At 46.2% G+C, this 72,089-nt stretch overlaps 1 long non-coding RNA gene across 1 annotated transcript; it reads left to right on the forward strand.

Moving 5' to 3' along the window:
- The first annotated feature begins 14,464 nt into the window (after positions 1–14,464).
- Positions 14,465–37,026, forward strand: LOC129204782 (uncharacterized). The gene is made up of 2 exons (XR_008576494.1): positions 14,465–14,933; positions 36,662–37,026. It is a non-coding gene; the product is annotated as an uncharacterized LOC129204782 (long non-coding RNA).
- The last annotated feature ends 35,063 nt before the right edge of the window (positions 37,027–72,089 follow it).

The following is a 72,089-nucleotide window of genomic DNA, read 5'->3' on the forward strand; positions in this document are numbered from 1 at the left end:
AGAGTCAGATGTAAAAATATGAACTCTCAAATCTTTAAAAAAATGCTAGCCCTGTTTCCCCAAGAGATGTCAAATTGTGGGTGTGCAAATTACAGTGGGAAACTGCAAACACGAACTGAGCCTAGGGACCAGATGGCTCAGCACCAGAAGGGCTCGCAGGTGGCTTGGCCTTGGGGATGAACCTTGCTGCTTGGCAAGTGAGCCCCCAGGGCTTGCTCTCAACAATACTGAATTCCAAAGTTTAATATCATTCTGTCATGCCAGAAATCTTATGACCTGAAGTTTTCTGTGTCTCATGCCAGGCGTTTCATTCATTGTAAAGACAAAATTTGTACTAGAAGCGTTCAGGGAGCACTTCTGCCTTTGTAAGCAGAAATAATGCATGGATGCAATATTCAATTGCAAGCAACGAAAGTTTCTAAGACTCATTTAAAGGGAGTCAACACTGTGTAAGTATGTAAGTTATCAGGTCTCCATGTCAGAGAGACATCATTTATTTTACATAATAGCAAATCTACTCTAACTTGAGCTAGGAAAATATTACCTTTTTTTTTTTTTTTTTCATTTTCTGCTGTGCAACAAAAAAGCAGAATGAAAATCAGTATTTCTATTTAATGAAATAGATGCTTCAGCATTTGTTTTGTGACAAATGTGGAATGTACATTTGAAATACAGAGGTATTTTGAATGCAAAATTTTAAAATGTTTACATCTCTAAATTGCTTTTATTGACATTTCTGAGGGGAATGGACTATTTGACTTTTCCAGGTGGAAACGTTCTGAGTCAGTTCATTCAGTTTACCAGAATGCTTCCTTTTGAGTCCATTCAGTATTACAAAGAATATTTGTATGGAAGCACATGACCCAGGTTGAATGGTAGCCCCATTCCCTCATGTGAACCAGAAGACTGTTGTATTATGGGAAAGAAATGCAACCGCTTAGGAGACAGTGCATCACATTATGCAAATGCACTTGAGAGTATTTCGGGCCAGATCAACAACATAACATATAGTCAGTCACGCTGAATTATCTGATTTTAAATATATGGTTTTGATTTTCCTAGTGGAAAACTTTAAGAAAAAAAATCCCTTGGGAAACAAAACCTGCTGATGTTTGTAGAAAGTCTGTTACCCTCAGAAAGAGATTACAGCAGAAATTTCCTGACTAGATCTATTTTGATGTACATAGAGTTTATCTATCTATCTATCTGTTTATCTATCTATCTATCTATCTATCTATCTTTCCTTCCACCTTTCCATCTTTCTGCCTTTTTATATCTTGGGGTTTAATCAAGGTTTAATAATTCTGCACATAAGAACAGTCTGTCCTTAGACTTTGGATCAAGTCTGAAGTCATCTCCATGTGTCAAACTATAAAGTACTTGTCATGTCCTTTTCTATGGGCTAATCCACAGACGTAACACAGCAGACTATTGTCAGTAGCTGAGTAATTATCTTAATTTGAGCAAAAAGGTCAATAGGACCAAATGTTGCTGTAGCCCTGTGGTTAGGGTATTACACACCAACCCACCCACACATGTTATTATTTGCTCAGTGTTCTTTTTTTTTCCTCTTTTTTTTTTCCTGCTGGGCTTTTTTTTTTTTTTTTTCTTCACAAACCATAAAAATAAAGATGCTGTCTCTGGCTAGAAATGTGAATGGAATAAATTGTAAGTTCCTGAAATGCTACATGTCAAATTAGCCTGTGTAAAAATGCTTTCCACTTACATAGCTTCTAAACACTGCTAGGACAGCCTGCTCTCATCGAGCCAGACATGCAGATCCCTATTTCAGGAAACATGGCACAGGAGGCGTAACCCAGGCAGGGCAAGGCAAAGTCAATGAGGCCACCTTGATTTGCGCTAGCGAAGGATCTGCTCCGAGGGTTTCTCACTGGGTCCTCCCTTCGTGCCCCCACTCCACCCCGTACCCAGCAGAAGCCTGCGCTCCCCCACGCGTGCCCATGGTTGTGCAAATGTGTTTCTCTCTGCTTTGCAGAAATGAGGAAAGGGGTGCCCGGGTGCTGGCAGGGGGGTGCTCAGGGGCAGAGGGTGCTCGGTTGAAGGCAGGAGAGTCATCCTCACAATTTATAACATGCAGTTTGGAAGCTGAGTGGGCATTTAACCAGACCTGCAGCAGAAAAGTAGGATGGCTCAGGAACACCATCACTTGGTGCTCTTGATGAGAAAGGCATTCTTCGAGGAGTCTCTGAGAAACAGGAGCTTCACAGTGAACTGTTTTATAGGTATACAGAATAAATCTTTCTGGAGTGTTTTTTATCTGGCACACAGGGAGGCACAACCCAGCATTTTGGGCCTAGCATGGGAGAGAAGTCTAGGGTTGGCAGGCTGTTCATATTCACCATCAGAAGTGAAAAGGGGGATCAGAGAGTCCCACACGCATCAGATAACAGCTCTGTTTGCCGGGGTAACAACCGCAACAGGATCCCTCCCAGCTGCCACCAGAGAAGCTGCAGGCACCAGCCCACCCATCGCTTCCTTGCTGTACCCACCGCTTTCCTCAGGCCAGCCCCAGGAGCACTGAGCGCGGCACAGGCTCTGTTTTCATGGAGTCAAGACTTCTCCAGCACAACCTGCTTTCTCATTAGACACCAGCTGCCACAGTGTGCTGGGATGTCCCTCTCCTGAGGGTTTGATTAGCTGGTCCCCATGATGAGAGCACCTGTGCAAGTGCCTGAATGCCAGTGGGACTGGTTCTTATGGGAGACGAGCGGAACAGTGAGCACCAGATGATCCCATTTCCAGAGGGGGAGTTGGAGCGCAGGGACCTGAAATTGTTTCCTATGTGTCACAGAGGAAATGTGTGTGTCAGTGTCATACAGGGCCTCTGCAATGGGGATTAAGTACCTATCTTCCCAGGATGAGTCTGCTGACTTCTCCGTAAGACACTCCTCCAGCCCCTGCCTGGGCCATGACACATCTTTCCTGCTTTTCTGCCTTTCTTCCCTCATCACTTGATGCTCTGATGTGTCTTCAGATGTGGAAGACAAAACAGCAAAGAGTCCAAGTAGTGTTAGATTCCTTTCCTAAAGAAGCCTCTTTAGAAAATCTTTTATGTATTACCAAAAAGAGCTGACCCTTCATTTTAGATGCTAAGCACACCTGGTAGACTGCAGCACAAGTTGGCATAGCAGACTGTGTCTGAGCACGCTTGTTTTCTCAGTGGCTCAAGTGACAGCAGCAGCAGCAAAGACACAACCTTGAGGCAGCAAGTGCTTGATGGAGGTCAGGTTCCTACAGGGGAAGGCAGTGTCTGCCGGGGTCCTCTCCAGCATGCAAACACTGCTTTGCATACCTGAATTGGTTGGCCGAAAGCTGGCTGCAGGCTGCTGCTCTCAGACCTCCTACTGTAGTGTAGGTGCAACCTAAGCCTATGCTTTCTATGCCACCCCTACGTCTGGCCGTACTGCCCCAGCTCAGGTAGGAGATGTTTACCAAGTGCTGATGTCTGCTGAAGTCATTGCTCAAATACCTGGGCAGATGGTGGATCTGGATGAGACACTCCCTGAGCCTACGTGGGTAAAGGGTGAGACGTTCCTCTTGCATAGCCCTGCTTGTTACCATCTTATTATCGATAGTGTAACTGTGAATCCTTTGTTATCTTTTAAAATAAATATTTCTCTTGGATTTAAATCTATGCTGGAAAGGCTATGTCTTTCCCAGTCAGAGGAGGCATCTGACAGTCTCCCATACGCTGTGAAACTGGCTCTTTTCCTATAGCTGCTTCCATGGTTTGAAAAAGCTTAAATCTCCTCCTCTGTTGCTCAGTCACCGTGGCTGTGTCTGGCACTGGACATTTATTTACACTTTTATGAAACGAAAGATCTTTTCCCCTATGTAGAAATGAGGGTGCAAAGCAGGATGGAAAACAGGACTCTATTTCAGAAATAAATCATTTTACATTGACAGTTTTAACTCCTTGTGGTCACTTCTGTGTTCATCTGAGTCTGCCTGAGGTAGGGTTATACAGAGTACAGATGGGAAAAGGCTAGGAAAACTGAAGAGCTCAGAAGGTTCCCACCGCGCCCACTTTAGCCCAGGGAAGAAAAGCCTACAGTATGGTCCTTTGCTCTGTTTAGCTACACTTTATAAATGTTTCGGTCACAGACTCTCTCTTTGTATTTGACAGTATTTTCTAAACCAGGCTCATTTTAGTGTGTGCCTTCAGTTCCATTCCTTCCCTGCACATGATAATACTTGCAATCACCTGGTATAAAGGTATGGTCATGGACAAAGGAAAAGCAGAGAGACATTCCCTGTGGACAGTCTCAAAGGCTGCTCATGAGTGAGTGTTGAGGTTCTGCAAAATCACAGTGTGGCAACAGCAAACAGAGCAGTCGCTATTTTGCAACATACTGACATGACAGTGATCAGTAATCGGCATTGGCTTGGGCTCTCCACACTTTATTATTGTGTGAGATGTTGTTACCTGGCAATGACATTCTTCTGACTACACACACCCTACATGTTCACAAGCTGGCTTCAAAGAAGGAAGGGTTGGTTTATTTTAATATGTCATAGTGAACATTTCATCTCTTGTCCTAGGTGAAACTGGTGCTCACACTTAAGGATGCCCTCACATGGCTTCTGCTCTCTGAGAGATCAAACAAATCACACACGAAATAGCAGAGGCAACGTTTGATGTGGCAGTGGTTAATGTCCACAAAGTTTATGAGACTGAGATCTCTGCTTTACAGTGCAAAGCACAGGTGCACCGTCTAGATAATGCTGGTGGAGAAGTCATCCCATGCAGGAGAATCCTTCTCTGGTGACAGTGACATAAATACCCGTTGCATCGTCTGCATTCAGCAGCCTGAGCAGGAATGTGGTGGGATTGGGTTGGTGTAAGGGTAACTGTTGTGAGCCTGCTGTGCTGGAGGAACATGAGATGCTGCAACACAGGACCTTGCTGCTCTAGGTTGCAAAGTGTACTTTTGGCTATAGAGAGGCTTTAGACCTCTCGTTCCTAGGCTCACTGAGCCTCTGTGACAGAACACCTTCACTTCTGCAGGCCCTATTGCTTCATGTTTCCTAGGGGGTGTGAACTGAACCCCAGCCTCCAGCAGCATTGACCCCAGGTCTCATGTGCGGTCTGAGCAATGGTGAGAAGAGGCAGCACCTTCATAAGCAGCCATACTTGGGAAGAAAAGCAGCGAGCTGGCTGTGAAAGAGCCCCTGTAAACATCTCTTCCCAGGAAGCAGCTGCAGTCCTTGAGTAGCCCATCCAAGTCACGGGCTCATTTCTGGAGAGAAGTGCTCCTCAGCGGGAATTAAGTGATCAAATGCTGATACATAATAAAATGTTTTCATGGACACACCTCAGTTGTGAGCTGAACTAGAGGCAGGATGTGGCTGGGCTGTGGACTGGGACCTAGGAGTGGGGTCTTTCTGTTGTGATCTGGATTTCCTATGCAGCCTGAAAGGCTGGAGTACATGTTACACTGAGCCTCAGCTCTCTTTGAAGAGAGATGGGAACCTCCAGAGGGTGTCCGATTCAGATTCGAGTTCCCTGTGGTGGCATCTGTCTCAGTCCACATCTGGGTGACTAACCTGTTGAGTACTTCTGTTAAGTGCCTACTATCAGATGCATGTAATGCCTCACTGAGCAGTGACAGGGCTTGGGCTCCTAAGTCACTTGCACACTTTTTGAAAATATTTTCCTTCATTGAAAAGGGGTAACACTCAGAGATCAGGAGTGAGCATGCCAAACTGACAAGGTGTGAAGCGCAGGAGGGAGTGGTGTATCATCATTAACCGTACACAGCGCACAGCACTTGATCAAGTGACGCTGGTTTCCTTCTTTGTGCCTTTGAAGTGTGAAATCTATCTGGGGAAGGCGCCACTCACACTCCCTGTTTCTATGCCTGTTCTCCTGCTGGGAATCTGCAGCAGAAGGCGTCTTGAAGAAAGCAAAAAATACCGTGCAGCATGGTGAGAAAGTTGTTGGAACCTGCTGTTTGCTGTGTTTTATGTCCTGAACCTATCTCCTGTACCGTCTTACCCTGGTACGGGCTGCTGTGGGTACAGGAGCATGACTGTGGGTTTAGTGAAAGGGAAGGGAACCTTGCCATGGGCTTTGGCAACAGCTGGCTGAACTGCTCGGCTACCTAATATAGGCCCATACTTTCAGGTTTGCGGTTCAGTTGCCACTGTTGGGATCATCTTCTGTGACTGCTCATGAAAAGCTCTCCTCTGCATCCTCCTCACGTGGCCTGTTCTTTCCCACGGCACACTTCTCTGAGTCTTCCTCATCGCAATGACTGTATGCTCTGGGTTTTGCTGCAAAGGTGCAAGTGTAATTTAGATGGCTCGCCTTTAAGATGTATAGATGGGTAGGGAAATCAATAAAAGCCAATTCTGTATGAGCAGGACACAAACGTTCTCTCTGGTAGAAACCAGTTGACATAGCACTTTCTTAAGTCACCAGCACCTGGGAGAGACAGCAAATCTAATAGCAGTCACTAATGCCAAATGTCTGTTCCTCTTTTATCATGCTTAGCGTGGGTGATTTGTACACGTCCACCCAGGAGACTGGTACATCTCCTGCCAATGGGCTGATGGATGTGGTGCTATCTTCCGCTGCTTCTGCTGACTGAACAGTTGGGTTGCTAGACATGAATCTGCAATGACGTATCCCAGAACTGCTGACTTTCTAATGCAAATACTTTTATCCCCTCTTTGAGGACAAACCTATACAGGGATATAGCAATCTGGGGCTATTGGGTTGACATTTCCTTCCGCAATTCAGAGGGACGGTCTCTTTACACCCCTCCAAGTGTTACTGGCGAATTCCTCCTCAAGTGTCTTTTTATGGCAATTTTGCCATCTGCCTGTAAAGGAGAGGATGTTGGCAGTTCTGCAGTGAGGTTCCGCCTCTCTGTTTTGTAATTCAGAGTTGCACTTTTCTGTTTCATTTACACAAAAATCCTCTTCTTGACATGAAGGATGTTCAGTATGAGAATGGGCACGCGTGTGCGTACCGTGCAATCCATGGAGCATTTCAGTGCACATCGATTATGCTCACAAACCAACAGATTGTCAGCTGCTACTTTTTTTATTTTTTTATTTTCCACACATGTGACTGACCCTTGGATAGATAGTCCTGTGACTAAGCTGTGCCAGGAACATCTTGATGGACTTCCTGATCTCATGTGCTCTGTAAACTACCTGGGCTTCCCGACTGACAAGGAAGTACGGCCCTCGTAAGATACAACACTCAGTGCCATTCTTATTTGCACCACGATTTTATCAGGCAACATCCCAAGCTCTTACTCAATATTTTTCTTAGCCTTTATTCAGGCAAAACTCCCACTAAGTTGGTACTAGCATGACCACATTGATAAATTTGACAGGAGAGGTATTGCTGTTGTGCAAATGCCATCTGTATACTAGGGGCAGCAATGGGTAAAGTTAGCCAGCACTTTGTCTTATTTTACTTTTTTTTTTCCCTTGTAGTTGCTCATAACATTGCCAGTCAGTATTTTGCTTAAAATTTTCCATGCTAAGTCTCTTGCTTAAGCATGATTAATTAATTAATTAATTAGTTAAAAAAAAAAAGTTTTGGCCAAAATCATTCATTGGTTTCTGAGAATAAGTTTAGGAAAATGACATTGCTTTGGCCTGTAATAATCTTTCCTTCTTTATGGTATTTTCACTGAATACCTTGGAGGAGGGCCTTGACATTTTCCCAGGAAGGGGTCAATATGTTACTGGCTTCTACCCTTGTTAAAAAATTATCCAGAGCTAAAGCTCCAAAAAGCTGTGTTGTGCACCTGCTTGGCAAAGGTTTGTAAGAGTTTGGCTGCTAAATTCTCCCAAGATTCTGCCTCCGTCGCCTCCTCTCCAGCCCCTCCCAGGGCTTTCACCAGCCCCGAGGTGCAGGAGAGCCTGTGCTGCTGTCTCAGGGATCCCTCCTCGCTGAGCAAGGCTTTCTCTGCAGTTGCACCATTGGCACTGAGCCTCAGACCTGTGGGAACTTGTGGTGAGTCTCTTTTCCATGTCATCATGGCTAGATGTGACTTCAGATGACGTAGGGGAGGAGCATCCTGAGTGTTAATGTAGATAGATAGGAGGTAGGAGGAGAGGAGGAGAACTAGGGGGTTGGTGGAGGCCGCAGGGAGGACAGTAGGAAGGGGTGGGGGAAAGAAGTCAGAAGCTGATAAGAAGGGAGGTAAGAAAAAGGGGAAGATCACAGACAGGAAATAGGGAAGACAAGCAGGAGAGGACAGTGAAAACAAGGAGGTGAGGGAGACACAAGAGGAAAAGGTGACTGGAACAGAGTAATTGATAGTCCTAGAGCAAGAGGCTGTTCCCCAGCTTTGAGCACAGGAGGGGATGCCTGAGCTCTTGTGTCCCACTTAGCTGGGAAAGCTAGTGGCAAAGTAGGTGTCTTGCTCATGTCCTGGAAGGGTCCTCCTGGTCACCAGCTCCATCCCCTTGTCCAAAGACAGGGTCAGCTCTGCCTAAACCAGATGTGACCAACACGTGTTTCACAACTTCCCACAGCATCCCCATGCACTGTAGACCACAGCTTCCCAAAGAGAAAGTCTAGCCCCAACTGTTTACCACCAACTGTCTCTCACTACAGCCTTATCCCACTTCTCTTGCCCTGTCCAAGTGGGCAGTGAGAACAATTTATTCCCGTCTTCTCTGTGGCAGGCTTTTGCAAGTGGGATAACCTTATTTCCCATCAGTTCTGTCTTCCAAAGGTTAAACAACTCATCTCTTCTGGACATGCGTCTTCTAATCTCTTTCTTGCCCCTCTTGTTTCCCCTCATTTTCTGACATGTGGCTCCTTCCCCATTGACCAGATACCAGCACAGGCTGTCCAGGAGCTGAGGAGAGAAGAGAGATCACCTGGACTCATCCTGCTTCTCCATCACACTCCACACAAAATTTTCACTTTCAGGGAATAGTAGGACATTGTTGACTCGCAATTAGACACGCATTACCACAGTTATCAAATGATCAGGTAGCATCTGAGTCATGTTAGCTCTGCGTGAAGTAATATGAGCAGGTTAAAGTTTCTGACTCACTGGCGGGAAGGGATTACCCTAGCAGAGCTCGTGCCCCTGCTTGCTGCTGTGCTGCTTTCCCATCCCCAGTGCAGGGACAGCTGTGGCGCGCTGCTGGTGAACTACACCAGGCTGGAGGCTGAAGGTGCTACCTGAGCTGCTGAGCAATGCCTGCTCAGAAAGGGAAAGCACTGAGAGGCAGCAGGAAATCGATGGATGGCAAGTAGCAGGCATCCCAAAATAGGCTCCCACTGTAGGCACCCCAGGTGACATGGGCAGGAATCCAGATTGAGCAGAAGCCCAAACTGATGGATGATCCAAAAGTTTGAGGTTTAATCTCATCATGTTAGCCTTAATCTCATTAAAGTTTGTGAAGGAGCAAGTACAATGGGAAAAGTACCACAGCAGGAAATGATTAATAATATGTTCAGGGCAGAGATTGGATAGAGTGGTAAATAAATATGGGGAAAGCAGGAGGGAATGAGGAACCTGTGCAGATAACATATTATAGTTTGTTCTGGGCAGACAAGAAACCTGTAGGGCAAAAAGTAGACTGCCTTTTGCATGTAGTGTCTGTATCAGTGTTTGTACCTGGGGGGAGGAAAAGTAGGGTTATAGAGAGAAGTGTGTGGTCCTTGACTTTGCAAATTTACCTGGCTCTGAGCAGAGATTTTTGTGCAAAAATGTGTAGGGGTGACTGTTGTAGAGGACTGGGGCTCCCTCACACATAAGAAGTCAGAGTAGGTAGTGGCATCTTTGAGCATGGGAACAGTAGCAGCGGGGATGAGGTCTGCTTAGGGAGACCTTGGCTGCGTTTGTTTCTTCCTCCAGACCATGGAAAGAACTGCATGGGAGAGCTCTGTGGGATGAGAGCGTGTGGGGAAGCAGGAGGCACAGTAGGATGCCATCTTTAATGCTGCCTTGGGGTGTGTCTGTGGTCCCTTCCCAAGCCCTGACAGTCGCAATGAAAGCCTGCCTTGTGCAGCAGGCCCACAGGGGGCCTGTGTCCTGCTGAAGTCTAAAACTGATGCAGCCAGGCTGATGGATCCCTTTCCATCTTAACCCCTCGGACATCTCCCCGGGACGAGGGTGCTGTGTGGGAAGGGACCAGCAGGCAGTTTCACAGCACTGCTTGTTAATAGAATTACTGCAGTGTTACCCTTTATGGAAAATACTACTTTCAGGGGTGAGTCTTCAGGGAATACGTTAGATGAAGATGCATGTGTCAGCCCAGTCAGACAAAGTGAGGGTCAACAGGTTCTCAGGCTACATGTCCCCAGGTGCCCAAGTCCTTATGGGGAGCCACTGTATCTGGGTTCTCTCTATAAGCGAACTGGAAGGAGGCCAAGGAAATTAGTGCAGTGAAACACTTACCAGGAAGCCAAAGATAAATATTCATGTCTGGATTCGTTTCCCATTGACTTTTTTAATTACATAAGGAAGAGATGATGTCTGCGAAAGAATTCCCCTTCTCCTCCCACAGGATATACAGCGCTTTGATGCATGTCCTTTTCAGCAACAGGAATCCTCCTGAAGTGAGTTCCTAGAAAGTCCCTGAGGAAGATATCTTCATATTTTCTATGGCTCAGCTGCCAGCTCTGAAGAATGGGATGGCTGAGATCCCCCCTCCCTGTGCAGCAGTGGAGCTGAAGGGCTGTTCATCATCTGCATGACACATAGCCCTCTGGTCTGAACTGGCACGGGGGAGCAGAGGGTCCGGCTCTGCCATGAGATGGCATTCACCTTTTTATTACTGTATTTGTGATTACCCTCACATTTCTTGTACAATTTGCAAAAACCTCTCTCTTTGGCCTTGTTTACACAAGAATATTTTAGGTGGGAGTTAACATCAATATTTTTGGGGACAAAACTGCCCTGCCATCTCACACATGGGTGGTTGCCTCCCTCCCCTACCTATTCTCAGTTATGTGGCATCCCATTCACTATTTTTCTTGGGAGGGAATAGACTCTCATTTGTCATTATGTCCTTCAGATAGCAGCCCTGTTTTGTGATGAACCCAGGTTTGCACACTGACAGCTACAACTTGCTTGTGCTTTGATGGGAAGTCCAGTATTTTTGGGCTTCTGTAGATAGAAACATGCCTGGGTGTAACAAAAGAGCAGCTGCTGGATCGCTAAGGCCTGCAGGTTTTGTCAGGTAAAATGAGGTGGAAGAATTGAAGATACCCAGCAAAGTCCTGTGGAGAGCTAGGATGGAAGTTTGCCAGATGGGCAGCCACATACTGGACATGGTGGCCAACAAGGCATGGACCTGGCCAAGAGGAAACTCTTTGGTACATTTAGGTTTCTCTGACATGCCACGTGCGAAGAGAACTGTGGTAGTGGTCCTCAAACTCAGCCAGAGACAATCTGTCCATGCCGGGAACAATTCTCTTCCTAGAAGGATGCTGCTACCAGCCTGGGTGGTGAGGAGCCTTGGCTTCTGCACCGTGCTGATGCCTCCCTTATTTTGCTGCTGGCTCCATGGAAAGACTGAAATGCCAGAACTTTTTATTTCTGTTAGGCATCAAATCATGTAACCACTGGCCAGTAATGCCGCTTCCATTCCGCATGGTCTCTCTCCCTTTTGCTCTGCAGCCACCTGTTCCCACTTCTCCCCCACCTCGATGCTCATGCCCTGCTCTAGTTTGGCAGAGCCTTAAACAGGAAGAAGGAGATACTGGTTCCCTGTTTGATCAGTGCCCTCATTTTCAGCTGATATTTAGCTGCTGCAAGGTAAATTGCCCAAACAAAATTGACAGAGATATCTTCATCTTTGGCAAAGCATTCCTGCTTATTTTAATTGCTATTAATGAGAACAGTGCAATTTGTGCTTCTGTGCAGGCAAATACAGGAGAGTTTCTGGTAGACATATTTGTTTGTTTTTGTCATGCACACTGTGAAGCAATATAATCCCGCTGGAGCCATCAAATGGGCAATAGCTTATTTTGTTCTTTCACTTCTCACTATTATAAAAAGCAATAAGAGTAACAAACTCCTCTCTGTCTTTGAAAGGCCAGCCTGCTGAGTCCTCAGATAGTTGGTAAGTGGGTTCCTGTTGCCCTTCCTAATTTATCTTCCTTCCCAGCCAGCTGAAAACTGGACCAAGGTCTTCTACAGGAGAGGGAGAAAAATGTGGCAAATTTCTTACTGTTGCTAAGCTCACACCAGTCTAGCATGAGCTGATGGAGGAAAAAGAACTATTTTCCTACAGCTGGCATAAAGACTGGTACTGAGACAGTAAAGGCCAAGCTGTGTCTCTGTTGCCCTATTTCTTGATGTACCATGGCCCCATAGATGGGAGTTTTATTCTTGTATGAGTATCTGACGTGTGCCTGTTACAAGGTGTGGAAGGCAGGGAGGACTCAACTGCATCCCAGCAGAGTCGGAAAGGCAATGGAGGAGGGCTAAGACCTCTTCAATGAATTCATGAACAAAGCAATGGCCAGGCAGTGCAGTGCAAGAGATGAGGTGGACACAGAATCCCCTGATAGAAGGTATTTGCCGTTTCTGCTGATCCCTGGTAGCGTGGGTGTAGCCTTCTTCTCCTTGGTTAAGGTGTACACAACTGCTCTCTGCCCCTCACCCCAAGAGAAGGACATGAGCTCTGGGGAGACCCACAGCTATTCGGCACAGGCTCCACCTTCACCCCTTTTTCCATCAAGACGCCAAGACTTGCCCCTGCCTTCCCACCACTGATGACCCCAGATGAAGCCAAAGCTCATGGGGATATCCTAGAACGGCTGGAGCAAAGGCAGTGATGGTGGTGCTCACAGCCCTCCACAAAGCAGACGTGGGACTGCTGGAGGCAGCAGGCTCAGGCATGTTGGCACCATGGGCTTTTCCAGAGTCTCCCCTGTCAACATGGACAAAGCTGTATGATGATCAACCAGACTTCTCAGAGCTGCTCCTGTGTCTGGGTCAACATTGAGGCTTGAGGTGGAGAGCAAAGAAAAGGTGATTGAGTCCAATGGATGGTGACAATTCAAGTCAGGAACCTCAGTCATGTAAATATATCAATAACTGCTTTGTTTATGTTGGCCAAAGTACTTCCCTCTCTGAATTGTGGCATTGACCCAGTATTGTGTTTTTCTCAAAACAAACACCCCACTTTCTGGGCAGATATCCCATGGTACAATGTTTTGCTGCCATGCTCTGAGCATGCTGGCTATGTCATACCGTTGCTATGTCAACATGCAATGAAATGGAGCTCTTTCCTTGACTTTGGGGTGCTGTTCCCATCTGCTTTCCCTGCTGGAGGTGTGCTTAGTGTGGGGACAGACCCTGTCCCAGCCCACATGGGGATTGCTGCCTACCCAGACACTGCTGCCATGGGGCCGAGCATCCTGCCATCCACTGACTAGTAAAAACACGCAATAAATCCTACCAGTGCCCATGTGGTCATGCTTACAACCCATTTCAGTATTTACTTAGCTAACTACCATCTAACTGCGGTGTTCATGGGCAGCCAGCGCCTGGGTGGCAGTGGCCATATGTGCTGTTCTAGCCTGCTGGTCTTCAGCTGTTGGAGGGCTAAAGTAAATACCCTACGAGTTTCTAGGAGAGGGACATTTGTTCTGCTCAAGCTCTACTTATGGTCCTACGAGATGCATGTTGTGCTCTGCCCCACCAGCCCCCCCCCCCCCCGTTGCAGAAGCAGTTGTCCATTGGAGAAATCCATTCCCGGAAAGTTCACTCTCCGACTCGAGTTGGCTCCCCTTCCCCACCATCCACGCCAGTGCCGCCAGGAGCAGCAGTTGAAGCCACTGGTGAGAACAGCACTTTGCATGGGGAAGTGGGGTTTTGATGCCTGCAAGGACCACAACAGCTCTGTCTTTGTGAGAAGCACATGCTTTGGGAACAGTTGAGACCTGAGCCTTGGCAAGGTGAAAGAAAATTAGTGAAACCAAAAGGCTCTCTGAGGCAGACAAGCCACAAGCCATCAAATTCAGCTGGAGGTGGTAGCTGGTTATTCAACCTGCACTACCTGTGGTCCTGGAGGAGAGAGAGCTGAATGGGAGCTGGACATTGCATCTGGCCCCCCTGCTGCTGAGGGACAGTGTTTACACTACAGTAGCCTTCCTGTTTGCCACCTGACCTCTCCAGCCTCATCCCCACTCCTCTTTGACTGACTTTTGACTGTCCTCAGTTAATCTCTTGCCATGCCCTTTCCTTTCCCCTTTCTAGCATATTTGCTATTCAGCAGGTTCACACAGCGATAAATGATTAACCTGCAGATTTGCTGCTCAGTCCCTTATTGGAACGCAGCGGAGAGCTCCACTAACTTTGTACATAAGGTGTAACAGAGAGGCAGGGCTTCTGCCACAGCATCAAACAAGCCTTGGCCTGTGCATTAAATGCAAGTAATATTAATAGCGAAACATTAAAAAAATAAAATCACATTGACTTGAGTAGGAAGCCAGCCAACCCCAGGCACGCTGGGGACAACATTATGCGTATGCCACCCTCACGTGGATAGCAGGGACATGCTGAATAACTGGGCAAACTTCAGAGCATCGCCACTGAGACTAGCAACTGCATATCTCAGCAGGGAGGGCTGGGAGGAGGCAACCACACCTCCACGCTAGCCCCACATGAACCAGCTGTGTGGAAGGTCTTGGCTTGGCTCACTTGGGAGGTGGGACTGGGGCTGGGCTGGCACAGCAGCTGGCTGAGCACCACTGATGTGGGAAGAAGAAGCAGGTGCAGTGCAGGTGGGGGAAGATCTGGCAATACAGAGAGAAGACCCTCTCCAAAGTGACCTCCCCCACTTCACAGGCAGCTGGAAAGTAGCTGGCAGGAAATGGAAGGTACCAAGCTGCTGGTGCACCCCAGCAGGCGAGGAAGAGCTGGGAAAACAGAAAACTTCCCCTTGCAGGGTGCTTTCCTCCCTCTAACAAGGTAAGCCAACAAATGACTCAATTATATACCGAAGAACAATGAAATAAATGTTTACAAGGTGCCTTTTTAAATGCCAAGAGTTATAAACCAGTGAGTGGAAGAAAGCAGGACTCAAGATTCCCCGGTGCCCAATTCAGGCAATGCTTAACTACTAGACTGTGAGGTATTGGAAGGGCTCCAGTTCCTCTTCTGGCAGCTCTCCTCCCAAATCACAAGCACAGTTTTTCTTTTTCATTCAAAGAAATAAATAAATACCATCCTTAATTGTGTTCTGTGTAAGTGCCTTGAATGGAGAAGAGAGGGGAAAGAAGGAACCTCGGTTTTGCATATCATGCCTGTCTTTCCAGGCTTTTCCAGGCACTGGCATGTACATAGGCCCTTCCCTGGTTACAGGCGTGTATATAATTAGCACAGCACATTATGCATTGCCTTCCTATTTGCCAGCACATTCACCTCTGTACAGGACAGCACAATGCCTGAGTGCTGCTTATGTGCTATCACCAGCCTAAGCTGTCCCATGTCCACAGGTCAGACTCCTGGAGGTTTGCCTTAAAGAGCATGGGCACTCAGAAGAAAGGTAATTGGGGCAGGGGGATTTATTTGCCTTTCAGTTTTCAAGCTGTTACCTTTCATGTTGTCAAGTTTTCCTCATCAGCATAGGTGTCTAGAAACTAGTTTTACATAAAAGTTAAAATTGCTGCATTATAGCAGGACATCTGGAGTTGGCAGGAAACTTGTCTGCCTTCCACCCAGATAGGGGAGCACTAGCAAGGTGCCTCCTCAGCTGCGTCGTGACACATTTATCTGTGACTGCGGAGGGGAGATGGAAGCAGAAAGAGATCCCCTGGACAGCAGTGGGCAAAGATGTGCACTGCATGACCTCATTGCCTGTCTGGGTGTGTAATTTCTGATCAGGGCATTGTGAACTGGGGGGGGTCCTGCCCCCTTACCCTTCCATGCCTGGAACAGTGTGTCAGGTCATAGTCCCAGCCCGGGCTCCAGGTGGGTGTGTGGGGTCCATGCTGAAATGTGTCAGAAAATCAACACATTTTTCCAAGGGGGCTTCATGAGCCAGATGACTTTAGCAGGGACAGGCAGTATGACAGGTTTAAACATCAGCACACAAGCACCTGTAACTCAAGTAACGTGGAATGAAAGCACAACTCAAAAGAAAAAGAGGAAAGAGGAGATGAACATATGATCAGGCTCTTTGAACGACTTAGAAACCCCAACAGCTCCTTTTGGGACATGGACCCTCCTTCTCAACCTTACCTGAGCATCACCTTGGGGATTTGCTAACTGGGGATTATCATGGCTAAGCAAATGCTGGAATATGCAAATGTGCTCTGTGTGGGGTAGGGCATTTGGTGTCCCTCTCTCCTGCTGCCTTTAATCGCTGGCCATGTATCAGCGGGGCAGCTTGAGAAGGTTTTACTATCAATACAGGCAGATGATGTATGCAGGCTATTCCTTCCTCAGCCACCAAAACTCTTAGGTTAGTGCATGGGGTTGTACCTGCTCTGCCAGGGTAGCACAGGGCTGGCATCAGCTTTGAAACTATTCAGAAATTCAGGACGGCAGAGAAGCACGAGCCTTGGAAACAGAGGGGACGGCACTGGAGCTTCTAGACATGTCTGCTGTTTACACTGCTACTGTACTTGCCGACTCTGAACCTAATAACTTAGACTCTGCTCACTGGCCGACTTTCCTCTAATAACTTAGGAATGATATGCAAAGAGCAGGGCACAAAGGCTGCTGCAGCTGCCTGGCAGGATCACAGTGCCAGCATAGCTCTGCAGAGGAATGGGAGCAGGGTATGAACATGGAGGCAGGAGTGAGAACTTCCGCAGCTTTAAAAAGTGGGCATTACGGTGTTTAAACAATAGGTTTAAATCTCTGAGGACCCAAGACTTATTTTCAAAACCTGATGGGCCTTAGAAACTTCTCCTGCTGAAACCCCTCCCCCTAATCCATTTCTGAAGTGCAGGTTTAGGGTCCTAAGTCACTTTGTCACCCCTGGAAACAGCTTTTTTTTCATGGTTGCTTGCAGTCTCTGGGGGAAGGAAGGACTGAAAAAAAGTTCTCAAATGCCCCATGTATAGACCCAAGATTTTTGTACCATCCCTCTTTTTCCTGAGTTTCCTCCCAAATGCAGAGATTCCACCAGTTCTCTTGCAAGACAAAATGTTTATCCTCATTTCTGTGTCTCTCAGCATTAGATGTGTCTCCTAATGTGTAAACTGTAGTTGTAAGTAATAATTCTTACTTATTCTGCTGCTGCTGCAGCTCTGTTATTTGAAAAGCAGTCAAGAGCATAAGCCACGCGGTAGCAGATAATTAAAGACTTTGGAAGAGTTTTACTGGCACGGCCATCACCTTGTGCTGCTCCCATCACAAACTGCAGCTCTTCCCTGCCTCCCCTTCCTATACTTGGGTGAGCTGGCTTGGCTTTGCACGTGATGAGGCACCAAGCAAAAGTAACTGCATACCTTTGCATGGCAGAGGTTCCTTCTGTCAGGGTGACTCAGCAGGACAGCCAAGCATTCCTATGCAATGTCCTGGAACAGACCGCCTCTTCTTTAGACTGCATTGGGTTTGGGGTGGGACTTGGGCCTCCGGAGCAAGGTTGGTGCCAGAGAACAGCTTATCCTTAACTACATTTCCATGATAGGATTTGGCTGCAGAAGAACAAACACCAGTGAATTCAAGGTGATAGAGCTGATTTCCAGGCAAGGTAAATCAGAGAACTGGGAACCTGAAATTGAGCATAAGTTCTGCAGAGATAGAGATTTCATCATCTCAGAAATAGCCCTGGCAAAGCCCCAGTAGACAATGTAGCTAAGTTATTCTGTGGCTTTTATGTTCTTTCATGTGGCTCCTGGATAGCTAAAGCCTAACCACAATTATAGTCATTTTATTTTAAGGAATCACACAATGGCATGGCCATCTACTCAGACATTTTGGGTGGCCCCTCAGAGGGACATATTGGTGGCATTTTCGGTCATTGGCATCATGGGATGGCAAGTTTCCTGCAAAGCCAATACTTTTTTTAAATGCCTATAGTCAAACCTCTGGCTTTTTTTTTTTTTTTAATATAAACGTTCTATATTCACTATTTATATCCTTTCACAAATGCTGGGGCAATGCTTTGAGGTTCTGGAGGCTAGACAGCATTTGGGATGCAGGAGCATTTGTTAAAAGCATATCTGGAGGGTGTTTGGGCGCCTGGCAGAAAGTGGGAAGTGTCCGGGAATTTGTTTTTCGGAATTGCTCTCCAATGGCGCCAGTCTGCCTGTTTGCAACATTTCACCCAGTTTTGCAAATCTGACAGCCCTCTGGCCAGCGTTACGTGTTCTGCCACAAAGTTTTGCGAAACATCCTCTGTCTCTTATCGAAACAACAACAGGGTAGAGTTCTGCTTGTGGTAAAAGTTCACAACACTGAACCAGCAAAAAAAAAAAAAAAAAAATTTAGTACAGATCATCATCTAACTTTTTAGTGAAGCCACACTAATTTGTACCACCTGAGGATATCATGCCTTGGTAGTAATGCCATTCTTCAGACTTCCCTGGTCCACTAACTTCAGCAATGACTTTCAGGGGATATCTCCCCTCACCACACATTGAGGAACTGAATTGCTAATGATCTCCTCTCTGTCTTGCTATGGCCATCAGGGTGCTGCTGTATTCCTAATGACTGGCCAACTCTTAATGGTTCAGCCTGAGCTCTCCTGTTTACAGACCTCCATGTGTTTTTTTTCTTAAACCATCTTTCAACTTGCAGGACAAACTTCTTCGATATGTCTTTGCACACATTGGCAGATGTCCACCTAACCACTGGTTAGGACATTGACATAAATGTAAACACGGTAAGCTGTAAACACCCAAGTCCCAGTTTTTCTTTTCCCTTGATCTTAGTGTGATCTGAATTTCACTTCCAGTAGAAGTCACAGTGAGAGGTGAAGAAAGGAGAAGACAACAGAGGTGAAGCTTGGCTGATATCCATAGGGACAACTCACATGTGAGTTATGCACCATCAGAGACAAAACGTGCCATTGAGACCAATGTGCCGACTCTTATCATCCAACCACTCTGACCTTCCTGATTTTCCCCCTCCCACCCTCAGTACCGTGCTGTGACTTATGCCCTTGCTCCATTGTGTCTATCTGTTCTTGAGACAGGTTTGTACAGCTGATGCAGAGTTCATTACAACTGGAGCTTAATCTTCACCTTGTGTTTGCAAAGTACTCCTGGATAATAATAATGATCATGCTAATAGACTTCATAGCAATTGGGAGGATGCAGAGGTAGATAGGTCCTTGCAGTTTATAAACCTGCCCTAGAGAGGATGGTGGTGGTTATGGAAGAAGTCATGCTCTCCATTGTCAGGTGCCTCACTGACACCTCTCATCCATCCAACTGCTTTCTTGAGGTTCTCCAGTGCTCCAAGAAGACAGAGAGCCTCCTTAGAGCTCCCACACTGCACCCCCTCCCCCTTGAACCAACCTCTAAATAAGTGTCAGACCATTATCTGACAGGGAAACTGAGGGCCCCAGAGCTTTCATGTTACCCAACCACAGCGCATGTTTGCAGTGCACAAGCATGCCCTTGATGCCCTTGGGCAGAGGAAGGCTGGGCCCTTCATGAGCAGTCTCATTCCTGTTAACTGGTTTCTGCTTCCCCACAGAAATATAGCATTTGTGCAGGAGAACAAGTGGTGCTTCACTTCCTGGCTAAATACAGAAGTCTTTCAGCAAAACCCAAGGGCTTTTAATGAGCAAGAGAAACACAGACTTTTTATCCCCAGCAAAGCCAGTTGCCAGTTTGCCTTTGCATGGAGTGCTTCAGAGGGTTTTGTGGATGGGGCTGTATCAGAGACAGGTCTCCTGCAGAGGTGGTCTCAGAGGCCCTCTGTGGTGTGCTGGACTTTGAGATGGACCTGTGTTCTGTATTAAACTCATGAAAAGGAGACAGAGGATTTAAATAGCATTTATTCAATTTCTTTGTGGGTGTTTTTTTCTTGAAAGAAAGCCCTTTTCTCTTTTGTTTTATTGAAAACACACCCACAGCAGGGTGTCTGAAATCAGGCAGGGCTGTGCTTGGCAGGCGCCCATGGGGAAGCAGCGTGTAGTCCAGCAGCGTTGCTCCTTGGGTGCATTCTGTGGTTCTCCATCCCCCCTTTGACTAGTCCATGTTTCACATTCACCAGGTACCAAATGACACTTGAGCCCCCCCCCCCCTCCCCCGCCCCCAGCTAACTCTGTCCCTCTCTCTCACAGTAGTTGCCATGAGATGGGTGTGGGTCTAATTCCACCCTCTAACCATGTGCTAAAAGGCCACTCCAGATTACCATCTCCTCAAGCTTCTTTGAACACACTAAATTTCCACCAAGCAGGATTCACTGAAGTGGTCTCCCTCTCTGCAGGGCAACAGGAGGTGCTGAGTTACTGTAAAACAGTGCCCGACATAGTGCTCCTAACCACGTTGCACCCAGAGGGTCCTGATCTGAGTGAGATCCGTCCCTCTTGCACTGGGCTTTAGATATAATATCTACATATAGATATATATTTATATATCTATATTTATATAAAATATTAATATAATTTCATATTAACATTATATTAATATATTTTTTATATATATATAAAAGACAATCCTTGCCATCTGTGTGAACAGCTGATGGGAAATCTTGTGGCTTCTAAACAGTACACTTCTGTAATATCTAGTTATATATAGTAGGGAAACGGAGAACTGGTGCAGGGACCATTCGCATCCCATCCTTCCCTGCTCCCTGGAGAAACTTTGGAGGTTCCTCTCCTTTCATACCTGTACCTTGGTCTTTTCAAGTGGTCTGGTGGCTAAAAGTTGTCAGTGGTAGAGGGAAGCAGCTCTGCTAGGACATTGTGTATTTGCCTACAGACAGGCAACCACTCCTCTCCTGCCGCATGAGGAGCCAAAAGCATGCGCTCATCCAGCATGATCATCCCTTGAAAATTCAGTTTGTGTCAAACAGCAAACCTCAGAGCAAGCCAGCATGGGCAAGGCCCCCGAATGATGATAGATGGCATTCTTTTGCCATGCAAACAACAAGAAAGCAGCAGCCAAAAGCCATTAAGTCTCTGCTGAATCATTGATGAATGTCATTCAGACTTAACATGATGTCTGGAACAAGGCAAGTTCACTGTTCAGAGCTGGTACGGGAATCATCTCTGTATGGAGGGACCACTAGCTCCATACCTCTAATTCCGGTGGTGAGTGCAATGCAATTGAGCAAGGTTCTGCAGGGCATCAGCAAGGGGATGCATGCAAAAGTCCTGTTTGCTCTTTAAGGTGGTCAGTGCTGACCTGAGGTCAGGGAACGCCAACGGGAAGCTTTGCAGCAATTTAATTCTGTGGAGACTGACTGGAAAGGTAGACCCTCATCCTTTGATGAATGTTTGGGAAGAACTCACAGTGGGAGCACGATTTGGGACCCTGGAGCTTCAGTGCTTTTGTGCAATAAGTGAGATGGAGCTGTGTGGCTCCTGCTGCGATGAATTAGCACCAAGTAGCTAGCCGCTGTTCTGGGAAATTATTCAGATGTGCTGAGGTGTAAACAATTTCTTCCTGAAGGAGAAGCCCGGGAAAGAAGCTAGGTGTCTAGTCTTGTTCTTCCCTCAGAATTAGGACTGGCCCATACAGGGATCTGAAAGCAAACTGAGGGTGGCTCAATTGAGATAAGACATTTGTGAAGCTTATTAGAAAACAGAGCATTAGAGGAACACAGCAAGCACTATCTGTTGTGGATACCTGTCTGGCTCCTGCATAAATACGTGCATTTATTTATGTATGTTAATATTCATTGCTGTAGGGAAAGCAACCAAATCTGAATGCTCAGTCATACCTGCTGCAGGGAAAGGGTACATGCAAGAGGAATTTGAAGGGAGTTCTTGCTGCCAAGGAAAGATGAAAGGATTTTAGAAAAAGAGGTTGTGAAAACAAGTAGTACTGGAGAGCTTATCCATGCATAAATGAGATGGAGCCTGAAGTGACGAAGAGTCCCCATTGCTTTCTTAAAAACACAAGGACAAAACAAAAAGAGTGGCTCAACAGGATGTAAGGCAGAAAATAAGGTCTAGTAAAAACTGCTAGCAGTCAGGGAGGGAAGGAACAATGTCAATGTACACAAATCAGCTCTGATTTGATGCTTACTCCAATGTCCTGCTACAGAGGGAGAAGCTTGTAACTCTCCCCCACCGCAAAAGAGCATGCTCCCAGATCTCTGGGTCCATGCCAGACTGTGAAGTTCACTTTCAAAGGCAAAGCTGACGCGGAGACATTTGACAGGACTCATGCTTCTAAATCACGTGGATGCTTTTGTAAACAATTACTTCTGGGTGTACTTAATATCTCCACTATTAATCGGGTTGCGGGGAGTTAAAAGCCCATTAATGGCATTAACCAATGCTATTTAACTGGACTGAATTGCAAATGCAAGTTTAGGCAGAGAACAAATACAATGTGACTTTGGAGGAGCAGAAAGCTAGCCAAAAAAACCCCCATTTCATCTCGAAAAAACCCCCGCAAAACAAACATCTATTAATCAAACCAAAATACACAGCTTATGAGGAGGGAAGAAAAACCTTGGCAGATGTGATATTGAAAGAACTTGTGAGTGTGCTGGTTAAAGCCAGATGTGGAGCTCAACAAATGGAAGATAATAGGTGGACCAATACATGGAGCAGATTTGATAAGATTTTGGCATGCCATATGGCCACAAGGACGGTCAGTGGAGTTTGGTCGTGCTGGCACAAAGAGCGCACGAAACAGGAGGAGGAAGTTACGATACGGCTCTGAAATCAGTGGCCTGCCGAACGAGGGAAATGGTGATATCCTTGATGGTCTTCAAAGCAAAGCAATAGCAGGGACTGAGGGCCTGGAGGAATCTTCCAAGCCTGTTTGGGTTTTTGAAGAGTGCAATGGGACAACAACCCGAACCTGCCTGGTTTGACTATGTATTGGCTGTCTGTGTTTGTAGGAGCACCTGTTCACACTTACTGGTTTCTGAGCAGGCAGGACAATGAGTCTTTAACATGGTGCTTGATTGTATGTAAAAGTATAAAAGGGGAGGAAATGGGGTTGAGGAAAAAATGTAACATCAATATCATGCTGAAAAAGTGAACAGTTAAATGCAGAAGAATATGAATATCTCCCCAGGCTCTTTGCCTGGGGCTTTCAAAAGTAGGTAGTGGCATGTATCCTATAAAGTCCTGTTCTATACTGTCACAGAGGACAAATGGACAACCAAGTAATTCTTTTCTAAATGCGTTCTCTGCATAGTATTTCAGGTGGATGGGCACTTACGTTTATATTATCTATGTCCTTATTGCCTCTTAATAATGACGTTTAAAAATGACAGAGGTTGAAAACATAAAATGCTCAGAAGTAAGAAATGCTAAAGTCATGATTGCTCTTCATACCTTAATTCAAACTTCTATATGTATCTGTATTGTGTCACAGTCATAGGATCATCCCTGTATAGGAGAGATAGTCAGTGTACTCACTGGGTAACTGCTCAGAATTTCTTCTTACTCTCATCACTTGACCTCAGACCTTATTTACTAAACACCACTTAAGCTCTGCCTAGAGCACAAACCGATTACATGTCCTCATGGGCTTTCCTGTGACACTTTCACTCTAAATCTGAGCAGTTCACAAACATGAACAGATTTCCCCTTACCGCAGCCCTTACAAAAAGAGGAAGGAGCTAGTACCGCTTCCATTTTAACAAAGAGGAATGAGGATAAAGACATTAGAGTTGGGGCCACTACCTCTGGCTCTTCACTTTATAGCTACACAAGTTTGCTTTTTTTTGATTTTTTGTGTGTGTGTGTGCTGTATATGTTTAGATGTTGGCATGTTACTTAAATCTGCAGAGAATTTACCCTCCAACTGACTATTGTGAAAGACAAAGTTGCAGATATATAACAAAACCAATTGTTTTCTGTGAATGTGAGAGCTGGGCACTTACTGAGAGCAAAGAACAAGAAAAATAAAAATAAAAAGTGTTGAGAGGACTAGGGAGGAGAGCAGGGAGGGAGAATGGTGTGTAGACCAGAAAGTCTAATATTGTGGAAGGTTTGTGAGTAAATAAAATGAGGACTTGAAAACCTCTTCGGGCAGGACATGAAGCTGAGATGACAGAAGAGAGATGAGCTAAGCTGCTCCAAGAATATCCTTATTAGCAGGTTTTGATAATGAAGCCACCCAAAGGGAATCACTGGCAAAGCTGTGATCACCTGCTATGAACTACCTCCAGGGGCAACACACAACCTCAACTGAAGAGTATGAGTGTGGGGCAGGGAATTTCGAAGAGTGGCCAGGATTTCTTGAACCTTTAGCACTAGGGACTTCCATAATTTCACATGGAAGGCACAGCTCCCAGAAACTTTGCTTGCAATGCAGAACGCTCAGCACTTTTGCCAGTCTGGCCCCAGGTGTCCATAGCTTGGCAAGCAGAACAGGAGGTAGTGGCCAACTTAGAAAATGCTTATTTAAGTGACTTGCCAGTAGCACACAAGGAGTCAGTGGTAGGAGCAGGGCTAGGCAGCATTCAGCTGCATTAATGACCAGATCATCTCTTCGCTACCTCCAATCCCCTTCCTCATTTCCTACACACCCCTCCAGCTTGGCAATAAAGGATGCAGGGGTCCTGTGGGAAAAACCCAACAAAATGCTACGTGATCATGTAATTAAAGGCTGTACTATAACACACAGGCACAAAGGAGATGAATTAATGCTGTACGGAAAGCCTGCGGACCATGATTTCCTCACACTGCTGTGCAGTCATAATGTTCCTTTAACATAGTTCTCCATGTGCTATTGCACAGACTTATGGGGGGGAACCACAACAAACTTTCAGTGCTTTCTCTCTTAGAGAGTGTGCAGTGCGGAGATGGGCTGACCCTGGCACAGGTCACCAGGGGATCGGGAGCAAGAGATCTGCTGTCCTCTGCCACCTGAGGTGACGGGAGGGTAGCAGCCCAATCGCCCCACAGACTGCAGGGACAGGAGCACGCTGGGCTTGGTGTTGGAGCCTGGGCTGCCAAGGGACATTGAGGTGTACAGGCACAGACTCTCCAAAGAAGAACTTTCTATAGCTTTTATGCTCCTGCTCTACCACTTAGATCATGAGTGATGTACCCCCATGTACCATGGTAGTCCCTTCCCCTCGTCTTGCTCCTTCTCTCACTCATACTTCAGCTTGTCTCAGCTCTGGCTGGTGCCTCATGCTTTTTTTCGTTCCTACCCCCCAACTCCTTCCAGTTTGTGTCTCCACTTACCTCTGCCTTCAAAGGCAGAGTGGATACAGTCCTCTCACAGCCAGAGATCTCAGCAGGAGTGGTGGCAGAGGCAATCCTGCTTGATCCTCATGTCCCCATGCAGGGACCCATGTGTGCACCTATATCTCCTGCATGGTGGCACAGACGAGCTGGAAGAGATGGGGCACAAACCCAGGAGTGATATTCAGGAAACCTTCAGGAAGAACAAGTGCTTGACTTGCCTCTTCTGCAGTCAAAATGCAAATGTTGGCTTTTCTGAGGTTTATAAGGTGGCCAGACAGGGGTAGAAGTAATGAAGCTCCTAAGAGCACATCCTTGATATGAGGGCAGCCCTGTATTTGGGTGCCTGCTCTGAGGCATGGGAGTCACAGACCAGTAAGAATGTTTCACCATGATGGAAACAATGCATTTTTCTTGTCCTTGTTCTCAGAAACAGCCGCACCACTTAAGCAGAAATGCAAAAACAAATGAACAAAACAAATTCAGCTTGAGGCAGACACGCAGCATGGGGAATTGCAGACCAGATGGTTAGTGTGACAAAGTTATAAGTAACTGAAAACAGCCTTTTAATAAGAAGTATTAGGCAACTTCAGCATTAGGTGGTACCACCTCTACTGAAACCCCATCTCCCTCTTTCTCTTTTTAAAGACAGCTTTTCTAAATTCAGCACATCAGCAAATTCGCTGAAGAAGCACAATGACGGAGCAAGAAAAGCCCCGTGGTGAAGCTGTTGCCGTTACATCACGGATGTGTCAGAGGACAGTGGATGCCTTTCCACTATTCATTCTGTGGCTGAGCCTCACCCCCTTCTCCTCCTCTTGGCCCCATCCCCTGGGTCCGCTGCCTTCTCACCCAGCCTGTGGCTGGTCCCTCGATGCCCTGTGTCTTCCCCCTTGCGGCAGCTGCCCACTCAGCCTCCTGACCTGCCTCCTCCTTGCCTGTTCCACTGCTGGCTCTGGCAGCATCAGCTTAGAGCCCACACTAATAAGCCCAGCAAAGCTCCTTACCTTGGCTCCCTGCCTCCCCTTCCCCTCCTCTCCGCTGTCAGTGCGCCTCACTGGTCTTTTGGAGAGCTCTGTCTTCCTAATCTACTGTAAAACAAAAGGGAAGGGGCCAAGATCTCAGCTCCTGATGATTGCTGCTGCTCTGTTGACTTTCTCTGGAGCCAAGGCTGGGTTATCGGTCTACTGACTTTAGTGGGATGACACTGCTTCACATCATCCAAGGATGAGATCTGCTTTTGTCAGTGGACCGATGCCAACTTGCACCAGCAGAAAATGTCTTGTTGGCTTAGGTTTCAGTGCGGCTGGGCTGATTTGTGTCAGAGGGTCAGCTGGCCCCTGACTCAAATTGAATGCAGAAATAGCTAGACACAGCTATGTACACCCTCCTTATCCGCTTCACCTGCTTTCTGCTTCTGTCATCCCAGGAGCATGTGCACATACAGGGAGTAAGTGTGTACATGAGTTTTCAGTTGTTGTGTGCACTGATGCTTGCTGTATTTCATTCTTGGAGGATTCCCCTGTCTCAGGAGATGCAGCACATGATGCTTTTACTGTGTTTGCATGAGCTGTTCCTGCTTGTTCCACATCATCAGGTTATGTGCTGACAAGTGGAGCATATGCTCTCAACAGCATGTCTGCTGTGACTAAATCATATCCTGGGTCATCACTTCAAGGCTCACAGTGTGCTCTTCCAGTTCCAGAGGGAACTGTTGTCTACTTTCCTTGTTTATGACCCTTGGGAGACTTGGGCAAATCAGGACAACTGTGTGCAAGACCTAGCATTGTTTTCTTAAGCTGTGCAAGCATTTGCTTTCTTACCTCCGTTGCTCTCTGCATGCGCTACAGGCATCTACCCAGTCGTGCAACATGTTGGGTGAAGTAGAGCTCATGAGTCACCACTTGAAGCATCTGTGTAGAACTTGGTTGCTTTTAATAGGCCCCAAAAAACGCAACCTAGAAAAATATCAGTACATGCAACAAATGGTTAAACTTGTTGTGTTGTTACTCTACCTTGGCAGTGTTTGGGAAGTCATTTCACACAGGTTGTGAAAACCTTGTCATGAACTTACGGACACGACACGTATGAGAGCCAGAACATTAAATTTATCATTTTAAGATCAGCATCTGTAATAATTAATTGTTTCTTTCTCTTTCTTCTTTCTTTTTTTTTAACTGAAACTGCATTTTGTTTAATTGAAACCTTTCCCCACTTGCAACTTCAGTAAGCGCATGCTGAATTAATTCCTGATACTCAGTGACAGCTCTGTCCCAGATAATTATATCATCAGTAGACACTTCAATTTTTACAGTGTTTCTAGCATCTGTGCAGTGAAATGTTTTGGAACCTGCCCAATAAATATATCGAAGGTGTTCAACCCTGGGCTTTCCATGCCAAAGGAGATCTGAAAAATCTTATCAGTCTATCTAATCTGCTGAAGAATTTGGCTTCCACCAATGAGTCAATATTTCAGTCCAAGTGGAAATTTTCTCTTTGGATGTTCCTGTGCCAGGGGCCATTTAAGGCTGAATCAACTCTGTTCTCCTCCATAATTAGAAAGGAGCAAGCTTGCTTGCATCCCCTTCTGTTTTGCAAATACTGCCACTCACTGTCATGCAGTATCTCCATGGCCTTCCACTGCAAGGCTGGAGGAATGTTTTGGATTGTCCAGATCCAAGTTTCCATGACATCTTCGTCTTCACTTGGATTCCAGAAGTGTTTTGCCATGACTGAGGTTTCACTCTCACAGACGCTGTCCAAAAGCGTAATGAGAGATCATCTCAACTCCCATTACAGTACAGATCAACAAAGACAAATGAAATATTCCCATTTCTGTTTCTGTGGAAGGAGCAAGTGTTGGCTCACTGTCTTCTGAGTTGTCCTGTGACCACAAAACCATCTTTCCTCCCTGTTTCATTGAGTTTACTTTACCAGAAAGATGTTCATTCTTTCTTTGAGTCAATCAGAATCAGCATTTCATGGCTCAGGGTTGTCACAAAGGTCATCCACTCTTCCTTCCTTCCTTCCTTCCTTCCTTCCTTCCTTCCTCCCTCCCTCCCTCCCTCCCTCCCTCCCTCCAGCCCTCCCTCTTGTGCTCTTGCTCTCGCTCTCTCGCTCGTTCTTTCTTTCCAAGGTTAAAAGGCAAAGCACATCTGCAGACATCACACCCACCCTAATGGAGGACCCTCTGTTTTCTGCTTCCAGCTCAATGCACAGCTTGCAATCATTACAAAACAGTGGGCTATCTTCTGGGTGATTGTTAGAGGGAGTTACATTCCGGCAGCCTGTGAAAGATGTGTGGATGCTCTGATGTTTAATATTATTTTCCTTTCTGTTTTCTATAGCCATTTCCTTCCTGTTTGCAGGGCATTTCTTTCTGTACAACAGTGTTTGTGCCTATACCCTACTGAATTCCCAGTCTAAGATCATCTCTTGTAGTTGTTGAAACGCCTGGTGGAACGTGATGGAGTTATTGCAGACTGACATTGCTGTCGCTAAAAACAGCATTTGAGGTCAAAACCTTGTCCTGTGTAATGTCCGTATCTCAAAGTGACCTCCTTGTTCTTTTTTTCTTCTTCTATTTCAATAGTTTATGGGACAAGATTCCCAACTAATGTAAATAACTGTGACTTCACCAAAGTCAATGGAGGTAAATAGATTCATACCATCCAAAAATCCAATATAAGGTCTTCAGGGAAGGAATCTGTCACATATTGAACTCAAAACACTGCTTTTTGAAGTGTGTAAAATTCCTCTTTCTTTTTATGTGTGCTTTATTTTCCTTCATATCTCCTCTCCTCTCCTCTCCTCTCCTCTCCTCTCCTCTCCTCTCCTCTCCTCTCGTCTTTTATGTAACCAGGGGGAAAAAAAGTAAAAATCAATGGCTGAAAAAGTTCTTTGTCTCTTTTTTCCCATTCACAGTGCAATTTGCTGGTTTAATCATTTCCCAAACCTTCCTGTGTCACTCCTAAGTGTTAGAGCCACTATTGGAGCTTCCTGTCATAGTTATCACAGCTATTTAAATTGCGTGGCTTCTTGCTCCATACCATAGAACAGGCTCATCAAATCCTGAAAAACAATTTTTCACTCTGAGACATTGTGCACAGTAACTTTATTTTCAATGAAAAAATGATTTGAGGATGGCCCATTTGGGAGAAGAGAAGTAAATGGCATCTTCCTTCAGTTAGGCTGACCACTCCTCACCCTTCCAGGAAAACCCAAAAGGACGCTGTGGCTGCAGAGCTCTGGCTGTGCTTGTACCAATGTACGTGTGAGTGTGGATGCGGCATGGAGAAGCAGAAAGACTTTGTTGGGACCAAAACAAAGTGGCCCACTGCATTAATACATTTCTTTACCCTCTCGCCCAGGATGTGGCAGGTCTGTCCATTCTCATCAGAAATGTACATATGGTCAGGGCACGGAGGCTCTGCATGGAAGAGGGCGCAGAGAGACACCTCGCAGGGAAAGGTACCTCTGGCATTTACTGAAACATTCACGAGATACTGATTTGTTACACTCCCAGCTTACACAGTGAGTGAAAAACATCCTTCACAAGGGAACAGTATGAAGACAGATGACCAAAATGCTATGCAGCATGGAAATGAATTGTTACCCTCATGCTGAGGCTCTCCTACCGCCTCTTGCATGCAGCAAGCTGAGAATATGCTGGTGTTAAAGGTAGCACAGAGAAGTTCACATTGCCTCCTACCACTACCTATTTACCATTCTCTGAATCAACATCCCCCTTCCTTGGCTCCAAAATTAAGCCACAACTTTAAACTCGGAATGTTTAAAGAAACAAGGGGGGGAAATAAGTGTCTGGGCCATTCTTCAAAAGCCCCGTGTAAACACTGGGTGACCCATTCCTTGTTCTTTTCCTAACCTGGCTGAACTCTGGAAGCAAGCAATAAACAGCAAAGGTTAATTAAATCCATTTCTAAGTTTAACACCCTTGGCTCCCCACCCTGTCCTAACCAGACTTTGGGGGCTGTGTGTTATGGGCAAATATAACCTGGTTTGAATTCCAAAACATGATTTCAAGCTTCCTTTAGAGACAAAGAAAACTGATTTCTATATGCTGAAATGAGTCATTCAAGACAGGGAACCTAATTAGGGTTGCAGCAGCAGCTAATTTCCCCACCAAAAAGAAATTTTGTGCACTAAAGAATGAAGTGCTAGTTCCGGACAGCAGCACCAGGCACTCAGTGTAATTATAATTTATATGGCCCTCACTGCTGTAGTAGTTAAGTGCTTGACAAGAACCAAGGGATTTACTCTGAGGTAGGGAAAAGTTTTCTTCTCTTTTACAACCAGAGGAACCAGAGATGAAATGACCTGCCCCAGACCATTCAGTGGATTTGGCCAAGCTGAACTCAGGTCTCCCTAAGTCCCTTGCTAATGCTTTCAGCAGGAGCTTCAGACCCTGCTTTTGCCCTGCAGAGGAGAAGGCTGTTCCTTCCCTTCCCTGCTCTGCTTGAAAGGAGGGTCAAAATTTCTCAGGGCTGCAGCCAGGTTGCAAACCTACAGAAGAAAGTCTCTTTTTCCTGAAACCAAGACACTTGGGGGTCCATGCTGGGGTGCCAGTACTGGCCGGAGTTCCCTGGAGGCTAGCAAGAATTTGCCGCTGGCCCCAAACTACATTTTGAGCCAAGTGGGAAAAGGTCAGATCTGTTTTGCAGCGGGGCGAGTCCAGTCTCAGGGCCTCAGTCACTCGCACTGGTGCAGGAGAGCTGGGAGGCTTGCAGCAGGGCTGGGGCTTGTTTCCAGCAGCTCTGGCCTAGCTGAGGAGCCTGGGAGCGCCTGGCACTTTGGTGTAGCATGGAGGCTTCCCTCAGCCGGAGAGCTTAGTGCTGCCCGGGGCTTTCCTCCAGGCCCCAAATCCTCCTCATGTCTTGGAGGCTTTGTTCGGTTTTGGAGGTCAGCCTAGAGCAGCTATGTAGAGTTTCACTTTTGCCATCAGAGGATGTCTGTGTTGCAGGAAGCTCTTACAATAACTCTGTAAACATGAATGAACATGCTTCCCTGATAATGTCAAGCGAAAAATCCCATGTTTTTCTTTTCCTTAATGAGCAATTCTTGCCCTTCAGTGTCTCTGACCTGGAGCACATGTTATTACTGTCGGGTGACAGTGCTGTAATCCCATTCTTATACTTGATTTATGAAGGCAGGGCCTGGGGCTGCACAGGGTCAAGGCCCCGTTACGCTAGACACTGTACGAGCTCTTAATGAGGGAGAGAGTCTGTCCCTCCGAGACGATGGACAAAAGGTGGGAGTGAAAATGAAGGCACGGTGGCCGAACCTGGAAGGGAGCTCATGTCTCCTGAATCGTGGAGTAACAGCCCAGCTGCTGACTTTGTTGCCTTATAAATATTCCCAACTTTCTGGCAGCTCTGCTGTGGTTCTAGCTCTGGCGCCAGAAGAGCCTAGTATTTTGCAGTTGTTTCACCTAATGGGTCAAGCAGCAGTTATTGGATGCACAGACAATAGTGGATTTAAGCGACACATATGAACTTGATTATGGTTTGCTAGGGGGAGAGAACCACATCTTCTGCTGTGCTTCAGGCGTAAATCAGGGGATGCTTTTTTCCAGCTTCTCAGGTTGGGAGTGCCTGTGTGAATATAACCACAGTGACGCACAGAGCCAAAGGATGGATGGGTCCAGCAATTAAATAGAAAAATCTGCTTAATTAAATTTAAAAAAAAAAGAAGTATGCCTTATTAATGACCTCAGGACAGATGCTGATGAGCTCTGCATGGTGCCCCAAAGGTTAACACCATCTGCCTCTTACAGCACTCATGTGGACCGGAAACCGGGGCAGACAGCAGAGCATGGCTTTCGCATTTAATGGGATCTCCTTCCTCTCCAAGAGGAACAACACAAAGCAAATGGACCATCCAGTGGTGGCTGCAACTTGTGTGTGGTCTGTGAGTGCAACAACGTTTGGGTCCCGTAAGGACTCCTACTCAAGGGGTGGTTTCTGCAAAGCATTTCAGCGGAGATGAGAGCAGCCATGCTGTGTGGAGCGAGTCGGTGGAGAGCAGCACCTCAGCTGCCTCCTGCCACACGCAAGCTGTCAGGGTCTGCAAGCATTTCTTGGTAAACTGTGGGGACTGTGATGCAGAGAAGGAGATAGGGTTAATCGCCCATCCTCAAACAAGATCTGGAGATTGCAGTCTTTCCCCTGACCCTTCCCCAAAAGCCACTGTAAACTCCACCCCACGTCCTTGGAAAATCCTCCCTGTGCTCTAACAACAGTGGAACACAGATGACCATGCCAATCTTTTCTTTTCCTGACCAGCCTGCCTCACATCTCTGTTACATAGGTTTTATCCACAGAAGCAAATACCTACCTGTTCCAATAGCCTCTTTCTGCACTTTCTTTCGCCATCCATCACCAATAGCAGAATCTGGGAGAACATCGGGACAACCACGCAGAAACCTGTCTCCTCTCTGCTCTGAAAGCAGACTAAATTTTGGGAAGGGGAGAGGGCAGAGGGAGGAATGAAGAACAAGTCCTCGTTTACCCCATGATGTGCACACATGTTTTCTGCTCACTTCCTTATTCTAAGCGCTCCCACTTCACTCCTTTCCCAGATCCTTAATAATTCCAATAAATGTCAGGTCCAATCTCACTTAATGAAATGTACACCTATTAAATGAATGAAGTGGAAAAATGGCCCACCCTGACTCCCTGCCTTGAAACCCAGCTGCAATGCATGCTTTTTACCATGCAACCAGATTATTTTTACCAGGTCCCCAGGAAATTTCCAGTAAAATAAACAAACTTGAAAAATCCTATGGGATTCCCAGCTTGCTTCAAAGAACCCTGAGATGTTATTCAATCCTTGGCGCCATTTGTTTCATGTGTGATCCCAAACACTAACCAAAGGCAACATAATATGATAGGTATTTACAACATATCTACTATCTTATCATAGCTTCAGGTACAGCTGTAAATAGCCTGTTCCAGCTGGGCAATCTGCTGAGTTAAATGGGTTCTACTTTTAGAAGCAGGAACTGGAGAACATGTCCCATTTAAGCTCAGATTCACTTGCACCCGAGGGATAGAAACTCAAACAGCAGACCTCAGCTGCAGAGGAGGTTCGTATTCCGTAAAACGTGGTTCCCTCCATCTGATGCAGAAGGCTGGGCTTGCAAAGATCATGCCGCTCGTATGGGCGCTTTGTTGAGAGTCCTGTTAGCAGCTCACCACGTGTAGAGAATTGCTGTTCTCTGGATGGGAGGCAATTTTGCACAGTCAGCCAAAGATAAAAAGAAATGCAAAGCTGAGGGAGTAAAGAGATGAGACCACATTGGAAGCTGTGAGAAGAAGACAGGAAGCAGGCAGAGACCTGGTAGAGGGAGGAAAGAGGAAAACATAAAAAACAAGACCAGAGAAAGAGCAATTGTTAGGGGAAAAAGCTTTTCCACTGCTTCCCTGGCTACGACTAGCCTGAACAGGTCATGGTGTTTACTCTTTGCATGCTGCCACACACCATGTGCCAGGTGAGAATGGCTGGTCTTCCACACCAAGACCCCTGGCAGCAGCATCACTCTTGTACAGTATTAGAAGGAAACAAACCTGTTAAACCTAGATCCAATCCTTAGGCTTAAAAAAAGCCTGGTGAGAAATCAAAAGAATTGTGTTGTATTGAGTCTGAGCCTGTCTAGAAGCAAATGGAATTTCAAAGAAACAGAAGTAAGAAGGTTTTATCTCTGATGCATGGGAAATCAGCAGCACATTCCAGCATGACGGAGATTACTCTCTGGTCCTTCAGAAACATCCCAGATGCAACTGTACAAGAGACCTCCTGTCAGGAGATGCTGTCAACCATTTTTTATCGGCTTGCTGACTAAAACTAAACCTTCCTCATTAATGGCTGTTTGGCAGCTGATCTGAGAGTGGGTGATTCATGGAGACTGACCACAAGGGGAGGTTACTGCTAGAAGTGGACTTGAGTTGACAAGTAGCACCAGAGATTTGGGAATCTAGTGAAACCAGCACTTGGAAGTGTTAACAAGCAGAGAGCCAGTGGAAGTGAATCTACTTAAACATGCATACCAAGGCACAAAACCCAGTGCCAGGGTAAACAGAAAGCAGAGGACAGATTAGTTTGCAATAAACATGGAAGCAATTGCAACGGAAAACAATGAATCCGACAAAGGAGATTTAGTTACAAACTTTCAATAAAAGCATCTCATTTAACAAAAGTATGCTGCTTTTGGCAAACGGCAAAGACATACAAAACCAACGTGCATTTATGCACATGTGGTTGAGGGGACAAAGACTTGGAACTGATAGGTATGATGATGAGACAAAACCTGCGGTTCTTCAGGTTTCCATTTACATGTACCCAGTCAGGCTGGAGAGGACCCTGCTTTGCGACATTGGCATGAGACACCCTTGAATTTTGAAATACTGTCAGTACCAGAGGAGACTTTCTACTTTTATAATTAGGACAAAATGGCAATGCAGTCATATGCGGTCACACAGGACACAAAGAGTTTCTGTTGCCAAGCTACATGGGATGTTTACAGAAGGGCAGATGCTAATCCGGACACAGAGAGAGGAGAAAGCCTAAGTCACATGAGTATCTGGGTTGAATCAAAGTTTACAAATGCAGATCTATAACTCGTTCATTGAACAGATGCAGCACCTCTTTTTAAAGAGCTGGTGGCTGGCCTTTAATGTTTTGAGATGGAATAAAACCAACATAAATATACTTACTGGTGGGAGTACTCAAGTGACGAACTGTGTGCAAGAATTGTCCTACAAGGACAGAGATGGTAACGGTAACATTTCCCTTAATTTTGGGTACTTGCTGAGTGAAATCTGCAAAAACAAAACCAAGTATCTCCTCCCTGTTCTGAGATGATCAGGGTAGTGTCCAAATTTGATGAGGAGATGAACTGAGTTGAAAACGGCCCATAGCTGAATGTGGTGGTCTAACGCTTAGCAAGTAGCTGAGGAGAGGGAACTGCAGAGCGCCTTGATGAGAAATGCAGGCAGAGCTGCTCCCCAGGAGGAGTAAGCATCTCACGGAGTAAAGTTATTGTGGAAAGGGAGGAAGCAAAGATCTTTCTGGAAGGGGAAATGGGTCACCTTTGAAATGCAGGCACGTGGGCGGAAGGCATTTTAGGAGCACAGGTACCATGGGACGTGACCTTTTGCTGTGCACTTCACTTATGTAAGAGAAAATGGCATCACTGCACGAACAAACAACTGTTGTACTGTCTGGCAATGTCACTTAAGTACCCAGTGCCCACTGCCCACAGCAGACACTTGGGATTTGAGCTCACGGTTGCTGCTGAATGGGCTGCATTGAGGACACCGTTTTTCCACGACGCTCCTTAACAGGAGGTACAAAGCCAGATCCCTCCCACGATGGATATTCTGAGCAGGGGGTTTTCCCTTGGCAATGGTTTCCGTCAGCAATTCGTGTCTCTAAGGTCAGCCGCAGAGTGGGGTGGGCAGCCAGATGGGGAAAACAGGAGAGCGAGCTGTCGTATTTCACCTCCCTCGTCCCCTTCCTGAGGCTGATGGGGTCATCGCCCGTCCTTGGCCCTGCAGTGTGGGGCCATCCTTAAACTTGTCCCCTGCAAGAGGGTTTGAGAGGGCTCCTTGGAGGCTGCAGGGCTTAGTCAAGACAATGCGGGGCGGGGGGTGGGACTGACGTGAATATATGGCTGTTGGACTGTCTGAGCGAGGGTATTTTGGGGGTGATGGTATGGCTTCGATCTAGAGTTGTGTCTGGAGTGGGAGGACCTCTTGCTCCTCTCTGAGAGACGTAAGAAGGTCTGTGTGTGCAGGGCATGGCAGGGAGAGGCACGAAGGTAATTCGCAAAGGGCAACCAAAGCATGAAAAGGGAACTGTGTGGTGGAGCCAGGATGACGTGTGCCTAAATAGCAGACGTCAGCATGTAACACAGTCAGGTCCTTCATGGGGTAACACAGGGAGCTCTTTTAAACACACACATACATGCACGCGCAGAAAGAACAATTTATGGTTGTGTCAGACGCACGTCTGGGCTTCTCATTAAAATTAATGAGGTAACGTCTCCGAGCCATTCTGAAACGGATGCTGCCCAGAGAGTGCGGGAAAGACCTCTATTACTTTGAAATAGCTACTTAGCAAAATCAATTGCAATTTTTACTTTCCACGACTGTGCATCAAACTCATGCCAAGAGTATTGGCTACTGTTTAAACTTACATGCAACTGACCTTTCTTCAGACACTTTTGTTACCATGACCAAGATTCAATGGCCAGGCTCACATTGAAAATATATATATTGTTATCTGTCTAGGAGAGATACTGGACTGTTCCTGTTTCTTATCATTCATGGATTTATATGGAGGTGGAGGATTGTAATTAATACTTTTTCTCTTTTCTTTTGCTCTACAGAAGCAAAGTGAGGGAAGCTGTAACAGCAGAATGGTGTGCAACTGCTCATCTCTATGACTGCTGCACCCTGGAACTGAACCCATGAGACCTCAGTCTTCCTATTCATCTGTTGTCTGCAAATAGCTGTGAAACTCCCAGCTGAAATGGATGTCCTACTCCTTCCCCTCCTTTCCTTTAAACAGTGGCTGGACTATGAAGAAAAGAACAGCTTGTTTAATGCAGCGCATCTGCAGTGCAGACCTTTAGTACTTGACTGAAACTAACAACTCTTCTGTGGCAGCCAAAATGGGTGATCAATACAAATCCATGTGACAAAATATTTTTTCCATTTTTTGTTCAAAGATTAAATTTTTTTTGTTGCAATGCATTATGTTAAAGTTGCAAAGTTCATCACTCAGGAGATGCCAAGCGTGAAGAATGTCTCTGACTTGTGCTCAAGAAACATGCTGCTGCTCTCTGGTTACATGAGCACATACTGTATTTTGGTATGACCTCTGCCTCTTTTAGCACATAGGGCTGGCTTATCTGAGAAGGAATCAGGCTGTGGAGAAGGAAGCTGCTTTGGATCACCTGCCCTGAGTGCCACCAATGTCACTGGTGTAGCTGTCACGGCAGGAGCAGCGAGGAGTGTCTGATAGGTGAGGCAGAGGGATGCTCCTCCCTGTCTGGGCAGCGGTAGAGTCCGCTCAGACTTTCTCTGTTTGTCACTCACTGTGTGCTATGTTTTTCCCGTAGACAATATTTGTGGCAGTGCTGAGCACGCACACCTGGAGGGGAAATCGATGGGAGCTGCATGCTGAATGTATAAAATGCTGTAAGCTTGCCAACACTTTTGGGAAATTAAGCTCTGAGTGCCTTAATTTTGGCACCCACAATTAGCAAGAAACTTCTGGCAACATTGATCTATTTTACTATGGGGCAGCACCATTCCCTGTCCCATGCATGCTATGAAGAAACATGCATCAATTTTTTTGAAGCTCTCTGATTTGAGGGTAAGACCATGAGGAAATTCAGTAATGATGTTTACAGGGCTGCTTGTGGAAAACAGGCCTGCAGGCCACACACTGGGTAAGGAGGACAAATAGCTGGGCTGAATAAGCACGCATACAGTTAAAGCAGTGGAAGCCCTATGGAAAAAGAATATGTGATTATGGAATTAAGTGCTGTACCGTGCCATATGCTTGGGGTTGTGAATGTAGATTGCAGAGGCAATGTGAAGTCTGTAGACCCCAACTTTTGACTGGTGGGCTTCACTGAATGCAAGTTTGTTTAAAGCAGCTGTTTGTATGCAAAACTCTTCCAGCTTTATAATGAAAGTCCCTAATCAAGATGTTCTGTTTTGTATTTAATAACTGGTCCTAACCCTCCTTTTGCCTGCAGATTGGCTTGCTGGCTACTTGCTATTTTGATCCTGCTGTCTCAGCCTCTCTGTTTTACTGCATGAAAGAAACAGACTCTGAAGTTTATACTGACTTTTCTAATCCATGTATTTCAGGAAATGGAAGATGCTAGTCTCTCTCTTTCTGCATATTTTCAAAGACATCACAGAGCTTCTTCAACATGATATCTCAGTAATTTTATTTAAGCTGGAGAATTATCTTGCAATATATATCATCAGTATATTCGAGTTTCATTTTGTATCAAACTGTTTGATAAAATTAAACTGGACCTGCTTTCTGCAAGTGTTCTGGATATTTTCCATTCCTGTTACAATTATAACTTCTACTTATTGTACATTAAAAAAGAGTCAAGGGAAAAATCTCTGGTACCCTCTGTAGTCTGAACGTCACGGAACCCTGGCCTGCTTCTTCAAGCTTATGGAGAGTTTAATAGTATCAGACACATGGGAGCCTACAGTCATTTCATTAATAACTCATAAAAATGCAATAATGCTTGAAAAAGAGAAGCATTTCCTGACTTCCTAACCCAAATAAAATTGCTAGATAATAGGAAATGATGAAGAGCTAAAAACGATCCATCATCCCAATCTAAGTCAGCCACTTCTTGTCCTGGGTCTGGCTCTTGCAGCACCAGAGGGTTGTGTCCCTTTCTGTTGCCATTGCTACTGTTCTTGTGTGAGCAGCTGGTCAAGTCCTCTGTACCCACCTGCCCTCCAGCAAGCCTATTCTTCCTCCTCCACTGGCTGGTGTTTTCCACAGTCTCTTCTTCAGGTGTTCTTCACCCTGCTCATCCAAAGATCTGTCTATCAAGCGATCTTGATGTATACGTCGGTAAATCTTGTGTTGTCTGTACAGCACCTTCCTTCTCTTCCTCATCAGACTCATATATTAATTGCATGAATTTCTAGCTGACAGCTCTCCTCTTCCCTGAGCTGTGAAAGGTGTTGTTTCATGGCAGCAACCATGCTGTTGTGTCAGATTTGAGGATAACATTATCTCCCTGGCACCTCATGGTGTCATCCTAATTGTCACTGAACCTCTTTGGGTCTTCTCACTGCCGCTGTCTTCATCTCCTCTTCTCCATCTTTCAAGTAAATAGAAACCCCCTTCTCCCATTCTTCCGCAGTCCAACCTCTGGGGTCAGCGGTTCCCTGTCTGTCGGCTGTGACCAAAGGCAGGAGGTGTCCCTCCACAGTCTCTGGCCATCTCACAGCACACGGTGCCCGCCTGCTGCAGCAAGACCGCACAATGTGCGGGTGACAGATTGCCCTCAGATCCCCCATGCAGCCACTGGTGAGCTCGTGGCATCATTCGTCTACCTTGAACACAGACCTGCTTTTCAGAAGCAATCTCCCAATGGGGAGTTACCATCACGGCTGCACAGCTCCCACTGCAGAGGAGCCCTGCCAGTGGCTCATGCCTGGTGAGACGCTGAGCACAGCTACCCTGGCCATGCTCATCCCTCAGCCCTGCTGCCTGCTTTGGGACCGGGCTTGCTTGTTCTGCTCCCTTTCTCCCATCCTCACAGGTATCCCATAGCACAGAGTGCCGGGTTGCCCTGGCCTGTTCAGTCTGATGAAAGAATCAGCCCTGTCGTTTTCAGAGCCAGAAGGAGGGAGGAGGAAAGACAAGTGGGACAGTATTCAGACATTTTGTTCCTGTGCAGCTGAGTTTAAGAGCAAACCTCAGGCTCTATCTGCAGAGTGGCAGACCTGTGCCTCGGCAGCAGCCCAGGACCCATGCCTGATTATTTCCTATTCGAATAAGTGCTCTGGCATAAGGGTGTAGATGCTGGCAAGACATCTGGGTAAGGATCTTGGATACATCAGCAGCCCAGATTCCCAGGGAGAAAAAGTGCGTGGACTGTTGTGTGGCAAAGCCGCAGGTTACAAAAAGCGCTTGTGACTTTGAATCCAAGGCAAACAGGCCCTAAAAAGCATTCTGGCTGATGTGTCCACATTGCCAGATCAGCCCCACTGGTAGGGGAGCCAAAGAGGAGAAATCATGTCTCAGTTGTATTGTCACTGCCCTTGCCATGGTACCCAGGCACCTCTTGGCTTTGGAGGTAGAGGACTGCAGGCAGCATGGGAAATAAACACTGCTTGCCTTGAGGAGAGGACAATTTGCCTGTCAGCCAGCTCCTGCTAATGTGCTCCCGTGGCTTTAGTTCCCCAAGCAATCCTCTCTCCAAACTCTGCTGATACTGGGGCTGAAACCCTGTTAGAGTGCCCACCACCCCTCTCCTCAGTCCTGGGAGAAGGTGTTAGTGGGAGTGATCATGACATGCCGTGGCTGGAAAGACTCATGTGGCCACACAGCAGCTCTGGTTCCTGGTGGTGGGTGTTAGGGAACAGTGCATGCTACGGAGATCTATCCATCTGCTCAGCTGTTTCTGGGCTGACCTACACAAGTGCACACGCAGTGGTCAGTAGAGATCACGAGACACCCTCTGGACTGAGACACCCTGCCAGAACAATGAAGCGTACTAAGGTTAGTGACTTTCTCAAGCCAGCGGCTGGGAGATATCCAAGGAATGCAATGGGAATATGACTCTGCTGGGATGCTGCCAGCGACTTAGGATCACATGCCTACATGATGCTTAATATGCCATGCAGCGCCTCTGGGCATCTGATGCCAAGCAAGGCCTTCAACCCAGGGGCCAGGTGCTGCATAGTGCAGAATTTTGAGTGGGGAGTCGGAGTGGGGCAAGCAGCCTCTAAGGGGCTGGGGATAGCCGCCCTAGCCTCATCCTCTCCTCCACCTCTCCTCTCCAAGGGTTTCCCGCTGTGAGCTCCTCTGTGCACCATGGCAAGGTCCTCCCTGAAGCTGTGGGGTCAGCTCTGGCCTTTAAACATCACGCAGGACCGCTGGTGATTGTGCCCAGTGACCACCGTTTCCTTTGTCTCAGAGTATTTGAAATGAGATATGGATCTGTTGGAGAGGTAACCTGACCGTGGAGCTTGAGCCAAGTCACTGTGGGCAGGTACTGGAAGAAATTCTTCTGCCTTGTTACCTGCTTTGGGACTGAACTGACTTGTTCTGCTTCCTTTCCCCCAAGCCTCAGAAGAGATTTTGTCTACAGAGTGTCTGGGCTATTATCAGCTTTGTTAAATGCATCTTACCTGAGGTTGACAGCACCCTCTTCCGTCCCTCCAGCAGCTCCTTTTATATCATCAAAAGGCAGCAGGTGTATTATCAGGCAACAGTTTGAGATTACTTCATCTTAAATGCATGTTTCTAATGCTTGAAGCTCCAGAAGAAATTTTAATACTTTGAACTTGATGTGCCTGAATGCTTGATATCAGCATCAGAATGAAGAAAATTCTTCCATTCCAAACATATTTTTTAAATCTTGCAATTTCTGCCCAGACGTATGTTTTTGAATGCCCAAGCTGTGTTTTTTAAAAGTTTTTGGGTGGCAGAAGCATAGATTCCCGGGAATGAAATCTCAATAGACAGAGGGTAACCTTCTCCATTATGTGATTGTTCTAGAAAAGGCTTGCAAACACAGAACATCATTTAATACATGGTAGGAGGAGCAGTTGCTTCCTTTTGTTAGGCTGCGAGTGACAGGTTGTTCTTCTGACAGCCCAAGACACTCAGTAGTATGAAACTGTGCTCTCTAATAAATACAGGGACAGGAGGTACTCAGAGAAATGCCTCTAGTGGAAGCTTTAGGTCTGGTTGCCATAATTTAAGTAATGTCAAGGCATTAAAACATAACACGAGCCAAAAAAGATTTGTTAGCTGTCTTGGATCAGGGACCATTGTTCCAGACTGTTTTTATATGGGTCTCAGCACCACGGGGTCCAAACTCCTAATGTTTCTTTCATAGCAATAATACAGATGAGAAATGCTGCCTAACGGGCCCAGTATAAAATCCAGGAAAGCTGGTGGCCATGGGAAAGACGTCGGTGGAAAAACCATGTCTGCAGTGAAGAAGGAGTAGAACAGCAAGTTTTATAAGATCATATGTGTGTGGTAGATGTCTTTCTAGATCTGTGGTAAGATAAATCTGCAAAGGAGAGATTAATTATCACAGAAAGAGTTAAATAAGCTCTGCCAGAGGCAACAGAGAAGGAGAAAACCACGACAAAGTGTTGTTGTTAGCTTCGACAGTCAACATGTCATAAAAAGGGTGAAGTATTTGTAAAATTCTGAATGACAGAAGTCCACAAGGTGTGTCATTTTAAAATAGACACAGGAGCGCAAACAGAGCCCTGCACAATGTTAACAGAGTTCACGGAAAGTAAATGGAGTAAAATCCCATTGCACAATAGAAGGGTATCCAGAGTGCGCAGTCCTGTCAGCATGCCAGCGATGTGAGATTTGGGTATGTTACAGACAAAGAAGCCATGCCCTATAGACATTTGTACTGCGGATGCTGCTGCTCTGTGGGTAGCCAGCTCTAAAACAAGGTAAGGACTGGGCACAAGAAAAGGTACAAAGGAAAACAGGCTTGACAGAAACCTTTTTGTAACAGACCACAGGCAAGTTTTCTCAGGTCCAAGGGGATTATTGCACTCAGTTGCAAAAGAACATCCATGCATTAATACCTAGAAAAGCTCCACTGGTGGTCCTGGCCGGACCATGGGGTGAAACAGAGCTTAGGCAAGAGAGACAAGAAAAACTCCAGAGACTTGGGAAATTATGGAAAGGCGGTTTTCCCAAAGGACTTCAAGAGAACTGAGCCTTTGCTTAAATCTGAGATAACTGAATGCAATAACATCATGGCACTCTATCCCCACAGTGCAGCTCCTGTGAAGCCAGCCCAGCAGGCAGATCCTCAGGCTGGGTACAGTTGTGTTTGCTTCAGTGATGCAAGTGCTTCTCTGCATGGGGTGACAATGAAGCTCTAGGAGGGACATGCCAGCTCACAGATCCCATCTGTCCAAACCCGGGTACCTCCTACTGCTAAAATTATAATCTGGCCGCTAGTGAACAAGTCCTGAGAATAAGCAAGTATTTGGTTATCTCCTTCAGGCTGTTCACTCCTTGCATTTGGCAGGACCTCGTGCGTATTACTGTCATTGCTTTGGATGTGCACTTTCTCCCTTTTGGCAAGTTTTGCTGTGAACTCAAGAGGAAAGCGGGAAAGCCGTTCTCAGATTCTGCTTAAAAGAATTTTTAAAAGCCAGGACAAGCTGCTAGAGGGAAAAATCTGTCAGAATGTTGATTTTAAGAAAATCAGTTGATGTCAAAATTCAATGCAAGAGGACAGATGCTTTGATGTTGGTAAACCAATTCTTGGTCCTTAGATGGATGGAACTACAGGAATACAAAGCATTATTATTAAACCGAACACTAAGTTATTCAGAGGCATAAAACAATGAATTACAAAGGGGGAGGCCTCACACCTTCCTTGCAATAGCACGCCAGTGCGTCACTTTTGAATATGCTGGGAAGGCTGATGACTTTCCCTGTCAGGGGAAGGCTGATGCAGTTCACATGAGTGTTCCTGAGCTCTCAGGCTGTTTATCTGAAATGCTGAATTTACAAGCCACTTTCCGATGAAAAGAACGGGACCTGTGTGAGGCTTCTTAGCTGAGAAAACAAACAAAACAAAGAGGAAAGAAAAAGAAGAGACCAGCCCTCTGACTTCTTTCTGCCTTAGGACATGTGCCATGGTCTTTAAAAGGATGTGGCAAGCTTCTGTGCACATCTGTTGTGTCTTAGCATGGCCTTGCATCTGCTGGGACTCCAGCAAAGGTGAAATAATGCCAGGAGCCCCCTCACCCCCTCCATCTCCCCTCCTCTTCTGCCCGATGGCTCACCTTTGGACGCAGCAGTAACAGGGAGCCTACGCCCAGATCTTCAGTGCAAATCCAGGAAAATCCATGCACCAGTGTCACCCTCAGGTTTGTGAATTGGCGGGGACCCGTTTCTTTCACTGCTACGTCACAGCCCCCTGGGAGCCTTGCCAGGAGGTTCCTGACAGGGCCCAGAGGACCCGTCACCAGAAAGCACTTCCCAGCCTACGCCAGAGGCAAATGGCGTTGGTTTCCTGCTTGCACTGTGGTGTTCGCAGTTCAATTGACAAGCCCCTCTGAGCTATTAGTAGTACAGTCGATAAGACAGGAAACATGACAGAAGCTGCCCCCTGCATCTGTGATTTATGTTCCTTGCTAAATATAAAGCTCCCAAGACTCAGCACATCAATATTTTGGAATGGAGCACATGGAAATATTTGATGGATTGGGGAGAACAGATCTCTGTGGCCAGTCACTCACACTTGCCCTTTTGTGAGCAATCTGTCTTTCCCTGCAGGAGACGGTGGAATTTGGGCACAACAACTGGAGTTTCAGTATCTCCGCATGCTTTATTCGTGAGGGAGCCTGGATCCGAGCCATCCAGGCACTGACCATCCGCAGATGCAACTGTAACAACGGCGCTGCAAGAGCCTCTCTGAGCTCCGAGGCGCTGTGTGGAGCACATACCTCCCACCCCGGACTGCACACTCCGCACTGTAGCCTCGATGGCATTTCTGTAGAGTGCATTGGGAAACACATTGTACTACAGGGACTCCACATCTTCTCCTGGCTGTGCACTGGGATGGTGCCTGCTTAGCTGAGAGGCTGGTGTTCTTAGCATGGGCTCTTTGGGCTGCATCTCTGTAAGAGTAGTAACAATCACCACTCAAGCCCAATAATTCCCAGTCTTCTTATAATGGTGTAAATTTGGGACACGGAAGGGTGAGACGTACCAGTTTGGAGGAAAGAAGAGTGGCCAGTGAATAACCGTTAGTGAGCAAAGACTCCCTGGATTGTGCAGGGCGAGCAGAGCATCCAATGTGTACACACACCGTTTTGTGTGCTGTAGGCTTATATCCCCAGCTGCTGTAAATCATTTTAGCTCTGCTGCAGTCAGGGATTTTTGCAGCTGAGAATCTGGTCTTGGGTGGAGCTATGCCAGATCTGCATCACCCTGGATATGGATCTAACAAGAAACGTTTCAGATCTACCACAGAGGTATCCAATATTTTGGACAAATCTCTCAACGCAGTGCTCATCAGTCCACGGTATGTTGTTTTCGTCAGAGGAAGAATGTAGCAGAGGAAAGGCATGTGGCATTTTTAGTGTATCAGGTCTATCTGTGTGGCAGATGTCCTCTGACCTGTCAGACAGTCAGGCTGAGCCACAGTTTAGGAACCTCAGTGGAACAGAGTGCACTGTGGAAAACACACAAACCCTCTCAAAATTAGAAAAAAAAAAATCAAAACAGCAACCCTTTTTACAAACCCTTTCACAGTTCCCTTTTATACGTTCTTTAGCATCTAACATTTATTTTGGAGTGGGGCAGAGAGGTGGATTGGCTGCTTGCCTGCCTTCTGGGGTGGAGAGCTTTGCATAAAAGGAAGGAGAAATAGAACATCAAAACCAGATTGAGGCGAAAAAAAGTCACCTCTTTGTAGAGTGAGCTTACAGTTTTGTGCAAATTTGGGTTATAAAGGTTATTTTCCAGCTATTGCTATTCTCAATCCGTCCTGCTGAATAGACTAGTGGAGCAGCCATGACACAATAAGAATGCATATGTTTGTTCTTATACAAGGAAGATTGAATTTTAACATGAAGAGGGAAAGAAAAAGTGTATGAAGCTAGTCCTGTTGTGTGTAAACCACGGGGTACTAGTTTCCTTGTATGATTCTCCATAATACTGTGTATGAATCACTGCTTCCCAACACACAGGTTTGAGCTAGCAGCGCAAACCTATTGTTCTAACTGATCAAATTTCTCTGATATATTTGATTCTGCAGCATACCAGAGTGTCTCTGAGATAAGGGCTGTTTCAGCAACCGTCCTGGCAGGGGAAAGTCAGATTGCAGCCTGGAATGCCAGCCCTGGGAAGGAGGGGGGGCCTCACCAGAGTGCTGGAGCATAATAGCGTCTTTCTGGTCATCAAGCCTACCATTCAACAGCTAGACAACTGTTGCCTTCCCCACCAGGAACACATGTACTCTGTGCACCACCAGACATGAAACATAGTATGACTATGGGACACCTCCTAACATCCTGAAATTAGTCCTTTAGAAAAGGACCTGTAACTAATGTGAAAAAGGATCAAAAGCCACAAGCACAAAGTACAGGAAAGCAAAACTGGTGTAATCTATGGCTCGTTCTGTATTCTCTTGCACTAGCAAAGGACTTGTTAAGTAACACTCCAGTAATGCTCAACCATTCTCCTGGAGAGTTGTACAAAATCCCTGCAGTGAGCTTTCACTAGAAGAGCTCTTAGAGCTGTTTGTTGAGCAGGAAGTGCAAGGCCAGGCAATCAATTAGCAGAGCTCTAAACTTCCATATAAAATGCCCAGCTTGCTCCTACCATGCCTACAGCCTGCATTTTGACCTGGGTGCTTGTTGCTCTGCAGTTTGATGAAGCCTCCGATTCCCCTTTCCCAGACAGCAATCTGCCAGCCAAAGCAGGTACAACTTAGTCTCAAAAATGTCAAACAGAAAATCATACTATGGGCAATGTCAAACTGCTGTGTTTATACAGTCATCTCTGCTTCTAGTCACTATCACTGGACAAAAAAGATGCCCTCTTCAGAGCCATCATGAGTTGACATTGCTCGCCAGGTCACGAGAAACAGCCAGGCAGTTACAATCTTATCTCTTCAATAAAAACTGCAGCAGAGGGAGACCCCTTCTGAAGCTAAGCACTGCAGAGCTTGCAGGTATGGCATAGAGAGACCCTTAGGCTTTTGAGGTCAGAAGGGGATCATTTAGTTTTAACTCACACATACCACAAGCTACTGAGCAACCTTGAATTTGCACTTGCTTGGATTACAGAGGAGCTTTTAGAAAACAGACAGCTTTGATTGAAAGATTGTCCATGGCAGAGAATTCATCACAACCCTCAGTGCATGGCCCTAGTAGCTAGATGACTGTTGCCTCACTTCTAGTTTGCCTGTTTCTTTGCCAGATATAAGATCTTGCTTTGTTTTCACAGGCTTTTCAGTCTAGTGGATAATTGTCAAATTTATTTTCCCCTAAAGATGTTCATCAGAACATCCCTTTCTTTTTTGTGGAGCTAACCGTGTCAACTCAATGCCTAAGCAGGGGATCCATCTGGCCTAACTAGCTATCTAAAATTATACCTCTGGTCTGAGCCGGTTTTCTGGCCTCCCTCTAATCTTTGGAGCAGTATAGGCTTTTTTTAGAGGGCAATTTGTCATGCCTAACACATATGTCACACCTCTCTAAGGATGGATGAGACTTTGTTATTAATGGAGTTATGTCTTCTTCCAGGCCATCAATAAAAATGTTAAATAGCAGAGGGTCTAGAGCTGATGTCTGGGGGAATTCTGTAGGAATAGGTGAGAAACAGCTCCCCATTTAGAATGACACTTGAAACCCTACCTATTAATTGACTGTTAATCGTTTCAAGGGTGCCTTGTATTACATATTTCCTTAATAAAAATATTGTGTGATACCAAGCCAAATGCGTCACAGAAGCTTAGGTAAATCACATCAACTCTTCCTTCCACTGACTGAGTCTGTAAATCTCCTAAATCTGAGATTATAGTCTAACCTAACACAGATTCACTTCATGGCCCTGTGGGTGAGCAACAAGGGAAGGTGCTCCTTTCAGGAAGTTGTCTTCTGAGGCCTGAATATGCCACCTCTGCCATTTGAATAAAGACAAATGGTGTTCAAAATCTCTGTGCAAAGCACACCTCTGTGTGTTTACATCTATTATATATCCCTGAAAATGCAAATTGTGGCCTCAAGTCAATCAGACACTTTTTATTACATAAGATAGTATTTTTTAAGGAACTGGAATCTCTTGGCCATCTGGTCCTTAGGGCCAAAGGTTGTTCTGCTGCAGGATTTTCTTCTGAGAGGCCAAGAAATCCTCCTGAGACACAGGCCCCAGAAGTCCAGTGAGTGTCCAATCAGGGAAAACTCACTCAGGGACATTCACTATTACAAACTTCTTTCTCCTATCCAATATACAGTATATTTGGGTTCTTCTTTGCTTATCTTATTTCTCCCATGAGTCAGTCTGGGCTTTTTTTTTTGGTGGTTTGGACCTTGAATGCACTATTCTGAAAACAATTCATAGTTTGGAAGCAGCTGGGTCTTACAGTCCACATATCACCAACTCACAATTTCATGTCTTGTTAGCCTTGCCTTGAGCCCAGGCAAGATTGTGCTGTTTGATTGAAGAATAATGTCCAGAAAAGCATCTGGCCTTGATTTGAAGACATCAAGAGATAAAGAATGCAGCACCTGCACTGGCTGCTTAGTAGCTAAGCACCCGCACTGTAATCCAATTTATCTGGCTTCAGCTTTCGGTCGTAGATCCTTGATCCTCCTTTCCTTCTGACTTAGAGAGGCCTCATGTCTTTAAAGCTTCTCTCACTCTGGCTTTAGATAGGCAAAACAAATAGAGCTCTATAAGTACAAGAAAGATACTGGTAAACTGGCAAGAGTCCAGGAGAGGGCCACTGAAATAGCTGGCAGCTGGGACATATACGGTGTGTGAAGAGAGGTTGAGGGAACTGGGATTGCTCAGCCTCAGAAGAGAATGCTAAGGGGCAGCTGCTTGCTGTTTTCCACTGCCTAATGGGTGGTGGAGACAGACTTCTCATGGAGGGGCTCTATGGAAGGATGAGAAGCAATAGCCACAAGTTGCAGCAATGGCATTTTCTGAGTGGACATAAAGTCTTCATTGTGGAGAGTGGTAAAGCACTGGAGATTGGCAGAGATTTTCAAAACTTTGGCAGACAAGGCCTTGAGCATCCTTGTAGTATTAAAGTTGGTTCTGCTTTGAGTGTCCTGAAGCAGACCCTTGCAGCCTAGTTTTTTTTCTTTTCTAACTCACACTCTGTAAGAAAATTTTCTACATCCATAGAGACTTCTATGTCGTTCTTTTATAAGCACCCTCCCTCAAAGTTCAAGCATCTTCTAAAAACTGCAAGCAGAATTGACTGCAGCATTCTGGCATTTTTTTTCAGCAGTGACATGGAAAGGTCACCTTCTTTGATGAGCCTTTTTATATCTCAAGGGATTGTATTAGCCCTAAGAGAATCTTAGACTTGGTAAGTTCAGTTGTCCTCTTCTCCCCCTTAATCATTTTCAGAATCATCCCTTTCCAGCATGTCATCCCTGGGCTGTATGAACGGCTTGCATTCCGGGTTCCTAGATGTATATATTAACATTTGCTTCATTAAACATGTGTTGTTTGAAGGGCCTAATTTATCAAGTGATACAGCCAGGCAATGTGATTGCCATGCCTTCCACACTGTTTACCCATCTGCCAATCTTTGTGTCATCAACAAATGATTACCAGTGGTGATTTCAAGCTTCCAGTTCATTCATGACAATGTTGACTAGCACAGAGCCTACTACCACTCTCACCAGCGACATATCCTCCTTCCGCAAGAGCCCTCTGTTGACAGCTGCTTTAAATCTGTCAGTCGCTTTGTTCTTCATGCCATTTCACCTGCGCTTTCCTGATGTTTGGTTATGCTAATTTGTAATCAGGCTGTTCTGCGGTGCTAAGGGAGATGCTTCATCAAGGACTATCACGTAGCACTTGACTAGTGACTTTACTGGCCATTCTTGTAAACTCATCAAAAGAGCACTATTATATTTATTCAATGAGACATACTTTCCACAATCCTATGTTAAGGGAATTAATTGTTTGTTTGGGGTTTTTTGTCCTTTTATTCTTTATCAGTTGAGTCCCATGTCAGTTTTTCCATTTTGCTTGGACTGGTGTTCAGGTAAGCGATCTATAGTTACCTTGCTCACCCAGCTTGCCCTGTTTGAACTAGCATTCTGCTAATGCTCCTTCCTTTTTCTGAAATCTCCCATTTCACAAGACACTTTCCAAATTAATCCCAACAGGCCTCAGCTAACAATTTTATTATTCTTGAATGCAGATTATTTAGGTCCGCTGATTTATAAATGCTTTGTCTTGAATAGATGTTTAACTTCCAAAGATGTTTAACACCAAAGCAGGAATATTTACTGAACTGTTTCTGGCTCTTCATGTTATCATTACTGCTTTTACTATCTTCATTCAGTAATGAGCCTAAGTGATTACTGCAGTTTCCTTTGTTCTGAATATCCTTTTGAAAATGTCCTTCTAGTTGCCTTGGGTCCTACTGGCCATGTATTTTCCCCTAGATACTCTTACTATTTAAAATCTTCAGTTTTAAAACCCTGAAGTTTTTAAAATCCATTATTTTCTCATCTGTTTACTGAAAATTCTTTTTTTATTCCTTATTGCTACTCTTAACTTTACCACAATGCTTTTGTCTAATGTGGTAGTTCTTTTTGTACGCTTGCAGCTATTTGCAATCTAATACAATTTTCCCGGCCGTTCCTACTTTCATTCATGTTTTTTCCTGTCCCCCTACAATCAGGTTAATTCCTGATTTTCTTTAAGTTTGAGAAATTAGCTCTTCTGAAGTCCCGGTGCACATATAACTGTTAGGGACAGCCCTCTATTTGACCATATTGAATATAATCAGGTCATCCTCACTGTTCCCTTGACAACCATCAACTCTCAGCCCAGTAATTAATTCATCTTTGTCAGAATGAAGTCCAGAAGAGTTACCACATGATGGCTCCTTGTGTTAGAAAAGAGCCTATAGTTTTCCCCAAATCAGGATGCTTTCTCAGTGGCTGGCTGGAGCTTCTAGTGTACGGAAGTCCCCTACAACACTGTCTTTCTTTCCATGCATTTCTCATGGAGGCTGTGGAGTAATTCCTATTTATGGCATGATTCACAGAGTCCATTTTCACCGACTCTATCTTTCCTAAGCAGGTTATAACCAGTTATTTTAACATTCCGATCATGCAAATTGAAACCAGCAGATTTGAGTAATGCTGATTATATCACATTTCTTCACACTAATGAGAATTTCCAATTCCTCTTGCCTGCTACCCAGACGCCTAATGTCTACATAAAAGCAAATGGAAAACGTCTTCTCTTCACATTCTTTGTCACACGATTAAATCATTTTGCAACATGCCAAGCTTGTTTGTAGTTCCTTAACCCACAGTTCTTGCATTGTGTAATGCTGTGATTGCTGCTAGACTCAGCCTAGGAAGATTAGTTCTCCCTCCTCACCAGCAATATGCCTGTCATCTTGTTTATACAGGGGATGTGACCTAGTGCCCTGCAAAATCCAGACCTTCAATGTCACCTCCCTCAGCTAGCCAGTAGTTAGTTCACCCTTGTGTTCTGTCCCTGATGGGGCTAAAGGGATTGTCGGTAGGTTATCTGAATGTTGTTCTTCTTTGGCTCCTTTCCAAGGGTGCCCCAAATCTTCTGCTCTCTGTGCTGCTCCACATGATGTTGAATCACGAATTTCCCCATTTGCCAATGAGACTTGCTAGAAGAATGTACAATCCAGTACCTATTGTGCAGTTATCCCTGTTATTTTCTCTAGGGATATGACTTCCTACCCCATTTTCTTCATGCCAATGTCTTCATCCATTTCGCAATTTGATTTCTTTGGTGAGTTTGAGACTCCCTCTTAGTTCATTTCACAGAGTTACCATCAGCATGTCCCTGAACAAGTTCCTATTATTTTTTTCTGTTTGAAATTCTTTCTTCTAACCAGCCTCAGGTTCATGGAACTTGTCCTGAGTATCCATATGCAGTACTTCATGCCATCCACATGTAGCACTGAGTTTGGATTTAATTTGGGTAAACCTAGCAAGTACAGTCAAATCATGATTATTTGGATGTAAGCAACCACTGATCTGGTCACTGATCAGTTCCTCCTCTCTGCAAAAATCAGGTCATATATAAAATTACTGCATAAAGGGTGCAACTCTTTCTGAATTGAAAGAAGACTGTCACTTGTAGTTCTGAACAGTGCATGGATAGCTATATTATATATATACTAAGACTAGCATTCTGATTGAAGTACCCTGAAGCATTTGCTGGGATAACTGGTTACAGAACCTCACATCTCAAGAGAAACTTTAGGTAAGTTTATTTTTGGGTAAGTGGCTCCAATTGCCTTTAAAGAGGTGTGCTGGAAGCAGTTCTGTCTGGTCTGTCTGTAGTGTTTGTTTAAAATCAGAATTGTTTCCTGAACCTTTTGTTAAAAGCTGAATCATCACACTCTTCACCAGGCTGCTGCCTCTCCTGGGAGCTGTAGTGTCCATGCCCAGTTTGACTTAATGGAGGAGGTGACCTCTCCTCTCTACCTACCCAGTGCCAGATATGGGACTCCATCCACAGGGGAAGGGGCTGAGTACCTGCTGGGTCCCTTCACTCTCAGCCAGAGGGTCTGGTTTCTTGTGTCCATCTCCCTTCATTATCTGACCCAGATTCAGATGTCCCCAGCCTAAGCAGGGGGAAAATCCTTGCCCTCAGCCCCACTCCATCCTTGGAGTAAAGCATTAGATGGCTTGGGGTGGTTGCTGCTTGTCTCAAGGAGGCAAGGGGGAATAGTTCAGAGCTTTCTTTGAAGTCTCAGCAGAAGAGACCCTATACTTGTCTTCTGTGTGGCAGCTTTGCCATCCATAGTGGAGCAAAGACAGTGATGCTCATGATGCATGCACATTACATTTTTTCATCCTCACCTTGCAGAATCTAATCCCTCCATATAATGGGAATGCAATAGATCATGCTAAGAATAGGGCACTAAAATGGCTGAGCAAGATCTTGGAACAGAATCTCAGACTATGATATGAAGGGCCCATTCATACAGCTTGAGAATCTGGTCCCTTGGACAGTGACAGCAACATCACAGCACAGCATGGGATAATTTTCTCTGACCCATTCTGGCTCTCCTGCCCAGAATGTAACATGACAGTAACTCCTTCATGTCAGGAAGTCCCTCGTGGAGATTTTCTTTCACTGTCCTGTTGCATTAGTGGCATCTGAGGATGTGATCTGAAGGTCTGATTTGGAAAAAAAAAAAAATAATTTTGAAGTTGAGTTTGTTTCAACTGGGCGTTTGCTGGTGAATCTAGAGGCCATGTGAGACTGGGCTAACCTCAGGTGTGGAGTAAGACTATGGAAATTTGTGGGATTGAGTGCACCCTCAGCAAGTTTGCTGATGACACCAAGCTGTGTGGTGTGGTCGACACGCTGGAGGGAAGGGATGCCATCCAGAGGGACCATGACAGGCTTGAGAGGTGGGCCTGTGTGAACCGCATGAAGTTCAACAAGGCCAAGTGCAAGGTCCTGCACATGGGTCAGGGCAATCCCAAGCAAGGGTGCTGGTGGATGAGAAGCCTAATGCGACCCGGCAAAGTGCGCTTGCAGCCCAGAAAGCCAACCGTGTCCTGGGCTGCATCAAAAGAAGCGTGACCAGCAGGTGATTCTGCCCCTCTACTCCGTTCTGGTGAGACCCCACTGGAGTACAGTGTCTAGCTCTGAGGTCACCAGTAGGACATGGAGCTGTTGGAGCGAGTCCAGAGGAGGGCCACGAAGCTGATCAGAGGGCTGGAGCACCTCTCCTATGAGGACGGGCTGAGAGAGTTGGGATTGTTCAGCCTGGAGAAGAGAAGGCTCCAGGGAGAACTTACAGCAGCCTTCCAGTACCTGAAGGGGGCCTACAGGAAAGATGGTGAGGGACTGTTTACAAGGGCATGGAGTGACAGGACAAGGGGTAATGGCCTTAAGCTGAAGGAGGGTAGATTTAGATATTAGGAAGAAATTCTTCCCTGTGAGGGTGGTGAGGCACTGGAAGAGGTTGCCCAGAGAGGTTGTGGATGCCCCCTCCCTGGAAGTGTTTAAGGTCAGGTTAGATGGGGCTTTGAGCAACCTGGTCTAGTGGAGGGTGTCCCTGCCCATGGCAGGAGGATTGGAACTAGATGATCTTTAAGGCCCCTTCCAACACAAACCATTCTGTGATTCTATGAAACACAATTGCACTTCCAAGACTCGAATAGGTCTTCCAGGCCATTGTCTTCAAGCTGCAACATATGTGCACAGTGACCCTAGGAGGACCTGGATCCTGGCTGTTGGTAAATGGCATTATTTAATTAATTTATTTATTTCATGCCTGTTGAAACATTGGCCAGGGAAACCTGCCCCACCAGTTTTGCCATTCCAATTCTTCCATTCATTTCTGGCTTCCAGCCACACTATAAAGTCAATAGTAGTCAATGAAACAATAATGGGAGAGGAGGACCAGGATTAGAGACAAAGCCCATCTCTCACCAGTAGACATGTGACTCCAAGGCTAACTGTTGGCTTATAATTATTATTAACAAAAGGAACCTGGGAAGGAAATGTGATCTTCCCTTTGTGCAGTGGGCATGGTCTACTCTTGAATGTGCTTCCTGGGAAAAAGATATAACCCTCTGCACAGTGAAGAAAGGCAGGGTCTCTCTGCTGAACCTGTGGTTTTCATTTATCTGGTTTCTGGATGACTGCATTACATTATGGAAAGTTTTTTGCAGTTTCTAAGTCCTTCTGTGAAGATCAGAAATGTAAGCTGGTGAAAGAAAAATAAATCAAAGTCGTTGCCATTACCCCTTCCCCAGCCTCACAGTTTGCTCTAGCAAGGATGTGATTTATGAGAAAATCCCTGGCTTTATTGTGGAAAGTATCAAATGGAAGAGTATATCCATTTTCTTCAGCATGTCTTAAGATGGTATAGCTGGAAGTTGACTGAGCTGAAATCCCATGGTATATACCGCCAGAACTCAAGTGGCCTAAAGATACACACAGTGATTTCCTGATGTCCTCCACACCCACCAGTACAATGCTAATGTGCTGGTCATGGCATGAGATGCTGTGTACAGCAGTCTGCTAGGAATAAAAACACATTAGGGTAATATTTTTAATGTAAGATGTGCTTCAGTGCAGTTTGAGCACTCTAATTGATCTGTGGCAGGAGGGGTTTTGCCACAGTCCTGAGAAACCACCTCTTTCTCAGGTACCACTACATTTGACCACATGACTCATTCCTGTACACTTGAATGTCTGGGGTGAGGCCTTTTTGCAAAGAATCTTTTCTTCTCTCATCAAAACCCTTCAGGGCAAGGATTAACTTTTGTTCTGCTGTGTTTGTACAGCACCACACACAATCTTGCATGGTCCTATACAGCACAACCCTTCACAGTCTTCTGAAGGGCTGCTACTCCTGGTAACAGCTGACTGGGGAGTTTGAGTTTCCTTAGATGTTCCTGACAGAACTGCTAAGTTCTTATGGATCTGACTTGAGATATGGATGCCCTAAAAGCTATGCACCACTTTAAAAGGTCACCTCATTCTGGGTAGTAGCTTTTGTCCCTAAGAGGTGTAAATCTGCATGACTACATGGTTCTTTGGTGGGTGTCTAAGTGGTTTTTGGCAGCTGATGCCTGCACCCAGAAGGTTTAGCCTTCCACCTTCCCTGAAGATGAAGAAGCCTTGATGGAGAGCACGCAGGGGACATCTTCCATTTGTCACAAAGACCAGTTTCTCCACCATACACTTTATGGGATTCTTACCATGGGCTAAAGTTTTCAGGAACAGGGCATTAAGTAGAGAAAAATGTGGTCTAGGAGTACATTAAAAACTTGAGAGGTGCCCTTCTTAAATGATGTCTTGGGCTATGCTGTTTGGTGGGATGGTAGCTACTGGGCATGCAAAAGTCTCTGAAAGATAAATCTTCCTGAGAGAAGCACAGAGTAATTGAGAAAGTTACCAGCACAGACATGAGCATGGAAATACATATAAAGATGGGACTGGAGGTGGTGTATATGTAGGAGAAAGACAGAAGATATCAGATGAAGGGGTTAGCAGGCGCTTGGTTACATGATCAGTTTAGTGGAAATGAGAAGGAAAAGTCTTCTGCTTTTCCTCTTAGCATGCTATCCCCATGGCCTATATTTGTCATCTAGGACTTGAATAGCAGAGAAAAAATTTGCATTGCAGTAAAAATAAACTGGCTTTTTTGTTATTGACTATTTTTATCAAATGTTTAAAATGAAGCATTGCAAAAAAATGAAAATCATACCCATTCTTTTGCCAATTTCAATACAGATAGAGATGGGCTGAACTATTTTTAACAAAAATAAATACCCCTCTTTGAGGTCTTCCTCTGAATTTCATACCAGGACCCTTTGTGTTCCCTGGCGTGAGTGTTTGATCCAAAAATACACAAAGATCTGCCAAACCACTAACTACAACCGAGACAAAGTTGAGTAAAAATGGAGCCAAAAAAAGTTGTGTATGTGGCTTTTCTTATGAGGTTAGATCACTTTTATGTTTTTGAAATACGTAAATATACAGTATATTTATAAATGGCTTAATGTTGCTTATCAGGGGAAACTGCACAGGTAAAAAGAAGGATATAGAAAAGACCAATTAAAAAAAAAAGCACGGGGGAGAGATTAGAGGATGGAGAATGGGGCAGGGAAGTTAAACTCAGCTGTTCCATCTTCAAACTGAGAAAAAGTGATGGTTTTGTGATTCTTGGTGGAATTATCCTGTAAAACCCCATGACACAATATGTGAGCAAACCACAAATTTTGGAGAATTACTAAAAGGAGCTGACAGTTCTAGTGCTGATGTGAACTGCAAGACTTGAGATGGGAAGGACTGGAAAATTATGTATTGGGAGGGAGTATAAACCCTATGGCATCTAATGTAGCTGTTCCTAAACCACAGGTCTTGACCCCAAGGCGGTTTGCAAGAGTGCATCCACCTGGCAAAAATTCAATTGCAGAAGTAAGGCTTTCAAGCAGAAATGGAGCTGCAGGCTGGGAAGAGAGGCTGGCACTTGGGAATGGCTACTCCTAATGCTGGAAGCAGGAAGGTATTACTCGGCAGCTGAGGCTGCTGTGTTTTGTACTGTCCCCAGCTGGAAAAAAAGGAGGTTGACCAAGGAGTACCACAGCTCTGAGGAATTATGACTGCTATGTACTACCAATACATTTAACTTCTGGGAGGGGTCCCAAAAGGAGAATCACAAAACTTTCATAGACAGTGGGATATGGGCAGAAATGGGGTGTTGAGTGACAGCGAAGCCCACTTGTGAATGCTGTAGCCATGTGGATTTACACCATCTAAGGATGCAAGCCGAGCATGCAGGATGAAACGCATTTTCAATTCCATATATGTCTTTTGGTATGCACGTATTTGACTTTTAATTATCTGGCATGGAATAAGTGAAAGCAATCCTTCTTCTTTGTGGCACACCAGAAGGTCCTGAAAGGCACCAGAAGAGTGACTATCTGCCAGATTACACTTCCAGATTGTGGTACTTTTATTTCATTCTTTTACCTAAATGTCACTTTTTACTTATACTGAGAGTTTTGTGTTATATTCCCTCTCAATGACCCAAATACTGCTTTGTGTCATAGTTTGGATCTGACACTCCATGGACTATGTTCTCCCAAACAGCTTCAGTGGTGCCTAGTCCTCATTCAGCCAGCAAAGACCTAGGGGAAGACTCTTTCACATGAAAGTAACACAAAGGATGTTTTACTGGTCATAGCGAGGAGAGCTTTTAAGCACAAAAACTTAGTGTTAGGTACATAACTTGCACAGTCTTTCACTGGGAATCAGGGTCCTGTCTTCTGTTTGCATTTCAAACAGAGAAAAAAATCAAGATGGAGAGACAGGCTTATTTTCTGGTACAGCATGAACGCCAATTTTATCTGGATGAAACAAGCCAGAGATTAAATTTAGTCCCACAAAAGGATGGTGAATATCAAACATTTCTGCAAGGTTTGGATAAGCCTCGTTTGTCTGGATTGTTATCTGTTCTGCATGCAAAAATAATTTTCTCTCCACAAACAGAAATGTTCCCAAACCCCAGTCCCTTTTTACCAAACCTAAGTGTCAGACATAGATACCCCGGACCTTCCCCAGCCTCTCCCTTTCCTCTACAAGGCTTCCCTATCAGCCTCGAAATCTGAGCTCTCCCAAGTTTCCTGTTTTCCACAGTTGCATTGTCACTTTCACGGTATTTTCTGAAGCATATCCCACCACAGCTGGTGTAGTTTCTACTTGGGAAAATATTATTTTCCTATTCTGCTGCTGGATTCCCAGAAAATCTCTGCAAAGACACCTTAACCTGCACGGAGTCCAAACTGTGGGAAATCTACCATGGTCAGTCAGTCCTACAAACACAGTAATCAAGGCAAGAGACTCAGTCTTCAAAGCCTGGGAAGTGTTTGATATTCAGAAGAGAGTGATTTCAAATTGCTCCACAGGTCCCTTCTCCAACTGTGGAAGAAAAACATAGCACAGGGGGAAGGAAAAGAATGTTCCTTGTCAGTCCCATGTCCCTGCTTGCAAGTAGCTTAATCCTGAAAGCAGATTTCACTGCTATGTTGCCATTGTAGTGAGCAACCTATATTTTCACAATAAAATTTTTCCCTTCACCTTAAAAAAACCCAAAAACATTAATGAAAAATGGCTTTTTAATCCAAATGAAAAAATGCTTACAGAAAATGTCTGCTTTGGTAAGTAATGTTTTGGGTTTCTTCTGCTTTTGAAATGCTGCGTTTTCAGAACAAGGGACATAATGGGACATTGGTGGATGGCAGACCCATGGATGAACTGACAAACAGTGGGATTTACCAAACACTGACAACTTTGCCTATGAATAGAGAGTTTATGATTGACCCCTTGCAGGAATGGTAGATCCCTGGGATTATTTTACAAGGGACAGATCCCTCTGGTCTAGCTCTTGCACTGTGGAAAAATGGCCTTTCCTCTAAGCTGGGCTCCCAAATCATCCATGGGTTAAAGACACTTTCTAGTGGTGGCTCCTCCTGCTCCAAACTCTGGTCAATGGATGATGGGAACCTGAGCGAGCTCCTGGAAAAACCTGGGACAGTGAAGGACATAGAAGTGCTACCAGATAAAGCCTGGTCAGTGGAGATGTGGGGTGCTCCCCGATCAAAGGAGATGACTCCAGGTTGCGGTTTCCACCTCTGGCTGAGGCTGCTGTGTCTGGGCTTAGGTGTTTGCATCTCCCTCCTCTCCCGGGTCCCTGTCTTCCTGTCTGGCTCTTCCTCCCTTTGTTTACTCACCTGTGAGATATATTGTCTCAAGGCCAGACTGCTCGCTTCCTAGAGCAGGCAGCGCTGCCTGGGTTATGTGTTAGTACAATGATGTGCTAATCCTTGTTTGGGGTAGCTGCACACGAATGCAGGGCTAATGATAATCCTCTCCTTCCACCGCCAAATACAATGGCTGGCACCCTGACAGCAGGCTGATCAGCGTGTCGAGTTTTGTAATAAAAAGCAAATAAAAAAACACAGGGGTGAGCAAGGACATGGCAGGTGGTGCCCTGGGCGAGCAAGGACCTCGGAGCAAAGAACCCCTGGGGAGAAATGATGGGCAGCCCTGTCCCCTTGTTACTTCCCCTCTGCCACCCCACCCCAGCCTACCACCACCACCACCTCACCTTCGGTTAGGCTGCTGGAGCAGGAGGACAAGGAGGTAAAGTGGCACATCATCACCTGAGAAGACCCCAAGTGGGCAGCCAGGAAGGATGCAGAGAGGACTTCTACTCTGCCTTCTGCTTCCACCTCACCTCCTGTCCCTCGCAACCACAGAGAGGTTGCCTGAGTGCTGTTTGGGGTCTCACTTCTGATGCGGGTGTGGAAAGAGGACAGTTCAGTTCAAACAGTGCAGATGTGATGTTCACCTGCCCTTCTGCTTCCATACGTCTCCAGGGGAGTAACTGGCTGCGTGCTATGATCGTCCGTACTGCAGCGAGGCGTGTGCAGGTCTGTTGTGGATGGAGACACGTGTGAGATTAAGTACGAAGTCAATGACCATTGCTTCATTCTGGCTGAGAGAGGGAGAGAAGAGTGAGGTCCCTGGGCCAGGAATGGAGATAATATTGTGTAATTTAGGTCACAAAATGGAGCTTTCAGACATCAGCTCTGAGTTTTTATGCATTGGGTTTGCACAGTTTGGCCTGTCACTGCAGCAGGGGCTTCCTGGATTCAGCCTGTGCTCCGTGCTGCAGCCGATCTGTCCTCTGGCAAATGTCGTGTGGAAAGATCCCATCACGTAGGTGACGATTTCAGAGAGGGTCTGTGGGGAACAGACAATGACATTGTTATGTCTCGGCCTGCCTGGGAGCCGCTCCGCTGCACAGGTACTGTATATAACATACGGGATGTTAATTCAACTTTCATGTACATTTTAGAGGAGTTGAATGTGGTCTTTGTCTAACACTTTGGCTCACAAGGGCTTTTTCATAAGAAATTCTATTTAAATGGAATAGAAAACTTTCTGATAGTTACCAAACACCATGAGACAATGGCAGGTTATATCTGTTCATCATCATCAGCCATTCATTTATCCTAGGAAGGAATTTCTTGGTGATAATCCTGAGTGAAGGCTTGCTTGTTCACATGACTGGATGAAATCCAGCATCGATAGCACCTTGCTGAACCCTTTGGAGTGTCAAGCTGAAATTACAGCAGAGACATAATGAAGCTGGGGAAGCGCTTACAAATAACCCAGTCACAGCTGCACCGTAAGCGTCTTCCCATATGAGGATATCAGGAAGAAGAACAGATGGGCAAAACACAGATATGACTCCAGCGAGAGGTACAGCAAAGACCAAAACACATAACTTTGGAAGGGAGGAACGGGAATTTGTTAGGAGGGATAATGGGAAGCCGCAAGCTGATGGAAAGTGTTTGTGGTGAGTGTGGGATGCAGGCGGGCAGCACCACAGCAAACCAGGGGCAAGAAGGAACGTGAGAGCCCACCTAGTGCTGCCAGGCCCTGCGGCTTGGGCTCACTTGTCCTGTACAGGTGTGTGCATCACCTCCTCTTATACATGCCCTGTGGCCTTCCCAGGTGCCCTATGCCACCACCTCACACCCTTAGTGTTAGAAAGCATTCCACAGTCTCTAACCTGGCTCTCCCTCACTCTACTTAGGCTCATTAATTATTATCCTGCTCCTGGAGATGTGACAATCAACCTATCAGGGGATGCTTTTGCCTGCATACAACCCAACAGTCACAGCCATCCTCAGGAGAGAGGAGAGTGGTTCTGTGTGCCATCTCAGTGCCAGATGGAGTCCAGGATTCAGGTGAAATTGTGCCTAAAAGAATGGACTGAGAAAGGAAGGGTTTTTTCTTAATGCTGTTGGACATGTTCCAGGACTGTGTAGAAAAACCCCAAGTTAGATCCTGAAAGAATTAATGCATCAGTCAGCTCCAACGAAACCGCCTAGGGAAGTGATAAGAAGGCATAGTAAATATTTTACCAAGGGCTAGGCTGAAATATCTGAAGCACGCTGGGGCAAATTAGCGGCTGAGCTCCTATCAAGAACACCTAGCAGAGCACCATTCCAAGGACGGCACACAACCTTGTTTAACCCCAAGGAGGTGTCAGTGCTTCTGTGGCAAGTGTCCATCCTGCCGCGGGCAAGCAGCTGGGGATGGTCCAAGAGTGCTTGCGCTTTCCTTCGCCAGTGCCACAAAGAATACCGTTCCCTTCTCCCATGCTTGCCCGAGCTTCCAGAAGAGCTCATGCTCTCCTCTTGGATTTTAGGTGGTTATGAAAATATGAGCACCTCTTGATGGGAACTGAGACCTCTGAATCCCTATGTGGGGAACTGGGGAACCAGCTGAAGAACAAGGGGGATCTGAAAACATGAAAATACTCGTACCTGCTGCTTTCAAGCAACAGTGGGGGACTGGCAGGCTAGGCACAGTGAGAACTAGGCGAGCATATTGAGCATAAAGAGCATGGGATCACCTGACAATTAGTTAAAAACCAGAACTATTAATTGTCTAAGTGATTGCAACAGGGTGGGTTCCAAAGAACCCAGTCTTCACAAGGAGAAGCTGGACCTTGTCAGTCTGCCAGAATGCCTCCAAATGAGGCAGCAAATTGGTAGCTAAAATGATTGAAATGATTCATTAAGGGATTGTCAAAGCTTACTGACAAAAAGCTGTCAAGGAAAAAAAATAAAAGTGTAAAGGAGTTAGGTGAATGACTACTTTTAGATCAGACCTGGGGCTATGGGCATGCCTATAAGGTATTTTGCAGCCAGATACAGATATGCTTTCTGAACTCTGAACTGATCAGACGCCATAGGATAGCACTGACCCTACAGTAACTTGAGCTTGGGTTTTTCAAGGTGATAACTTCTTTAAAGTAGCTTCCATTCAACTGCGCACAGACAGGTCTTGATCATGCTTGCTCAGTGCCTGGGCAGAGTGCAGTGTCATGGATGGAAGTAGCCTGAGAGAGCAGCTTAATTAATAGATACAAACAAGGTCTAGCAGGCTTTGTGCTCAATCAGAACACAGGGAAAAGGGCATACTTGAGGAATGTGAAAAAACAAAAAAATATGTAATGTAGAGAAGAGGAATGTCAGTACACAGTTACTTGTGGCAGTGAGTCCCAGGAGTCAGTCACCCCTTGCTTAGCAGGGTGAATTGCTGGATGTCAGTGTAATCAATGTGAATGGCTGAAGATACAGTAGCAATGGTTAAATAATAAAAAAAAAAAGTAGGAAAACTGTTGAAAAGTATATAAAGACTTGCTTCAGGGCCTTGAGACTGTCTGCATTAGAGATTACAAGGCAGATATCTCACTGCTGGCTACAGTCAGGGTTGCTGGACTGCCCTTTGGGGCAGGAGGGACATCGGTACTTGGGGGACTTGGTCCATATGGAGCCAAATGGAGTTCAATACTGGATATTGCTCCCTGCACTCAATTTGTGTCCAGGCAGAGTCAGGTTTCCCACTTTGCTGGACCCCAGTAGGCAGCTGCCCACAGTGATATGAGCTCTGCCGCTGGCTCTGTCTGGCATGGATGCTGGCAGACAGGCGCCGGGGCAAACGGCCACTTGGACAGGCTCCTTCTGGGCTGGCCTGGGGCAGGCAGAGACCGGGGCCACTGCTGTGGTGGGCAGGGGGGAAAAGAGCTCTACCTGTCTGAGGGCTTAAATTTAACTCTTGGGTCTTCCAGAGCTGCCAGCATGGCACCTTCTGCCAGCATAAAATGGCCTTTAAAGTGGGAAGGGAAATGAGTATATAACACAAACAAACAAAAATTGGTTGACCAAGAATTCAGGGAGTGCAGTGTAACTGCACACAAAACTGAGTTTTGCCTCAACCACCAATTTACCTTGTCTTGAGGGCACTGGAAAATGTTAAGAGGCATCCAGTGGCCACAGACTTCAGCCGCTTGCAGCCAGGGCCCGGCACACGGCGCCAGCACTTGCTCCTCCTCGAGCTCTTCCCAGCTGGCGGAGGTGGTGCCCTTCAGTTCTGCATCCCAGACCCTAAAGGTGGCCCCGACAGCCCCTGGGCTGGCCCTCCTATGCTCTTCGCTGGCTGAACACCTCGCAGGTACGCCTGGCGATGGGTCCTGGGGCTCCCAGCGGCAGCCCCGCTTGATGCGAGGAATTGGGGATGCACATCCAGAAAGAAGCAGCAGCCACAGATTGTGGCCCTGGCAAAGCATGGCAGGAAAGCAGGAGATGAGGGTTGTCACGGAGAATAATATATTTAACTCCTCCACCTGGAGGCAATGTTTTGTGATGGCTACACTGCAGGCTAAGCAGTCATGAGACCATAAGGGAAGAAATGCTGTCTTTTTGCAGTAGCAAGCACCAGAGGACCAGGGCAGCTCTACCATGCTCAGCTGTCTGGAAATGAGTTGCTCTCTTTAGCAATGTTAAGCACAGATGCATTTAGAGGGCAAAATGTCAGAGCTGAGCTTTGGCTTTTGGTTGTGGGGTTTGTGATATTATTTTTTTTCCCTTCCTTTGTTTGTACACCACTGCATCATTTCCCTCTTGCTGTCCTCCACCAGTGCTGCCCCGAGGAGCGGGCTGACCTGTGCGGAGCTCCCCAGACCCTGCCGCACACCCGGCATGATGCAGCACTGCTAAACAGAAGATGAGGGGGCCCAAGGGAGCCATGAGTCCCGCAGCGGGGCTGGTGGTGTTCTCCAAACCCAGCTTCTGCAGAGAGCTCAGCGCCCATGATGTCCCCTCCTCTGCCTACAGGGAGATGTCCGCGGTCCTCGGAGCTAATTTTAGGGGCTTTGTCAGTGGCTGCCAAGCTGACTGTGAACAAGGGCTCGGAGATGTTCAGGGAATTTGGCAGAGGCCTGGCATTTTCAATCCTATTTCCAACTGGTTCAGGCTGGAGCCTTTTAAAGACACAGCTGTCCCTGAAACCAGCGGGAAAATGTTGCTAACCCTCCGTGGCCGAATTGTAGAAGCTATGGGTCGTTGCAGCCCCCAGCTACAGATGGTTAGCTTTTTAATCCAAGCTATCTTATCTCATGCTTTAGACTTCGGAGAGCCCGGGTTCAACTCTTGGCGCCTCAGCCAGGAAGCTGGCTGCCTTGGATGCTCTCCAGCTCTTATTTACAACGCACATATGCAGCGTGGCCATTGATTTATACTCCAGGCAGCCTCCGTCCCAAAAAGGCAGATTTGGAAGCAGCGTCTCTTCAAAGCGAGAGTGCGCTCCGCTTTGTTCTACCCCCAGCTGAGCCTGCTCACATCTGGATGCTCAAACCTAGGTAGTCGTGCTGGGATTTTCAGTGGAACCCCCCAGCAGGATTAGACATCCAGCTCAGAGCAGAAGTTCCCTGTCTCTTAAATCAGTAGCTTGGTGCTTCACAAGCACTGAGACTCTCCAGGCTTCGGCAGGGAGTCTAATGGTGCTCCTGGACAGATTTAGGTTCCTAACTTTAAACCTCTGCTTTGAAAATGTTGGCCTTTATGTTCTGAGCCCAGAGTATTTCTGCATGGTGACACACTGTCATCCCTTCTATTCTGGCATCCTACCGCCTACTCAAACACACCGGCCATGTTAAAACAGCCAAATCAAAGAATTTGTCTTTTCTTCCCCCTCTTTCCATCTTTTATGTATGGACTATTTACGTCCCAACTCACTTGGTCTGCTGTTGAAAGGAGGCTCACAAACCTCAGGTGAAAAACGTCCTGTTTATTGCACGAAGGGGAAAGCCAGTGCCCAGGCCGAGCAAGTTTTGGCTAGCCGATCTCTGCCCCACGGCAGGAGCTGAGCGTCCCGCTCTGCCGGTCTCTTCTCCCGGCGCCCCCACCCTCGTGGCTCTGCTCCACCAGCACAAAGCCTGGCTAGAAGCAGCCTCACACCTGCTTTTCTTCAGCAGAAGATCTCCCTTTTCTTGGACACATGAATCACTCTATGACATTTTCAAGGATCTGCCTGGCGCTCGGGATCAAAGGCTCAGCACCTTCCTTGTGTGTGAACTTGTGCCAGTGTTTTCATAAAAAAAATAATTGTGTGCCCTGTTCAGCAGACCTGGCTAATGGCAGGTTCTGAGAAGCACCTAAGTACCTGGTAGTGGAGATGTAATAAAGCCTGCTATACTTAGGCCCTTGCAGGCACTTCCAATTATAAAAATCTATTTTCGGACCTTTAGAACTGTCCTTTTTTTAAAATTGTTCTTAGCAAAGAGCCTCAGCCTTGGGATATATTTTTTTTCTTACATTAAAAAAACCCCACGCATTGTTTTGCTTATTTTGAGCTGGGTGTTTGGAAAAAAAAAAAAACAAACACCACCAAAACAAACCAAACAGGTTTGCTGGTGGGAGAGCTATTTTTTGTGTTTGTGTAAGTAAAGAAAGGTGCGATTTATAAAAATGAAAGTCCACAGAGGATGCAAAATTTCCCTTTCCAAAAGACGGTTCTAAGCATGTTTTCTGAGGTGTATTTGGGAGGAGGCTGCAGGGCTTGATGTCTTGCTTACAGACAGAAAGTGCTCTCTGAGGTAGAAAAAGCTCTCAAGAGAATCACTGAAGACTTCCTATGCCCTGTCTGGCCCCACGCTCACTTTGAGGCAATGCAAGGGCCAGTTGCTGGTGGGGAACATTTTCACTTTGAGGCAATGCAAGGGCCAATTGCTGGTGGGGAACATTTTCCTCCTCACTTCATGGTTTGGGAGTATGATCTATAAAAGACCAGACAGAACAAACCCTTCTGACTTGAGGAGAAGAATGGGAGCACTTTAGCTGCCTTCTAAATAAAAAGACAGAGGAATTTAAAGATTTTTTTTTTCTTTCTTTTTAATAACCTAACCAGTGAAGACTGGGAAATGCATAGCCAAAGACCAACTCTGCACTGAGAGTCACCAAGCCAATTCTGTAGCAAAAGCGCAATTCAGGCATAAATGTCAAATGTAAATTTAAATTTCTTTTACATTGGTCATGTCCTCCTCAGCTGCGTTATAATTTAGTGGGAAGGATGCTGTATTTGGGATGGACATGAAAAAGCCTGATGCACAGGCTGGGATGCAGCTCATGGGGGCCCAACGCCTCTTCTCTTGCCTCCCCCCTTCTCTGCAGGGGCCACGGGAGACGTGAATAGCAGTGGTGCCGGCGTGTCCCAGCCACCCCAGTCGGTACACAGAGCTATATGCAGCAAAGTTGGGTTTTGCGTGGGCTTGATCTGCAGTGAGGTAGAGGGGTCACGGGCGTGCAGGCAGCTCCTTGCCTCAACAGGCAGCGATGGCCGGGCACTCGGACGGGTGGCTGAGTCAGCAGGGACGACGAGGATGTCTCCAGGTGGTGAGGAGAGAGGAATGTTTCTGCCTGCTTGGTGCAACACAGCGCTGTGAGTGACCTGTGAGCTCGGGGCCAGACGCAGAGCAGCCCGTTGGCTTTCCCACCGTGCCCATACTCACGTGCCCTGCCCCATGGGCTTCTGGAGTCTGTATGGACAGAGTCAGCTCCAGACTGCCTTTGCTTGCCAGTGTGGGCATGTTTGAGCCACTTCTGTGTCTTGGTGTAGAAACAAGCAGCTGGCAAAAGAGGAGAGCACCATGGCTTGGTGAACTAGCCCTGGGAAGGCGCTGTTGCCCATGCAGATGGGAGGCTGGGCTGGAACAGGGCATTTATGGGGCCAGGAGAATAGAGGACAGTGTACCTTGGGGTGCTAAGGGTTTTTAGGGGTAGCACGAAGAGTGGTGGTTGATGTAACCAAGAGGTGGTGATTGATTCAGCACAGATGGGTGGAGAGGCCTCTGGCAGAGCTTTGTCCCATCACCTTTCATTCCTTGGCTGCTCACCTTTCAACAGCACACCCAGGAGTCAGGGGTGGACTAATCTGGGTGGCTCTATCCAGTCTTTGCATGGTATGGGGCTGCTTGTGAGTTCCCCATAGACCACCAAACCAGGAGAGGCATGAAGCAAAATCAAGACCATTGGTAAAGGCAGAGGTAACCACGTGTGCTGTTAGGTGCTCTGTGGCAGCCCTGGGCAGGGAAGAGCAGCATCAGTACACAGCCTTTGAGGTGGCTTGATTCCCTGCGTGCGTGAGGTGGATGTGGGCTCCTGGCTTATCGCTCTTTCTCCAAGTGTTCCTTTGTCCTGGGAAACCTCTCCTCAAGCCAGCTGTGAGGCTGTGTGCAAGGAGTCCTGCTGAAACCCATGTCAGATCCTGCAATCCTGCAAAAGGGAAAGCAACTCGCTCTGTCACTGCAGCCTTCGGTTATCTCTTGGGAGCTGAGAGCTGTCGTGGTGTTGTGGTAGGTTTTGGACATAACTGAGGAAGGACACGTAGGGAGAACGACAGCTTTTACTGGATCAGATTTTACGGGTGGAGAAAAACAAGTGAACTTTTGTCCATATATGTCCTCCTTAGGGGTGTCTGAAAGCTCGCCTGTTTTTTCTGCCTATATCTGTTGGTCCAATGAAAGCTATTACTGGCCCCTCCAAACCTTGCTGTGGGAGCCGAAAGGCAGCTTGAAAAACCAAACCAAAGCAACAATGCGTAATTGTCTGTAATCAGAGACAATATTCTCTTAGCTCAGATTTTCACAGTGAAGCGGGATAAACGCTGACATGTTTCCCAAAGCTGAATTCAACTTTTGGCACAAAAATGTGGCAAAGCAAAGAGCACCTTATAGTGTCTATGACTGGTACTGCTAAAGCTGCTCATGCGCTGGTCTTCTCCTCAGCTCTGCTTGACCGAGTAGACGGCGGCACGTTGTAAAGCTCTGCTTGCAAGAGAAAGCAGTGGAGAGTGACTCCAGACTGCAGCCATGGGTTTATATTTGACCGACAGCGATATCACCTTCTGCTGTTCCTAGGCAGACTAGGGGGCATCTCGGCTGGAGGAAGAGAGGAGGAAGGAGACCAGAAACGAGAGACGCAAGAGGAATCCAGACAGATACAGTCCAGCTCGGCTGGGCTAAGATCTTCTTGGCTTGGCAGATGCCTGACCCACCAGGGGATGGTCAGCATGCCCAGAATGAGGAGGACGGCTGCAAGCACTCACACTGTCTGGCCTGGCAGCGGGGAGGTGACCTTGACGGACTGCTCCAAGTGCCAGGGCAGCCCGAGGCGGGAGGGCAATTGGACCTGAGTCAAAGAGCATGGATCACTCCAGAGGGAGAAGGAGGCATGAGCCGTAGCAACTGATCTTGTTTATAACTTGTGTTTCTTGGTATGTGAATGACAGGAAGGCAGGAGGTGTCTGAGGCAAGGAGCTCCTGCCTGCACACAGAGTATCTGGTTTAGCAAATTAGCCTGCCTAAAATACCCTAATGAATATATGCTTTACTATCCCCTTTAAGCATTATAAATACATTCATATATACATATATATATATATATAAGTTGATCAGTTGCACTATGATATGGCCTGCATCCAGTCACATTTCTGCTCCAATAACCCAGATAAGTGGGGGACAGTTTGCTGCTTACTCTTTGGTGTTCCCAGTGCTCTGTACCCAGTCCTCATTGCATGGATGCCTGCATCTACTTTCCCAGAGAATAACATGTTGAAAGCATAAGAGCCGCAGACTCTAATTTCCATCCAAAAGACTGTGATGAAAACCTGTAGGGAGTAAATCTCTTTCCAGGTTGTGCAGCGGTACAATTTAAGCTATATGTTGCAAAGGCGATTTAAAGCATGTTTCACTTCCTGGGAAGAAGGTGCTCAAAGATGAACTATTCCCTAAAACCTGAACTAAGGACTTCTAGAAGCAAAAATATTCTCTAAATTTTATTTTAGTATAGCTGGATGTGCAGCTTGTTCCAACCACCAGGATGCTTTTAAGTGCATTCATGAGTAAAACCCACTTCCTTCATCTGTGGGACAATAGGGCAATAAATGGGAACATCTCTCCAGGGCCCTGCGTGGTCTGGAGCAGCATTACTCAACCTGCAAGCCAGACAGCAGCCAGGCCAAACAACATGCAGAAAAGCAAAAAATGGAGGGAAATAAAAAAGATAAAATAAAATGCATAGCTTTTGGCCTGAATTTCCATCAGTGGGAATGTGAACATTATGGCTGCACTGCAGGAAACAGTTGGTGTTGTTCAAAGAGGGTAGGTGACCAGGGGAGGAGGATACCCTTACCATCAGCAGTTAATCTGCAGTTCACACAACTACGAGCAGCTGCATGTGACATAGCAGGGAAGATCAGCTTGAAGAGCAACCTGAGACCATTGCCCCCATTTCTGCTCAGGGTTCAGCAATACCATTATGAAGTGCCTAATTCAAAGTCCTCTGAAGCCATGAGAAATGTCTCCTACCTACTCGCTTGGACAAATGTTGTCCTGAAGGATTGAATCTGAGCCATTTCTCTTGGCTCACCTGTGGCAGGCCTGTACAAGCTTTTAGTAATACAGTGCTTTTTAAGAGTAATTCAGTCTGATGGAGAAGGTTTATAGTAAAACCGCCTCCTGCTGCTAAAATTTTCTCTATTATATTACTCATAGTCTTTAAAATATTTTACCTATTAATTTTTCTGCTCTTTTATTATTTTTTTGAGTGCTTGACAGTGCTGCCATGGGCTGTTCCCTCCATAGTGGAAATTAAGAGACATACAAGCCCTATGCCTTGAGAGCCAGCAATTGAGCTGTGTCTGAAGTAGGCTGGAGTGGGGTATGTCAGTCATGTCAAGAACCACCAGCCAGGAGGCTGCTGTGGGACAACATCTGGTACCACTGCAAGGAGCTGGGGGATGGGAAAGCCAGGGGTTTGTGCCCATTGTCTCATTCTATTCTTTTTTTATTTTATTGTGCAGAGCACATGAGGCATCAAAAACAAAACACAGCAAACAAACAAACAAACACCCCCAAAGTGCTGGAAAACAGTACTCCTAATGGAAATCACATCTCAAATATTGAGGTTGGGTGGGAATGGATGACTGGTCTCTCAGAGCTGGAGAGAGGAAACAAACAGGTGAGGAGCCTGTGTCCTGCACCCCACCTCTCTTGCCTGCAGCAATGCAAGGGGAATGAAGGCAGCAAGGAAGGGTTGTCTCCCCACAGAGAGGTTGCACTGTGATGGCACTACAGGACTCAGCAGGGTCCCACAGGTTTCTGTAGGGTAGAGCTGTGCAGCCTTCAGCACTCTCCTGGGATGCTGCAAGAGTCCTCTCAGCCTGAGATGGAGCTTGCTGTGGGGAATCACAGAGGGCAGAAGGTTCAGAAAAGGTCAGGAGGCACTTGGAGATAGGTACCACAGGGCACTTGCTTCATTGCCCAACTCAGGAAACCCATTTGGTGCTGTTTGCGGAAAGCTGGAAGAATGTTTGAATGGAAAGATGACTCTTGCCTGGTCTATGTCTAATATGCTTTCCCTAAGTATTTCCTACCAGGCAGAAAATGATTACTGGGGTAAATGAGCCTCCAGCGTGATCTGATATACCTAATAACTTTTGACAACCATAGAAAATAGCAAGGGATCACAAGACGGCATCCAGTCCCTTTCTGACCTGCAAGGCAGATCAGCTCATTTCCATACATCTTTCCCCAAGAACCTTTGATCCCTCCCGACCATGAAGGAGGACTGGCCTCTGGCACCACCAGCCCTAGTGTCCTACTCCAGAAAATAAGATCTGGCAATGGGATGTTGCTGCCAGAGGAATCCAGCCAACCTACACCCTCTTCCTGAGTTGCTCCCAGTAAATAAGGCAACCAGGAACAGGCTACAGCCCAAGGGATTAGATTTGCCAGGCTGTAAAATAGTCTTCAGAGTGTAGAGAGGGCAGCCCTGATTTCTCGCTCTTAGGACACCCTTACAATAAGACAAGGAGCACAAGCTCTACAGGCAAAATGATACTCCAAAAGAGTACAAGTGGCCAACAAATCCAGGCAAAATGGCAATCACTCAGAAGTGATTTTTTTGTTCCCGTGGGGACCTTGCTGGTCTTGGAAGTCCTTGGATTTCAGTCAATGTCCTTTGCAGATGGCAAAGATCTTCCAGCAAGCTTTCCTGTCTCTTCCAGTCTTTTGGTTCCCTTTGTTTAAGATATTCTTTCTTAAAAGGAGGTTTTTCTTGTTGTTTCTCTTGTGCTGGATTTTCATAGAACCATAGAATGGGTTGGGTTGGAAGGGACCTTAAAGATCATCTAGTTCCAATCCTCCTGCCATGGGCAGGGACACCCTCCACTAGACCACATTGCCCAAAGCCCCATCCAACCTGGTCTTAAACACTTCCAGGGATGGGGCCTCCACAACCTCTCTGGGCAACCTCTTCCAGTGCCTCACCACCCTCACAGGGAAGAATTTCTTCCTAATATCTAAATCTACCCTCCTTCAGCTTAAGGCCATTCCCCCTTGTCCTGTCACTCCATGCCCTTGTAACCAGTCCCTCTCCAGCTTTCCTGTAGGCCCCCTTCAGGTACTGGAAGGCTGCTAGAAGGTCTCCCTGGAGCCTTCTCTTCTCCAGGCTGAACAATCCCAACTCTCTCAGCGTGTCCTCATAGGAGAGGTGCTCCAGCCCTCTGATCAGCTTTGTGGCCCTCCTCTGGACTCTCTCCAACAGCTCCATGTCTCTCCTGTACTGGGCCCCCAGAGCTGGATGCAGTACTCCAGGTGAGGTCTCACAAGAGCAGAGTAGAGGGGCAGGATCACCTCCCTTGACCTGCTGGTCACACCTCTTTTGATGCAGCCCAGGACACGGTTGGCTTTCTGGGCTGCAAGTGCACGTTCCTGGCTCATCTTGAGCTTTTCGTCAACCAACACCCCCAAGTCCTTCTCCTCAGGGCTGCTCTCAATCCACTGAGTCATGAAACTGTAAATTGTTTTAAACCACATGCTTTTTACAACATGTCTGCACAGGTCTTTGCACAAGAGTGGGGCATTGATATGTCCCTGCTGTCCAGGC

Source organism: Grus americana, chromosome 3 (assembly GCF_028858705.1).
Source record: "Grus americana isolate bGruAme1 chromosome 3, bGruAme1.mat, whole genome shotgun sequence".
In the NCBI taxonomy this organism is placed as follows: domain Eukaryota; kingdom Metazoa; phylum Chordata; class Aves; order Gruiformes; family Gruidae; genus Grus; species Grus americana.